This window comes from Echiichthys vipera (assembly GCF_963691815.1).
Source record: "Echiichthys vipera genome assembly, chromosome: 4".
NCBI lineage: Eukaryota > Metazoa > Chordata > Actinopteri > Perciformes > Trachinidae > Echiichthys > Echiichthys vipera.
Genome location: NC_139829.1, coordinates 2,862,185 through 2,913,973, shown reverse-complemented (window position 1 = coordinate 2,913,973; position 51,789 = coordinate 2,862,185). Strand labels below are relative to the sequence as shown.

Sequence of the window (51,789 nt, the reverse complement as noted above, 5' to 3'; positions counted from 1 at the left end):
GGGATTATACATTTTTACAGCGGTGGAACTCATGGCTCTGTTCCTTTCTGAGAGCCATTCACTCTTTTTATCATACCTTTTTTAAGGGCCGTGGGTTACAATCTGTGACCATCATTCAGGCATTATGCATGCACGCCTGCCATGCATGTTGGATAGTGTCAATTCAAATGTGTTTGGTGTTTTCAGTGTAACAGCTGCATGCTGGGGCTGCTGCTGTTGTAACTGTCACAGGAGGAGGCAGAAGTGCTGCAAAGCACTCATGCGAGCATTAACCTGGCACTGGATCTAGGGCAGGGAGTGAAATTTGGTTTGCGAACGTCGTACGTAGTATCATGCAAGTGTCATTAGGAATCCATACCAACAAATTAAGCTAAATAACTTTATTTACTTTATTCATTTTATACTCACCATTTTAATGCAAATCTTATCTCTTACCTTAAAAAATATGTATACTGTATTTGATAAAGATTTACCTCATGTCATTTTATTCATATAAAAATGAACATTTAAAACTCCCTTGAAAACGTTTACATTTTAGTTTTTTTAGTCCCTGAAATATTGACAATGTGCTATTTTACCATGCATTTTATTTTTCTATTTCTTCATCATCATGGATCATGCTTAAAAGGCTATTATTGATGTTTCACTAACAAGACCACACTATTGTACGATATTGGAGAAGTTTAATTGGAATAGCCGGGGGCTGCGAGGAGGTGGGGTGAGGGTGTGTTTAGGTGGGACGAAGAGAGGGGTCGAGGGAATCATGAGAGGGTCGATCTCCAGGGATGAAGGCTGTGGGTCGATCGTCGGGATGAATGGTGCGAAGCAGGTCGAGGAGTTTATGGATGTCACACCTGCCCGGGGAGCATGGCTCAGAGTGGGGTCACGCCTTGATGGGTGCTGCTTCATCAACCCCCCGATAGTGGACTACTGAGCTGCTGTCTTATTAAAAAAGGGGGAAGAGAGGAGAAGAACGGGGTTTCTTGGGGGTGGGGGGGGGGGGGACTGAGACGAATGAGAGAGAGAATGGGTAAGACACAAATATATATACACAGTTAAATGAATTAATTCATACAAGAGGGTGTGTAAAGAAGGTCCTCTCCATTACCAATATTTTTGTAGTACTAGTGTTTTGTAGCATAATTTATACAGTACTGACAAAAGAAACAAGACAAACTTGATGGGTTGAATGTTGTAATGACATGTATTATCGATGTGAACTGAGTGGAGGTCAACCCTGTCAAGACAAACATACACACTCAGTTTGGCAACTTTGGTAATATGCTCATTGTGGTATAACCTTTTCCCAAATTCGGATTATTGAGTGTAGGTTAACATCACCTCTGTTCTGTCTCCTCTGCAGAGTTTTTGGGCTAAAAGAGTCACCATTTTAATGTATCCAGGCTATACCATGTGTTAATTAGTTTAGGGGTGTTAGTGTGCTTTAATCCCCTGTTTAGGCTTTCTGTGATTCAGGCTGTAATGTGTATGTGAAACAAACACCAGGGGCCCGTTGCATAAAGTAGTGCCATAAAGGGCCATAGTAACTGAGCTTGGACTTTGCTGAGCTTGCTTTATGGAGGCTCGAATACCCTCAATGAGGCAGGTTTATCTTGTTGAAACGTCTCTAATTTGCATGTGAGTCGCTCGAGCTGCGAGAGAGCCGGTCCAAAAAACGGCCGCTCAAACTCCTGAGAGAAGCCTGGTTGCTTTGACTGGATGTGGCTCTCAGCGGTATGTGACGTGTGGTCTTACAGATGCCACAACAACATGTGAAGTAGAGCAGACACTTTTATCCAGTGGTGAAGACGAACCCAGCACAGAAAATGATCTGTACACGCACATCTTTGCACAGGCTTGTTAAAATGAGTGCTGCAGTGGCCGGGTTGGATTCTGACCTGTGGTCCTGTGCTGCATGTTCCCTCTCTCTCATTTACACACACACACACACACACACACACACAGTACTGCAGCAGGGTGACAGTCTGTCTGTCAACAAACACTTTGACAGCGCCATGAATTTTTAAGGTGGAGTTTTTTCTTTCATGTTACTTGTACATAAGTTGACGTTGTGAATCATATGGGCCACCTTAAATCAAACTACAACTATTCTGCATTTCTCACTTTGAGAAAGAAAGGTGCGCCGCTGTATCACTGATCAGCTGATCCCCTGTGATCCAAACCCATTCAGAGTGATACGTCACCTCCAGAGTCTCCTAAATCCCTCTGGGGCCTTTGTTTGTAACGGAAACACGGAGAGTGAACGGCCATTTGAGAGGGCAAGCCTGAAACTTTACGAGCGGCCACATTTTACCCTGATGGAAACATGCCTACAAGCCTGGTTTATTTGGTAAGCTCAATTTATTGAACAGGTCTCTTAATGTTTTGCACCTGACCTCTACCTCAGGCCTAATTCACTATACTTAGTGTAACAGCATGCATTGTATTCTTGCCATCACACGGCAGCACCTAGTGGTGCAATATGAACAGCTTGCCTGACTCTTCAGAGTATACTGTGCCCTCCTTTACTTGGCACTACGGTGATGTTTGGTTTTCACACAAATGGAGGTTTGATGTGGTCATTAATTGATTAGACATCAGATGTGCCGACATTAGAAAGTACGTGCTTGATCTTTGCAGATAGAGTCACAGTCAGTCAGGCAAGCAAGAGAAAAAAAGTGAGCTCCCCGAAAGTTATGGCATAGTTAGCACACTGGAGAAGACGGGAGTCTGAATCCCTTGGGCAGAGATCCAGATCCAACATGTGGAATGAGGCAACAACAGAAACATTATTCTCATCAGCAACTATTGGGCCTATGCTTCCCTACTTCCAAAACCCTTGCTCCTCATTTTGATCTCAACTACACACCTGTAGCATTTTGTATTTCTATCTTTCACGGCTGCGACTATCTCTGTGAAAAAAGTCTGTCCACAGACAGACAGTGTAAATCCTCCTCTGTGACAGCAGGTCTCCAGGATGACGCATACAAACACACACACACACACATACACACAAGGTGAAAACAACCAGCGTCATCAGAGGTGTTACCCAATCAGCAGCGACATGTATGTAAACTTGTGGTATTAAGAGGGCAATACACTTGTGTACGCAACAGGGTGTTCAACACGCCACTGTTTCAGATTAAAAAGATGTTTTGCTACATTTTGTCTGGGCTCAACACATCCCAGGTGAGGGGAATTGGGTGACTGCAAAGCAGATGGGAGTGGAAGGATCTGAAATGAAAGGAGAAAAGTCATCTGGTGGACAGGTATGAAAGACACTGAGGGGGAAAGTGGAAATGATTAAAAAGAGGGATGGAGAGGATACACACAACTGAGGAAGACACTGTGACACACAATGCTGTCGTGCTGAATAAAAAGAAAGTTTCAATATAATAGAGATAGAGAGTACTTTATTATTTTCTGTAACAGCAGCTTAGAGCATTCAAGACTAAATAAAAAGCAATGAACAATGTAGCAATAAAAAGTAACTTAATTCACCATCATCAAGTCAGATTCCTTGGCAATGAATGCTTTCTGGCTCTGAAATAAAAAGTGGGGGTCCTTTATTTACCCTACTTATAGCCTATACAGTACATATGAGTTAGACATAGTGCAAGTATAAGTATACGGGTATACTGGTGTACAGGAGTTTTTGTAGTGTTTTGTCAGTACATACTGTATACGGTATACAAGTGGCGATTGATCTAAGACTGCAAGGGAAGCTCAGCTTCCCCTAAAATGTCACTAAAAAAGTGGTGAAATATGTACTGCTGTGTGTACATTTCATTGACTAAATACACACAAGAAAGCCTTCATCTTTAGTTCAGAATCAGTTACTTATCACAAGTAACCGGAGCAACTTCCTTCTCATTCATCCACACAGCTCCACAGCTCTTTACACAGTTGGACACTCAGCTTCTACTGACTTCAATGGGGAAGCGTAGAGCGGGTTGTTCCACTGCAGCCAAACTAGACGCTCCTTGGATAAATGCTGGGCTTTGTTCCGCCCATCGGACGCTCAGCGTCTCTGGGGGTCTATGGGGCAGTGGGCTGGCCTGGACGCTCGGCTTCTGCATGATTGGATGAGCTGTCTGAGGCAGAATCCTTTATTGATTGACAGTTAAAAGAGCGAACCAGCAATCTTAAACATAGAATAAACATGCAGCGGAGCATTTTCCAAGTTTTTCATTCCGTTGTTTGAACTGATCCGGAGACTTTACCGATCCCCAGAGACTTTGACTTTGTTAAAAACGACTAGTGTTGTGTTTGGGGACTCTGTTCTGTCACTCTGCGGTTTCTTTCCCCAGCTGCAGAGCTTCTCCCCCCGTCACTCACACTCACAGGCGGTCACACTACACAGTAGCCTGGCGCAGCAGCTCCAGCTGAGCCAAGGCCGTTTAAGCAGCCTAGCTCTGCTGGCCATTGAGAGGACACTGGTCAAGTCCCTGGAAAAGACGCCTAGTTGGTATGACAAGGTCAAAGATCATTTTCTTGAAAAGGAACGAAGGGTAGAATTTACATATAAATAAACAAACACATTTATGATGTAGGCCGGAAAAAGGAGCTTCCCCTCCTTGAAAGACCAACAGCCACAACTGATATATACATATACATATAAATATACATATACATAAACACAGTACACAGTATTTCTGAAAGCACTAAGCGCTATGCAAATAACTAGAGGGATGAACTGTGTCAACTACATCCCTGCATATTCCTCTATTTGCTGTTTTAAAATCTCTATTTCCTGTTTAAAAATGAGAGGGATTTTTCCAGGGGATGAAACATCTAATGTGAAATGTATGTGGGCACTGCAGGATATACCCAGAGAGCTCAGAACTGAACAGTCACAGTAAACACATCTGAATATGGTTATATTCAAAAACATCACATCCCAATACATAATACTACAAGTCTGCTTCTGCTTACTGAGCAAGATATGTGAAGCTATTTTCTCTGCAGTGATAATGATAGAACAGACAAAGATTAATCTCTGTCGGTTCTGCTCCTACATTCTTAACTAAACTTCCAACACATGGACATTGTGTAACAGGAGAGATTCCTGTAGTCACAAATCCTCAGGTATTTTTGTATATTAAAAAATACATAGTCCTCCTGTAAGATGTTCATTAGCTGTCTTCTTATTAGAAGCAGGGAGCTGCACCTGAGATATGTGAGGGAACTCCCACTGTGTCTGCGTGTCAGATATTGGGTGGGCTAAATTTTTGATAGCTGCATTATTTCATGTTGTGCAAACATGTAAGACACAGAGCTTGATTGAATGAAACTTTAAGTTATATTATCTTACATAGAGATTTGTATCAATGATGCCCAATAATCTGTAATTGGCTATGGGATGTAATGATGCAGGCATTAATAAGTGGATGCACCAAAGGCAAGATGGGGCAGGTTGTCTGACCTTCTTATAAATCAGGGGTCAGCAACCTTGGACATGGGTACCATCATTGACAGATGGCAGCTTAACCAATGGCACACTAGCAACAAGTGTGGAAAAAATGTTTTGGGAAATGTTAAGGGGCGTTCACACCAAACGCGATAGATGCAAATTGAGCGGCAAGTCTACATTGCAGCGTCTAGCGTATGGAGCGCCTAAAGCGACGCAAATAAAGTTGAAAATATTATACTTTCCAGGCGGCATTGCGCCGCAACATCCAATCAGCGTTGAGATTGCATTAAGCGTCATAGAAGTTCTCTGTGAGACAACCAGGGTCTCACCAGGGGAAATCAGACTGTTCCGATGGATAAAACTCTGACCTGTGGATGGCAGTGACGTGCCTTTAGGAGGCTTCGGAGGTTAAATCACTGACGGCCTGATCTCACTACAACACTCTTTTAAGAGCCAAACACTTCCTCTTAGAGCTAATTTCTGTTCTTCTTAAAAGCATTCAGATCCCTGGTTAGCACTAGCATCACTTCCCATTTAGCACGCAGAGTAGGCCTTGGCTGCTAACTGAGATTGAAGCGATGTTCAGAAATGTGACAAATGTGAGCAAGAGGCACGCTACAGGTGTCTGAAGCGATTGTATTCACGTCCTAACTACCTCTGGTTGGCTAGTACTCGTTTCCTTCTTCCCAGAATGAGGTGGTTGAGGGAAAATACTGCTCCTGGAGTGGGCTTGGTAGATATTGATATTGCACACAGACTAACAAGAACATGTAAAAATGGCACTTCTTTTAAAAAAGGTTACTCCTGCTCTGAATGACTTGTGATTAGGGGTGTAAAGATACATCAGTCTAGATCTACCTATTGATTCAATGATCAGCGATCCCACACTATCAATGCAAAGTGAGAATATTGATACATATCATCAAGATTCCCCTTTTTTTTTTTTTAATTCCCACTAACATTAAAAAATTATTGTTTGTTTCCCATTTAAATGTCTGGAAGAGCTCAGTGATAAAATTGTCAAATCATATTTTAGTAGCTTTTTGTGGGTTGATATAAATGACAGTGCTGATATCGCCTCGACCACAGGCCCCTGAATTGAAACAAAATTGTATTGTTGCAGACTTTGATATCAGCAAATATCATATCATTGTCCAATGAATCCATGTAATATTATATCATGATAAAACATGTGGTTTAGACCCCTTCTTGCAATATTATAATATCTGTATAATATCTGTATGCCTCTAGACAGTTCAGGTTGAGGTGAGTGGAATTCTGATTGTGGTGCTCACAGCAACAAAGGTTTACATTTGTAAAATTCAGTGTTAAAAAAACGTCTGTCGTCCTTCAAAAACAGTGTCATGGTTACTCTGGATAATCCACACTGTAAATTAAATACTTCGTACTGAAGAAATAGGCCCCATAACATCCTGAGCCTCAGGAGCAGGATCAAACATTTTCATCACCAATGACTGCTCCTCTGTAACTGTTGCATATGACAATAAATTACTTGAAAGCTGCATTTGCATGTGTAACCTTTTTCTCAGTCTTCTTTGGTTCTGTCTGATCAACTAGGTTCAGGTAAGGAGATTGGCAGTAGCACTGAGGCATGAGAGCAATTGATCTCCAGCCCACATAACACACAACACAGAATGTGGTATAAATAAATATATTTAAAGGTTAAACTTTTTCCTCTCAACATAAAATGTTCAGCCTCACTTTCATTAAATGAAATGCAGTTCTTGTCACACAATTAAATTCACAGTATGTTATAAAATTAGCTGACCAAGTAAGTACCGGTATAGAATTAAAATTAAAATAAACTAAAAGTGTTTCTTGCCCCTTTTATGGGCAAAATTGCCCTCATTCTTCCCTGTTTCCTGTTGTTTGGTTCAGTTTATCTATTGTCTTTCAGGGTCCAGGGAAAACAATACTTTAAGTTCCTTTATCAGTTTGCTTTTTAGCAAAAGGTAAAAAATTATTTAAAAAAAGATCAGAAAAAAAATACGGAGATCTCAGAAAAAACAGCAAAACTAAAATGTGGACTCCTCAGGACTGAGCCTTGTCCTACCACACTGGTGTCCACATTGGTCCTGATCATAGACTGTATAAAAAATGGACGTAGCCTCTCCGTCGGGGCCCGTTCTCTCAACTTGATCCAATCATATTCACCTCTGGGAGTCGCCATCTTATCAGAAAAATTGATGTGACGGTAGCAACATTAGCACCACCGCCTGGGAGCTAGGCTAACAGCACACGTTAATAGATAAACAAGAGTTTCAAGATTTTATTTTTTGTGTCTGTAGCAGAGATTACATCGGCTCCACAAGTCAAATGCAGCCAGCATTTATGATCTACGATTTAAACTGATATTCACACATTACCATGACCACAGACTGTAAAACACAGACCCTCAGAGCCAGAATCCTCCCACTGCTCCAGATTAACATCTAGTGTATGTGCCATAGATATTAGGCTGTGTTCAAGTCATGGTGCAAGTGCGGCTATTTAATTAGCATAACAGAGCTAACGTTAACACGGTGTGTTCCTAAACCATCTGTTGGTTTAGTTGATCAAAGAGAAAACCATCTTGTCACTTATGGAAACACTACCACACGAATGACCAGAGTCCAGCTCGAGATAACGAAGTTAGCTTGCTAATGATGCTAATCCGGACAACTAGCCTCTGAGGAGAAGTGAGGGCCAGAGGCTAACTGTCACTCAAGAGACAACGCCCCGAATTATTCATAAACTTTAACCTCCAATAAAATAAGAACTAGTCTGGTAATTCACCCCCCTCAGTGTTGTCATGGAGATATGACCTAAACATACAGACTAGAATGTCCTTTTGTCTCAGGCCTTAAACAGGTTTAATGATGCTGTGAAAACAGATTTTAGGAAAAATTGTTTTTAATCAAGTAACCGATTTTTTAAACGCAAATCATATTTTAGAGACCCATCAGTCTGGTTTTAGGAGGAACCACAGAACAGAGACCGCAATTTAAAAAAAAATAAATAAAAAAAAAACGAAAAATCTGGTGAAATTAAGATAATCATAAATCTATAAATCTGGATCTATCGGCTGCCTTCGATACAGTAGACCATCACATTTTTTTTATTAAATAGACTGAGGAACCTGGTCGGCCTCTCTGGTACTGTTTTTAACTGGTTCACATCCTTCCTTACTGATCGAAGTTTCTTTGTAAGTATGGATACTTATTCCTCAGGAACCCATAAGATAAAGTGTGGGGTGTCACGCTGCGGTGAGGTATGTCCTGTCTTTGCGTTTTTGTCTTGTGAATTTCCTGTTTTATTTTGAAAGATAACTCTCCTCTCGTTCAAGGTCACTTGCCCTTCCTCTTGTGTCACCGGTCTGACGTCATCCCCTGATCCTTGATTGTTTTCATCTGTGGCTCCCCTCCCTTCATGTGTATAAAGTGTGTGTCTTTTCCCCTGTCCCGTCGCCAGATTATTTCGTACTTCATGTCGGATGTAGCCAGCACTCTTTCACAGCCTTGTTCACGTCACAGAGATCATAGTATCCTCGCTCAGGTGTTTGTATTCCCTGCTTTGCTCTTTTTAAGTTTAACGTTTTTTGTATGCTCTTTTCCCATTGTCTTTTCCTCCTGGTCGGAGTGTTTTTGTTTAGTGTTTAATTTGTTAACTTTGCAGTTTTTTTTTTCCTCCTAGACGGAGCAACTTTGTTTTGTACTTTGTTCCTTAAACTTCGATTATTGTTTGTTCCTCCTGTGCAGAGTGATTTTTTTGTTTGGTACTTTTTTGGCTCTGTGCCAAAAATCAAATTTCAGTTTTTTGATCTGCAAACCTTCGCATCTGAGTCCTCATTCCTGCCCGGGCCTGACATGGGGTTCCCCAAGGGTCAACTTTAGGTCCAACTCTTTTTAATCTTTACATGCTTCCCCTTGGGGACGTCATCAGGAGGCCCGTCATCAGCTATAACAGTTATGCTGACGATATGCAACTGTCCATCAGCCTGGCTCCTATTGACACAGGGCCAATTGATGCCCTTTTTAAACTGCATTGTAGACGTAAAGTCATGGATGGCAGCAAACTTCCTGCAGCTCAACCAGGACAAAAAAAGAGGTTTTAGTCATTGGTCCTGAAGGCCAGAGAGAGAAACTCTTACCAATGTTACAGGATGTTAAAAAATGTAGGTGTGATTTTTGACTCTGAGCTCTCTTTTATTCCACACATCAAAAACATAACAAAATATGTATAATTTTTTACCATCTTAAGAATATAGCCCGCCCGTTTCTCTCTCAGGCCAACACAGAGGTGCTGATGCATGCTTTAATCTCTTTATCTCTCTTATCTCTGCTCTCTGGTCTTCCCAAAAAGAACATGTACAACTTATGATTACTATAGAACTCAGTGGGAGCACATTACACCAGTTTTACAATCGCTGCATTGGCTCCCTGTGAGCTTCAGGGTTGATTTTAAGGTTCTTCTACTAGTTTTTAAATGTCTTAATGGTCTCGGGCCTTCTTATTTATCTGCAGTACTTTTATCCTATGGACCCTCACAGACCCTGAGGTCCTCTGGTGCTGGACTTTTAACCATACCACAGATAATAACCAAAACACATGGGGAGGCAGCATTCAGTTATTATGACCCCTGATTGTGGGACAGCCTGCTGGAGAACCTCAGGGCCGCAGAGAATGTTGATGTTTTTAAAAAGAGGCTCAAGAACCACCTTTTTAATCAGGCTTTTAACTGACCTGTTTTATTCTTTCTAATTCCTTTCATGCATCTTGTATTTTTGATTATATTTAATCTATACCTTTTATCTTATTTTGACTGTTTTTTTCCCTCAGTTTTTATTCTTTTTATCTTATTTTACTGTTTTGACTGTTTTTATTCCCTCAGTTTTTATTCTTTTTATCTTATTTTACAGTTTTGACTGTTTTTATTCCCTCAGTTTTTATTCTTTTTATCTTATTTTTACTGTTTTGACTGTTTTTATTCCCTCAGTTTTTATTCCTTTTATCTTAGTTTTACTGTTTTGACTGTTTTTATTCCCTCAGTTTTTATTCTTTTTATCTTATTTTACTGTTTTGACTGTTTTTATTCCCTCAGTTTTTATTCTTTTTATCTTATTTTTACTGTTTTGACTGTTTTTATTCCCTCAGTTTTTATTCTTTTTTATCTTATTTTACAGTTTTGACTGTTTTTTTTCCCTCAGTTTTTATTCTTTTTATCTTATTTTACAGTTTTGACTGTTTTTATTCCCTCAGTTTTTATTCTTTTTATCTTATTTTACAGTTTTGACTGTTTTTATTCCCTCAGTTTTTATTCTTTTTATCTTATTTTACAGTTTTGACTGTTTTTATTCCCTCAGTTTTTATTCTTTTTATCTTATTTTACAGTTTTGACTGTTTTTATTCCCTCAGTTTTTATTCTTTTTATCTTATTTTACTGTTTTGACTGTTTTTATTCCCTCAGTTTTTATTCTTTTTATCTTATTTTTACTGTTTTGACTGTTTTTATTCCCTCAGTTTTTATTCTTTTTATCTTATTTTTACTGTTTTGACTGTTTTTTTCCCTCAGTTTTTATTCTTTTTATCTTATTTTACAGTTTTGACTGTTTTTATTCCCTCAGTTTTTATTCTTTTTATCTTATTTTACAGTTTTGACTGTTTTTATTCCCTCAGTTTTTATTCTTTTTATCTTATTTTACAGTTTTGACTGTTTTTATTCCCTCAGTTTTTATTCTTTTTATCTTATTTTTACTGTTTTGACTGTTTTTATTCCCTCAGTTTTTATTCCTTTTATCTTAGTTTTACTGTTTTGACTGTTTTTATTCCCTCAGTTTTTATTCTTTTTATCTTATTTTACTGTTTTGACTGTTTTTATTCCCTCAGTTTTTATTCTTTTTATCTTATTTTTACTGTTTCGACTGTTTTTATTCCCTCAGTTCTTATTCTTTTTATCTTATTTTTACTGTTTTGACTGTTTTTATTCCCTCAGTTTTTATTCTTTTTATCTTATTTTACTGTTTTGACTGTTTTTATTCCCTCAGTTTTTATTCTTTTTTATCTTATTTTTACTGTTTTGACTGTTTTTATTCCCTCAGTTTTTATTCTTTTTATCTTATTTTTACTGTTTTGACTGTTTTTATTCCCTCATAGTTTTTATTCTTTTTATCTTATTTTACTGATTTGACTGTTTTTATTCCCTAAGTTTTTATTCTGTTTATCTTATTTTTACTGTTTTGACTATTTTTATTCCCTCAGTTTTTATTCTTTTTATCTTATTTTACTGTTTTGACTGTTTTTATTCCTTCATAGTTTCTATTCCTTTTATCTTATTTCACTGTTTTTATTCCCTCAGTTTTTAGGTTCTATAATTTTGTATCTAATTTTACTGTTTTGACTGTTTTTACACCCTCAGTTTTTAGCCTCTACACTTTTATCTTATTTTACTGTTTAAGCCCCTCGGTTTCCAGTGTTTCCTCCTGGGGGCTGACCACCGTCTCTGGTCCACTGATAAGGGTGCTGTTCCATGGACGGCCCTGGCCCGGGTGTCAGAGAGCTCTACACCGTGGAGTCTCCTGTCAGCCTGGGCTGACAGGAGGAGGGGGGCTGTGGCAGCGCCCCCTGCAGCCATGGACCATGATTCCTCTCGGTGTGCACGGCCCCCAAAGGTAGATTCTTTCCCACCTCAGATTTCAATGCCCAGCCATGTCTCCTCAGCAACAGCTAGTGTGTGTGCGGGTGTGTGTATGGCTTTGTGTGTGAGTGTGTATGTCTTTGTGTATCTCTGTGTGTATATTTTTGTTCATGTTTTGTTTTGTTTTGCTTTTATTTTCTGTAAGTCACCTTGTGCTACTGTCAAAGTATGAAAAGTGCTGTATAAATAAAGAGTGATTTGATTTGATTAAGAGGCCATGTTCCAAATGTAGTAGTAGTAGCCGTTTCTTATATAGGGAGGGGAATGGAGAGGCAGGGTAAGTTCCATCCAGTTTTAACAGTTCCTCTGCGCTTCCCATAGCGTGGATGAACATGGAATTGTATCTCGTGGAAAGCTAATGTCAACTGTGGTAGGAGCGTGGTCAGAGGTCACTATTGGGTGATATTCACATGCATTCACACAGTCGTGGAGGTTATCGAGTAAGACCAAAGCAATTCGGGAGAATGTGTGGTGTACATGGGGGGGGGGGGGAGCTTTCACATGGGGGTTTCCTAAACCTCCAGGGATCAGCAATTCCCAACTGTGATGCAAATGTTTTTACTGTGTGTGCTGATTTGGATAGTGTAATCTGTGTGGGAGAAGATCTGTCAAGAATCACATCTTGCACCAGGTTGAAGTCTCTGCGTATCATAATGCGATGACTGTCAGCATTTGGAATTTTGGTGAATAGCCTTGTAAAAAACTGTTCATCGTCCCAGGTGAGCGCATAAACCGAACCACTGGTGTGTTCTGAAGTGTGCCTGAAACTATGACATAGAGGCCTACAGTATCTAGGATTACATATGTCGGCTCAAACAGGACCCTTTTATGAATGATGGCGGCTGCCCCTCTAACTCTATCTGCAAATTTGGAATGGAATAAGTGATTCATCCATGCCCTCTTAATAAGTGGCAGAAACATCCCATGCCCCTGAAGGTGCTGTAACTGTGTCAGGACCTTACTGATTTTGATCACTTTGTTAATTCCAAGAAATTAGACCCACTCCAGTACCTCTTTACAGCATTAGCCATAGGAACAATATTAACAAGTTAGAATGATACTGCGTGACCTAAAAGTAATCTGTAGTAGTGGAGGCAGAGAGTGGGGAGGGAGGGTAAAAAAATAAATAAATAAATAAATAATAATAAAAAAACAAAACAAAAACACACAAAACAGAACAAAACAACATAAGAGGAAACAAAACAATAACATTTGTGACCATTTGGGGCGGCTGGGGCCACCACTACACATCAGTGCATGACAAGTGTAAGGCCTCAGCAAAACGAGTGAGCAACAGAAAGCAACAACACTTCAGATAACCCTGTGGAGTTGGGTGATAGAAATTTCAAATAAAATAAAAATAACGCTGTGAAGAAAAAATTTAATAACAAACCGCATCCAGACGAACTTCCAGTTCCTGGCACAGGAGCCGATTAGAGATAATCTGAATTCACATAATAGCGTGAGCAGACACAAGAAAAAGGATGAAAAAAACTGAATTAAAAAAATATCAGTGTCCACAGTGCGTTAAAATGTCCATTTAGCGATTTCTGTTCAAAACTCACTAACAGACAGAATATCAGCAGCCCGTCAGGACTGTAACTACTAATGCTGCGGTCCAAAAATAAACTCCGGCCAGTCCGTGGCTAGTTAAAGCAAAGCAATACAGATAGCAGTGGCCCGTTCACGGTGAAATCAACAGCCTCCTGCGGTCTCCTGTTATGAAACCTTTGGCCTCAGTGATTGAAGAGAGCCTTTTCCTCCCTCCGTCCTTCATCATGATGACAAGCCTGGCAGGGTATAGCAACGCGGGTCTGAAGCCCAGGTTGAAAAGCTCCAACATCACCTTACTGTATTTCTGCCGTTGTTCCACCACCTCTGGCGCATAGTCCTCGTAGATGGCAATGGGGGGGGCCTCTTTACTGTAGCTTGCCTCTCCTGGCACGGGTCTCACATATGATTTTCTCCTTCACCTGGTACCTGTGCAGCCTAATAATGACTTGCCATGTTCTCTAACCTGGCTTTGGTTTCTAGGAGAGCATGCGGTGAGCCCTGTCACATTGCGGCAGTGATTCCAGGAAGCCTAAGCCGAAAAACCTCCATGAGCAGCTCCGCAAAGAAGGTTGTCGGCCGCAGCCCTTCCACTGGTTCAGGTAGGCCGAAGACTCGGACATTATCCCGTCGGCTCCTCTAGGACTTACTGTAGCCAGCAGCTTTGCAGTTGCTCTCTTCTTCTCATCTTGTAAGTTTGCATTTATCCAGAGGGAGCCTATATTCAAGTGTTGAAATGGAGGCTTTAAGATTGACGGAGAGGGCTGTACGGTGCTCTTCCCAGAGGCTAGCAATAGCCGCCATGCTAATCTCTCCACCTGCTTCGTCTGCGGTGCTAGCCTTTGCCCCCTGGTCTCTCTGGTTGCATACGTCGACATATTTCGGTGGTGTATCCGTCAAACGAGACAAATATTACAATTTGTTATGACTTTTGGGGTCCTGAAACGTGAAATTATCAAAAGTTGCGGGAGACTCACACCGTGTCTACTCCATCTCAGCCAAACCGGAAGTGATGATGAGGTAATATACAATTTAGTTTCGGTGAGTAATTTGGCTTGGGGCCACAATGACATATCCGTTTGATAAATGATTTGACTGAACAACAGAACAATGCTGACTTTTAGTAGGAAATTGGAAACAGCCACATGCTTTTTTGGCCAATCCCTTCATCCAAAGAGGGTTTGCAAAACAAATATTGATGTCACAGCACTTAGGCCTTTGCTCCATGAGTCATAATTGACAGGCTGCAAAAGGTCTCAGTTAGTTAAATGGATAATGTCCAGCAGTGGCTTCTTGCATTACAGACAAAACCGCAAATTGTTCTAAGTTAAATCGTTTTCTTAAAAATCCCTTCAACTCTATTAACATTGAGTGATTGATTAAATAAATCCAAGAAATCTGTCTATCAAGCAAACCTCAACTGAAGAATCATTTTCATTGCATACTAAAATATATTTAGGAAACCAACTGTTGCTTAATCTGTAGGAAACTAATTTTAAAATCTATGGTAAAAGTATTTAGAATTTGTATTAAAAGGGCAATGTCTGTGATATGGTATGGTCGCCTTGTTAGAGCCCTCAGACTATGTTCACATTGGCCCTCATTTATCAAATGAACGTACGGCAGAAAAACGTGCATACGACCATTTCCATGCAAACTTCTGCATTTATCAATTTGGACGTGAGCGGGAGCTACGATCAAATCTCACGTCTGGTCTGAGATTGTGTACGCACATTTCAGCCTGTGTATTTGCGGTGCAGCACAGCAAAATCTGGCTGAAAATAATGAACAAACCTCAGCTGTCATTAAGCACAAGCAGTCACATATGAAGAACAGATCAAAACGGATTCTTAAAACGAATAAAAAAAATAAAAATTGTGGTTGGAGCAATTGATTGTACTCATGTGCGTCTGAAGGCACCATCCATGAATGATTACGCATTCATCAATCGCAAAAACTACCACTCGATAAATGTACAGGTGATTTGTGATGCCAAGCTATCGCTTTTAAACGTGGTGGCCAGGTGGCCAGGGGGGGGGGCACTGCAGAGCCAAAGTCATCTCCTCGGTAAGTGGCTACCCTCGGTACATTGCATTAAATCAAACAAGGTATCAGATGAATAACATTTTGGTTTGGTTCTTCTACGTGACAAAGGTTATCCTCTAACATAATACCTAATAACCCCGCTGGCAAACCCCGCTACAGAGCAGGAGGGCAGGTTCAGCAGTGCGCACACACGCACACGGGTCAAAGTGGAGCGCTGCTTCGGGTTGACTGCCTTCGTTATTCTTTTCCATACAGCGTTTTTATGGGCCCCTTTTATTCCACTCTTAAGACTGCCAAAAAGCACATCTTTATTTTGCTCCATCTCGGATGTCAGGATGCCGATCTGTGTGTCTCTGTGTTTCTTTTCTTACCAGTGTTTCTTCTCTCCATGTTTGACCTCAGTGGGCGAGGCCTCCGAACCAGGAATATTTAAGGCACAACATGTTAATGACGATCGAATTCAGCCACCGCATTTATCAAGGCCCGCTCACTCGTACGCTGAGATTGGTCAGATACGAATGTTTCATAAATCACACGTGGGTCCTTTCCTACGACCAATTCTGCGCTCAGATCTGCGCCCGTTTTCACACAAGATTGATAAATGAGGGCCAGTGTGTGCAAATGTGGCCCATGTGTCACGGATCTCATTTTTTTCAGAGTAATGTGGACACAGAAATCAGATTTTTTTTTCAAATACGATCCGGTCCACTTTCATATCTGGTCCAAAATCCGATGATCACTGGCTGTGTGACCACTGTGAGAACAATTTAGAATTTGTGTGTTTTTCCTACTAGTGCATTGCCTGTAGAAAGCAAGTATTCCTATGGAAAAGTGGTATCCTCATGAGTCAACACATGCCCAAATGTAGTGGTTCTTTGAAAATAGAACACAAAGAGGTGTACATGCAGGCAGCAGGGCTCCAGCTGCGACCAAATTTGAGCGTGTGCGATTGAATTTTATGTCTAGTCGCACATGTCTCGCCATATCAATCTGTAAGTGGCTAAACAGCAACAATTCAATTCTATTCAATTCAATTTTATTTATAGTGCCAAATCATAACAAAAGTTAAGACAGGAGCCATATGTAAGCACTGTAAGAAGATAGTGCTGTCAGCACAGTAACACAAACACTTAACAAGTGAGCCCCACAGGTAGTCACAGTGTCGGGACCTGACGGATCCAAAGCCTCCATATGTGATGAGCTGCCGTCTGTCTGCAGCTCCTGAACCGAGTGCCAATAAAAATGTACTAAACCAAAATAGTTTTCATGTCGGCTCTATGGGAAGAAATCAATAGTGTTTCACTGATTCACTGACTTTGTTTCTCCACAGTAAGGCAGCAGGTGACACAAAGACTGATCTGATCAGTCAGTGTACATACGGTTCATATGTTTGAAACACAGATACAGACTGATCTGATCAGCCAATGTACATGCAAACTCCACACAGAAGGGCATCAGCCGGGATTCGGACCAGGAACCCTCTTGCTGTGAGGCGACATAAACACACATAAACACTATCTGATCAGCCAATGTAGATACAGTTCATATGTTTAAAAAGCATATACAGCGGGAGGAAACGCGGGGGTGAGTCGATCGACCTAATAAAACCCAGCAAACACGGACGGAGAGAGCCCGACTGGGTCGTTATCACGTCAAATCACAACTAGTCCGATCAGGCCCAGAATATGACCCTATCACACATGCGCTCAGATGGCACTTGGGACAGGGGGACATGACTGTCAGATTCATAGTGACCCCCCCACTGTCCCTACATAAGGCAACAAACATCGCTGGTAAAATGGAGGATTAATGTTCCGTCAGTTAGACTAATGAACATTACAGCACGCATTGAGAGCCCGGCATTTGTTTTCTACGACTAATGGTGCGTTCAAGTTGTGCATGAATGTCAAAATTTCCGAGCTCCAAGTCAGAATTTTAATCAGAACCCCCCGTGCTCGTGAAGTTGGATCTCCAACTCTGAAAGATCGGATTAATCTCACCAGCCAGACCAGTGGCAATTGCTCTAAGACTGCAAGGAAAGCTTAGCTTCCCCTAAAATGTCACCCAAAAAAAATTGGTGAAATATGTACTGCTGTGTACATTTCATTGACTAAATACGCACTAGAAAGCCTTCATCTTTAGTTCAGAAACAGCTCCTTATCACAGGTAACCGGAGCAACTTCCTTCTCATTCATCCATACAGCTCCACAGCTCTTTACACAGTCGGACGCTCAGCTATTACTGACTTTAATGGAGAAGTGTAGAGCAGATTGTTCCACTGCAGCCAAAATAGACGCTCATTGGGTAAATGTTGGGCTTTGTTCCGCCTATTGAACGCTCCGTGTCTCTGGGGGTCTATGGGACAGTGGGCTGGCCTGGACGCTCGGCTTCTGCATGATGATTGGATGAGCTGTCTGAGGCGGAATCCTTTTTTGATTGACAGCTAAATAAGCGAATCAGCGATCTTGAAGAATAAACATCCAGCGGAGCATTTTCCAACTTTTTCATTCCGTTGTTGTGAACTGATCCGGAGACTTTACCGATCCTCAGAGACTTTGTCTTTGTTAAAAACAACTGGGGGGGGGGGGGGGGGGTTTGGTCCATCACAGTTCAGCCATCTTCTCCTAGTACTTTTCACACACCTGCCCCTCATCACATGCAATCAGCCCGGTGTATATTCACCAGCTCCACACTCACTCCTCTGCCAGATTGTTCTTTGCCATGTGAGACTCTCCAGCGGTGTCCTGCCTGACTTCCTGGTACTGACCTTGCCTGTCACAGATTCCTCTGCTCCGTCTGCCTCCTGGTAATTGCCTCAGCCTTCTGTCCCTGACCAAGATTTCAGTCTCTGCTCTCCTGGTTCCTGTTTGACCTTTTCTGACCGCTCTCCTGGTTATATGGTTTCTGCTGCCTGCTCCTCATCAGATTGTCTGCCTGTGCTGTCGTCTCCCTGGTACCGAACCCCTGTCTGCCTTGACTAAGCCCCCTGCCACTGCAATGTTGTAATGTTTGCCTGTCTGCCTGAGCTTCAGTTGAACTTTCTCCATTTATCCCTGTTACACTTTTACATATCTGCATCAGCATGATCTTCAATAGTATATCTTGTGGGATACTACACAACACTGCTCTGTTCCCTTATCCTGTGATACAAGTATGACAAAGTTTATTGCCTGTTTGCATGCTATGGAGAAATCCTATGATATGAACGTGACTGTTGCTGCCTTACCTTATACGTCACCCAGCTAAACGATGACTGTGTTCATGGTTTGAATAAAATGTGAACTGCCCTCAGCTCTCGGTCTGTCTCTCTAACAGTCTATGCTTAGAGCACAGTCCTTTCCTGCAGGAAACTTGAGAATTAAACCACAGAAAAGCCAAAACTTGTTTGCTGTATAATCTTTGTTGGCCAACTTTTCCCATAACATTAAATATCCCGCCCACACGAGAAGCAGTTAAAACAACCAATCAAAGTTTCCTTACTCGGGTAAACTTGTGTGGAAACTTGTAGAAGGAGGCGCAACAAAAATGGGCAAAATAGGTTTTCATGTCTGCTCTATGGGAAGAAACCAAGAGTGTTTAACTGATTCACTGACTTTGTTTCTCCGCAGTGAGGCAGCAGGTGACAAACAAACTGATCTGATCAGTCAGTGTACATGCGGTTCATATGTTTAAAATGCATAAACAGACTGATCTGATCAGTCAGTGTACATACGGTTAATATGTTTAAAACGCATAGCATACATAACAGTGTAGATCCATCCATCATTCTTCAACTGTTTGTCCCTATTGGGGTCGCTGGGCCAACCAACAGGACAAACAGCCATTTCTGAACACCTTTAAAGAGGAGTGGCTGTGACTCCAGCCAATCGCTTTGTTGCATATCTAATACCAGACATCAATATGCAATCAATTATTACTTTTCACTCCCATTTCATTTTGGGACTGATGATTGCGTGCGTGTGTGTTGGCTCCTTGTTAAACACATTAGGGGTCCTCAGGATCACATTTTACAGCTTGTTTCACACATTCTGTGTAAGTGTCGACAAAGAGCGTCCATGTGACACGATGGTCTGATGCTTGCGTGCGGTTAGGACAGGGTGAGTTGCAACCTGTTTGTGGCATTCTCTACAGAACAGTGTTCTGCTGTTCATCTGAAATCTCCAAATGATCGAGCCACAATTTTTTTTTTTAATTTTACTAACCAAGTCCGCCTCTGTCGCTTGCCTCTCATGGGAACTCCCCAAAAGAAATTGAAATTTTTTTTTGGCATTTTCGGTCCAAACTAAATCAAGCTTGCACACCATTGTGCCATGTTGAAAATCTTGGGTCAGTCTGAACCTGATCTGCAGAGATATGAGGAACACACTGACATACAGACAGACATTCCTTGCTTTTATAGATGAAGCATTATCAAGAAAAAGAGTGGGAGAAACATAGGAACCTTTTAAAAAAAAAAAAATGATCAGATGTTCCCAGCTTTGTTTGTGACCGGGGCCCTTTTCTTTATTTTTTTTTCAACAATCAATACCGAAGTGCCCAGCAAATAAGCCTATGCAGAATTTAACACTACCCCTTAACCCGACTCAACCCCTGACCCTGACAAAATGTTGGAACATAGGGATGACCCCACAGCCCGCTAGCAAAGCTTCGGTGTGGCTAAAGTCAGCAGCTGGCAGCCCCGCTCTCTCCTCGGCACACCAAAGAAAGCCAACTCTGGCTGGCTGTTGAGCCACATTGTCGCACGACTGGCCTGAAAAGTTCAATATTTTCAACTCGTCCGTTGGACTTTGCTTGGCGTGATTGAAGTGACATCGCGTCCATGTGGTCGCGCAAAACGCTCCTAACGTGTCGCGCATCTTGAAGTTGCGTCTGTACATTGACTTTGTATGTAAACCAGTTGTTTTATTGCAGCTTTAGTGTGCGGTCACTGCTTTTCCATATACGTTTTTGTAGGCTTCCATTGTTGAATTGTACATTATCAGCACTTTCTGCTATAAATAAAACAAATGAGTTCATTCTGTAATGTGGTTATCAGGATTGTCTGATTTGTTAAACTTACTGACTTCTTACTGCAGTCAAAACTACTGGGTAATTCAAGCCACTTGTGTTGGACTACTTTCTAAAATGAAACAGAGAACCAAACAAAACACAGCTGCTGCAGTTCCAGTGAAAGGAAAAGTTCCCCAGAGTACAGCAGCTGGAAGGGAAACAAATAATCATGTTTCCCAAAGGTTTAACTATTGCTCTCAATTTCCTTGCAAGTACATGTTATCTTTAATTCAAAAGTCAATTCAATTTATAAAGTCCAAAATCCCAAATTTGCCTCATAGCAACTTTACTATTTGAACAGCATACAACAACTTCTGTCTTTAAGGAAAAACTTCTCTAAAACCTCAAGAAGAGCAACAGAGGAAGGATCCCTCTTCCAGGACAGACATACTAGAGAGGTTGTGTGTACTAAACAGACCAGCTTACTGTAGTACAATTACAACAAGGAAAATCAGGATGGCAGTATGGTATCTGGGAGGACATTGGGTAACTTCCAGGTGCCAAAAAACAGATAGGACCACACAACATGCTCTCCACCACAGAGACCGGAAGAGGACGGACTAAAACACTAGCACATCGTTAGAAGAGACAAGGACACATTCATAAAAGGGAAGAGAGAGACAAGATGAGAGGCTGAGTCTCTTGCAGGACAAATATCCAGATTCAGAATTAGTGAACTAAAGGGATTTAGATAAGTAAGACTTTTCAAGGACCTGCATAGTATTTCTAATGAGTTAGCATCAACATTCTTTTCGCTTTTCATTGCTTACAATATTAGAAGAAAGCCAGTTGAATCAATAACGTTGACGGTTTCTGGCCAGTTAACAGTTGACTCCCCCACATCAGAATAACACACTTTTTCCACGGATGCTCTCCATCTCTTATATAAGGTTGTTTGAAAGTGAAGTTGCAGGCTTTGCTGAGTTTCAGGTGGGGGAGGCAATGAGAGACTGTCAAGCTGTTCCATTTCCTAAACATATTTCAAGGCTTTTTTTTTTTTAATTTAAGAACACGTCAGATCACATTGTATGTCTCTGTTACATACACTATTTGATTTAAATCTTATCTTCAGTGAATTGTTTCAATAGTAGATTTTTTGGGGGGATCAGAAAACATCACAAAGCAGTATTTACATAGAAAAATGGATGAGCTTCGTACTGCAATGCATTTGTCAAGATTCTCTGACTGCAAAAAGAACCCTTTATGGATTAGCAATATAAAAGCCACATACAGTATCCAGTTCTAATTCGTTTCTGGTAAACTGATTAATTTGACACTTGTTTATGTGTAAAAATGTACCATTAAAGTGAAATGTATTATTTATACTTGGTTTATTCTGAAATACTGTTATTTTTTATTGGTCATAATTTGATAGATAATAAACTGCTGTACTAGCATGTTTTTTTTTAAATAACCAAGGCACTTCAACAAAAACCTTTTTTTAGTGAAAAAAACAGTGATCAAACTTAGAGAACAGTAACCACTGTGTCAGAAGAGAAGATTTCAACAATGTTTTCTTCTCTAGGATTCAAAAATGAACAGGAAGTGAAGAGGCCACAGCTTTGAATGACTTCAGCACATCTGCACCGACAGGACATCCACTACCTTGACACAGTGGATATTCTATCAAATTCTGAACAATGAAAAACAACTATTTCAGAATAAATCATGTATTAATAATGTGTTCTCTAATTTCGATCTGCACTGTATTTAGGGGGTTCAAACCTTTAAAGAGTAGAGAACTCCATTTTGTCAACAACTATGAAACAAGGTATAATCACGCTTTTACCAACCATACAAAGAGAAATCATCCTTGGACAATTGGCAGCATATTACACTCTTTAGATTACAGGTTTTTTTTAGCATGTTTATGCTAATAGAATGAAGAAAGAACTGCGCCACATAAGTGATGAAACAGTGCACATTTATCAAAGAAAAAGAAATTCATAAACATAGTAGTTGAGTATTTGATATACTTGATTCTAATTCACTAAACCCACATGATGGCTATATTTTTTTTAATATATTTAGGAACACTCCCAAGCCCTGGTAATTATTGCTTTACAATAGATTAATCTTAACAGTAGTGTATCGCTCAGCCATGACCTTTCAGGGAAGTTTCCAGTTAATGGGGTATTCGTAGGGTGCCCGATTAGTCCACATTTATTTAATTTAATTACAGAATTGATTGGGATATTCTTAAATATCTCCTCAGACATTAAGGGTATTGAAATACTGCAGAAAGAATTCACAATAAGTATACTAGTATAACTTTCAACAACATAAATGCCCAACACTATTGGCTGCTACAATGGAAACAGAACGGGACAGGAAGTCATTGTCAAACCTGTCAAACATTTTTAAAATATTAATTCAGACTAAATATATTTAGTATGGAAAAGCAATACTTTTATTCTGTACCCCTCAACACGCCCCGTGGGTGTATTATTTTTTTTAAGAAATATAGCTTTTAAACTCTATATAAAATCAAATAAAAATCAATTCTGTTTATGAAGCTTAGGCAGAATGAAGAATGCTACAAGGTCCGATGACATCATGCATAATAAGTAGCCACCTTTGGTAGAGATGGCTGGTTTGTGTAAAATAGCAGCGGTGGATGAGAGACTGCATTTAGATAGAGCAGATAGAAATATCACTTTTCTGCATGTTTGCCTCATAAACTGTATAGAAATTGGACGTAGCGTCTCCGTCAGGGTCTGCTCTCTCAACTTGATCCAATCGTACATGCCACCTTGACTCTCCATCTTGTCAGACTTTAACCAAAAAAGGACATGTATGTGATGTTGGGGGGAGGGAGATGCGTCCATCCGGCTGATGTAAACTGAATTAGCAGCATTAGCACCACTAGGCTAACAGCTAGGCTAACAGCACACGTTACTAGATAAACGGGACTGGGAGTCACTGTTTAAAAAAATTTCCGGGACCGGGAGGGTACAGGAGTAAAAAAAAAAAAAGGTTTTATTTCCTATGTCTATAGCGGAGATTACACCGGCTCCACGAGTGAAGTGCAGGCAGCATCTATGATCTATGATTTAAACTGATAGTCAACACAGTACCGTGCCCATAGACTGTAAACACCGACCATCACGGCCGAGTCCTCCCGCTGCTCCAGATTAGCATCTAATGTGTGTGTAGATAGTAGGCTGTACTGCAAGTGCGGCTATTTAATTATCATAACAGAGCTAATGTTAACACGGTGTGTTCCTAAACCATCTGTTTGTACAGTTGATTGAAGAGCAAACCATCTTGTCACTTATGGAAACACCACCACACGTGTGACTGCAGTCCAGGTCGAGATAAAGGAGTTAGCATGTTAATGATGCTAATCCTGACAACTAGCCTCCGAGGAGAAGTGAGGGCCAGAGGCTAACTGTCACTCAAGAGGCTGCGCCCCTAATTATTCATACATTTTAACCTCCAATACAATAAAAACTAGCCTGGTACAAAACAACTCACCCCCCTCAGTGCTGTCATGGAGATATGACCTAAACATACAGACTAGAATGGGTTTTTTTGTCCCAGACGTTAAACAGGTTTAATTATTCTGTGAAAACGGCCTGTTTTACATGGTGGTCAATGAGAAACTGCTCTATTATGCAAACTACTCCTACTGGACACTCGGAGAATTGCGGTTTTTGGCACTTTCTGATTGGATCAACCAGGAAGTCGCTGTGGTGGGGGCTTGGTCTTCCTGTTGAACAAAGTGATAAAGCATTGGCTTTTTCTCACAGGTTTTACAGGGTGTCTTGCTGCACTGCTTAGGCAACAGCTTCACCCTGTGGTTGGGTCAGGTATGTTGATCTGTGACAGCTGAGTAGAAGCTGTCACACACTGACTAGTGTCTTTATTCACCAACCTACAACCATTGCTACTTCTAGCATTTAATATCTTATCAATACACCTGTTCAACGGGCATAAACATGCAGAAAAGCAATATTTCAAAATGCTCTGTTTAAATGCAGTCTCTCATCCACCGCCGTTATTGCATTATTAAGTTGTATTATTAACCATTGCACCATTACCCAAAAAAACTCACACCCATAATTTTCTGTTCTGTGTTTCCATTATTTCTTATACTAAAATATTTTTATTTTACCTTATTTTTATTCTATTTTACTGTATCATATTCAGTTGTACCCGATTGATGCAACAAAATAATTTTCCCTCGGGGATGAATAAAGTAATTATCTATCTATCATGCATGGAAAAGGTCATGCTTCACCTCATCCTGCCAACGGTCAGACCACAACTGGACCCTCATCAATTTGCATACAGGCCGAAACAGGGGACAGAGGATGCAGTGGCATGCCTCCTCCACTCCCTCCTTCATAATGTCCAGACACCAAAAAACTTTGCATCAGTCCTGTTGGTCAACTTCAGCTCAGCATTCAACCCAATTCAGCGGCACCAGTTCATCAAGAAGCTCCAACACCACATTTTTCCACTCAACATTCACTGGACATACAACTTGCTCAGCAACAGGCCGCAGACAGTGAGAGTAGGGACAGCAACATCATCACCCCTTATCACCAACACCGGAGCCCCTCAAAGCTGCGTTCTCAGTCCATTTCTGTACACCCTCTACACAAATGACTGCAGTAGCCCATTTCCCATCATCACATACTACAAATATGAAGACGACACAGCCATAGTAGGTCTTCTTAGTGATAACAATTCCATTACAGCATACCAACAGTCACTAACACAGTTTTCACAGTGGTGCACAGATAACTTCCTCCAGTTAAACATAGGAAATGGTCATACACACATCCAAGACACCCCCTGCACTCAGTCACACAAACATCAAAGGACAACCAGTTGAACAGGTCAGTAATTTCAAATAACTATGACTCAGTAGACAACAAACTCAACTTTAACGAACATGTCATCGCCACACACAAACGTGCACATCAAAGACTCTACATCATACGCAAACTGAAATCACTATCTGTGGCCCCTCACCTACTCCTACTCCTACACAAAAGCATCATCCAATCCGTCCTCACGTACTGCTCCCCCTGCTTCTTCACCCTGCTCACTGTCACCAGCAGAAACAGACTCCTTCAAATCTCACACACAGCAGCTAAGATAATCAGCCTCCCCACCCTCAGCCTCACAGACAAAAACCCACACTTCACTCTCCTCCCATCTGGCTGCAAATATAAGGCGTTGGAATGGAGGAAAGCCCATTTTAAATAAGTTTTGTCCTCTTAGTCATCACAGTGCTAAACAAAAATATCATCTGTCTATGTGTCTAAATGCTGATCTGGGTATATGTGAGAAGAGGGTCTATTTGTTATTTGTGGGGAGAGGGTGTGCTATCTGTGTATGATGTGCCTTTGTTGTCATGAAAAAACAACTGACTATTTGTTATTTGTGGGGAGAGGGTGTGCTATCTGTGTATGATGTGCCTATGTTGCCATGAAAAAACAACTGACTTGACTGTGAAATGTTACCTACCTACACACAGGGCACTACTGCAAAAAGAAAATGATTTCTATTCTAACTGTTTTTCTTAGTTTGCCACAAATCTTTGGCCAAGTCTTGTAAACAGGCTGCTGGTGGAAACAAAGTAGCCATCTCTACCAAAGGGAGTCACTGATGTCATCGGACCTTGTATGCATTCTTCATTCTGTCTAAACTTCTAAGATTGAAGATGAAACTATTATGCATTATTCTGGGAGTGTCAGTTTACTTTGGAGTTCTGGAAAAAAAAGTTGAAAGCTTTTTTAGCATTCAGTACAAACACTTAAATTGGAAGCAAAAGACGTCATTACCTGCTATGAAAACCAAGACAAAACAATACAGTGGATTAATGTCAGTTTACTGGTTCTTCAAGGGGAAGCATCATATTCATAAAGCGAAATTCTCCAAATCTCCGACAAACTTTAATCCCTTCCAATTTGAATTCCGTAAATACTTTGAGTCTATCCAGATATCATAATAATAAGAAATGTAATTATACCTCAGATAAGTTACATGGCTTTTTTAAAGATATATAACAGTATAGCCTGCATCTTAATTTAAGTTCTTTACATGTATCTATTTTTACTTTATTTATTGTCTTCTTTTTCTCTATACCTTTGTATCTTATCAAGTATTCTTATGTAATGTCATTATAATTTAATGTGTATTGTTTTCTGAAAGGAGAACTGAGAACTGTCTTTACATACATATCTATCTTTGTCAGGTATGATGCCATACTGTTCTGTTTGTACTAGATTTGTTCAAATTGCAGATAAAGAATATAAAAAAAAAACTGTCTAAACTACAATACACAGTGGCATGCAGCGGCGTTTGTGGTGATCCGGGAGTGACATGTTCAATAGGGAGTGTAAAAAACCCACTATGTTTAAAGACTTTTAATCTCATAAATCACCATTTGCGAATTTTTTTTTATCGATATATTTTTATATACATGTAAAAAATGAACTGGTACTGAACAAAAGAACAATTACGGTATCAAGTATAGGATATAGGGCTATGGTATATTAGCATTATTGTTTTTATAGGCCTACATAGATATTAGGATGCATCACAAGACAATCGCATCTGATCCATGCGCTTTTCCCATGGTTCTCCGGGCTTCCGTAGTATTGTTTTTTTTTTTACCCGGAAAGAGTCATTCGGTGCCATAAAGATGGCGGAGTCGGAGGAGGAGGTGGACGTCTTGGTCCAGAGAGTTGTCAAAGACATCGCTAACGCCTTCAAGAGAAACCCCAACATGTAAGTATATGTGACTGTGAACACACCAGACCGGCTGGAGCCGCGTCCGGCTAATCCAGTGGACCCTGGAGCAGTCGCTCTGTGTGGGCTTGGACTATCACCTGGAATCACAGCGGTCCAGGGAAAGTTGACAGTTTAGCCAGCTAGCTGAGCGGTTTGTTTGTTCTCTAATGTTTAATGGAGGGTTTATAGAAAACCCTCCGCGGATACATTTTCCGTGTCACATAATAAAACCAAGTAACCGGTGTGTTATCTCGTGAAACGTGAACTAGTTAGCTGTTTCCCTTTGACGCGGCAAGGTTCTGTCAAAACTGCCACGGTCTGCACGGGCCAGTAACGTGAGCCCATTAACTGTGTGATAAATGAATCTGTTTCTTTCGAAATTGCGTTAGCAGTTGCCCAATGCTTCCGTTTTGTTCGGCTGCTTCAGTCTCTTTAATAAAGGTGCTGTCATGGTTACCACATGCTATGCGAACTAATGCAAATAACACATTTCTCACTAGGAGCACTGTGGCCCCTAACTGAGCATTTTAGGGGCGCAACCAGAAACTTAAGGAGCACACCATAGAACGGGGGTGGGCAATTCTCACCCTGTAGGGCCACTGCCCTGCATGTTTTAGGTTTCTCCCTGCTCGAACACACCTGAGTCTAACGATGATCAAAACTGTGACAAGCTTCAGCTGCTTGACAACGAGCAGAGCATTAGAATCAGGTGTGTTGGAGCAGAGAGAAACCCAAAACATGCAGGACAGTGGTTCTCTAGGACGGGAATTGCCCACCCCTGCCATAGAATGTATAATGAATGGACGGAGCTATGGTGATCATAGATTTGAAGCGTCCATTCATTTATACAATCTATGGAGCACACACAGTAAATCAATAATGGATGCAGAAATTACAATGTTCTGTTTTAAATTCAGTGTCACATTTTTATTGTGCTCTTTTGAAGATTCAAGGTAGAAGGTAAACTGACAGCACCATCACTGTCCTGACAGTACAATATTAATAAAATGGCGCCATACAAAATTCTGAATGTACGGTTTATTTTTTTAGTAGATCGACTCACACCTGAGTTTTCTCCCGCTGTTTGTCATTAAACATATGAACCATATCTATATTGACTGATCAGATCAGTCTGTATATGTGTTTAAACATATGAACCATATCTACACTGACTGATCAGATCAGTCTGTTTATGTGTTTTTAACATATGAACCATATCTACATTGAATGATCAGATCAGTCTGTTTATGTGTTTTAAACATATGAACTGTATATACAGTACAGACCAAAAGTTTGGACACACCTTCTCATTCAAAGAGTTTTCTTTATTTTCATGACTATAAAAATTGTAGATTCACACTGAAGGCATCAAAACTATGAATTAAAACATGTGGAAATATGTACCATCTCGATTGGGTTTAGGTCCGGTGACTGTGGAGGCCAGGTCATCTGGCGCAGCACTCCAGAAGCTGCTCTCCTTTTTGGTCAAATAGCCCTTACACAGCCTGAAGGTGTGTATGGGATCATTGTCCTGTTGAAAAATAAATGAGGGTCCAACTGAACGTAAACCGGATGGAATGGCATGCAGCTGCAAGATGCTGTGGGGGCCATGCTGGTTCAGTATGCCTTCAATTTTGAATAAATCCCCAACAGTGTCGCCAGCAAAGCACCCCCAAACCATCACACCTCCTCCATGCTTCACGTTGGGAACCAGGCATGTAAATTCCATCCGTTCACCTTTTCTGCGTCGCACAAAGACACGGAGGTTGGAACCAAAAATCTCAAATTTGGACTCTTCAGACCAAAGCACATCTAATGTCCATCCCTTGTGTTTTTTAGCCCAAACACGTCTCTTCTGCTTGTTGCCTGTCCTTAGCAGTGGTTTCCTAGCCTGTATTCTACCATGAAGGCCTGATTCACACAGTCTCCTCTTAACAGTTGTTCTAGAGATGTGTCTGCTGCTAGAACTCTGTGTGGCATTGACCTGGTCTCTAATCTGAGCTGCTGTTAACCTGCCATTTCTGAGGCTGGTGACTTGGATGAACTTATCCTCCGCAGCAGATGTGACTCTTGGTCTTCCTTTCCTGGGGCAGTCCTCATGTGAGCCAGTTTCTTTGTAGCGCTTGATGGCTTTTGCGACTGCACTTGGGGACACTTTCAAAGTTTTCCCAATTTTTCGGACTGACTGACCTTCATTTCTTAAAGTAATGATGGCCACTCGCTTTTCTTTACTTAGCTGCTTTTCTCTTGCCATAATACAAATTCTAAAAGTCTATTCAGTGGGACTATGAGCTGTGTATCCACCTGACTTCTGCAAAACACAACTGATGGTCCCAACCCCATTTATAAGGCAAGAAATCCCACTTATTGAACCTGACAGGGCACACCTGTGAAGTGAAAACCATTTCAGGTGACGACCTCCTGAAGCTCATCAAGAGAATGCAGAGTGTGCGAAGCAGTAATCAGAGCAAAAGGTGGCTACTTTGAAGAACCTAGAATATAAGGCGTATTTTCAGTTGTTTTACACTTTTTTGTTAAATAACTATTTCCACATGTGGTAATTCATAGTTTTGATGCCTTCAGTGTGAATCTACAATGTCAATAGTCATTGAATGAGAAGGTGTTTCCAAACCTTTGGTCTGTACTGTACATTGACTGATCAGATCAGTCTGTTTTATGTGTTTTAAACATATGAACCGTATCTACATTGACTGATCAGATCAGTCTGTATATGTGTTTTAAACATATGAACCATATCTACATTGACTGATCAGATCAGTCTGTTTATGTGTTTTAAACATATGAACCATATCTACACTGACTGATCAGGTCAGTCTGTATATGTGTTTTAAACATATGAACCATATCTACATTGACTGATCAGATCAGTCTATGTGTTTTAAACACATGAACCATATCTACATTGAATGATCAGATCAGTCTGGGTGTCAACTGCTGTCTCAATCACTGCACTGGGCAGAGAAACAAAGTCCCATGGAGCCAACATGAAAACTATTCTGGTTTAGTACATTTCTGCTGTCACTGGGCTCAGGAGCTGCAGACAGACAGAAGAGACCATCTGAGGCTTCAGGTCCGTCAGCTGCAGTCACTGTGATTATAACATGTAGCCTGATTTTACAGAAGCTGCAGAGCTAACGTGTTAGGGTTTGTGTAACGGTGCTGACGGCACTATCTTCTTACAGTGCTGACATATGGTTCTTTTCTTGTCTTTCACTCTGTTGCAGTACATACACTCACTGGCCACTTTATTAGGTGCACCTGTCCAACTGCTCGTTAACACAAATTTCTAATCAGCCATTCACATGGCAGCAGCTCAGTGCATTTAGGCATGTAGACATGGTGAAGAGGATCTGCTGCAGTTAAAAGCGAGCATCAGAATGGGGAAGAAAGGTGAATGAAGTGACTTTGAACGTGGCATGGTTGTTGGTGCCAGACGGGCTGGTCTGAGTGTTTCAGAAACTGCTGATCTACTGGGATTTTCACGCACAACCATCTCTAGGGTTTTTACAGAGAATGGTCCCAAAAAGAGGAAAGATCCAGTGAGCAGCAGTTCTGTGGGCGCAAATGCCTCGTTTTAGCCAGAGATCAGAGGAGAATGGCCAGACTCGTTGGAGCTGATAGAAAGGCAACAGTAACTCAAATATCCACTGGTTCCAACAGAGGAATGCAGGAGAGCATCTGAGAACACACAACAGAGAGGGAACAGCAGCAGAAGACCTCACTGACACTTTATTAAGCACCAGGAATGCCTAATAAAGTGGCTGGTGAGTGTAAGTAGTCAGTACATAAAGGAAGAGCAGCAGCCAGCATGACAGTCTGACTTTGACCTTGAAATTAGCATAGAAGATCTACTCCCACTTTTAAATCATATGTGTGGCAGCAATTTGGATTCCCTATGGAAACGATAGACAGCATCAGAGTGACAGAGTGACAAGACACCAACAGTTGTAAGCACTGTGAAAAGATAGTGCTGTTGGCACCCTAACACAAACACGTGGGGGCCCTGCAGCTTCTTTAACATCAGGCTACAAAGTAAAAGGTGCAGTGTCGGTACATAAGCTGTCATCCAACCTGACAAACCTGAAGCCTCCATATGTGACGAGTTGGGAGGACGGTTTGGTCTCTGCTGTCTGTCAGCAGCTCCTGAGCCGAATGACAGCGGCTAGATAACCTGCCTTCACCAACTGACGGTGACAGAAGTTTACTTAAACCAAAATAGTTTTCATGTCGGCGCCATGGGAAGAAATCAACAGTGTTTAACTGATTTATTGACTTTGTTTCTCTGCCCAGCGCGAGGGGGAAGCCTTAAGTGACAGACTGAGCTGATCAGGGGATTGCTCATTTGTGTGTGTCAGGGCAGAACTCCAACGTACGCGATACAAAGAGAAATGACATGCCGTCATGTAAATAAAATAGCATAAGGCTATTTAGTTTGTTTAATAGAAGGACAAGATATAGACCAGTTCTATAGGAAAGGTATCCTTAAATGACTTCCGTTGTGATCTGGGGCTGTTGGGGAAACAAACTAGACTTTAGTCGTGAAACGTGCTTGGACGCGGTACGGATGGACAGTGTGAGTGCACCCTAAAACACCGACCCTCACGGCCTGAATCCTCCTGGTGCTCCAGATAAGCATCTAGTGTATTTGCCATAGATAGTAGGCTGTATTGCAAGTCATGGTGCAAGTCATGGTGCAGGTGTGGCCAGAGGCTAGCTGTCACTCAAGAGGCCGTGCCCCTAATTATTCATAAACTCTAACCTCCCTCAGTGTTGTCATGGTGGTATGACCTAAACATACAGACTAGAATTTTTTTGTCCCAGGTCTTAAACAGGTTTAGTGATGCTGTGAAAACGACCTGTTTAACATGGGGCTCAATGAGAAATTGCTCTATTATGAAACCTGCCCCTGCTGGACACTCAAGAACTGCAGTTTTTGGCACTTCCATTTTGGATTAACCAGGAAGTTGCTGTGGTGGGGGCTTGCCAGTGAGTGAGTCTCACAACTTCCTGTATCTAGCTCTTCAAATTAAAAGCCCTCCAGCCTTTAAGGCCAGACCACATTGATTTTCACTTAATTTTGACAAGACACAGCTCCGAATGTTTTTTGTTTTTTTTCCTGCGACCAATGACATTTTGGTCGGCTGATGATGTTTTTGGTCCATCCGTGGTTTGTCGACTATTTGTGGCCCTAGTACAGAGTGAACAATGCTTTATGATCAAAAATGTGTTGTGTTTCTCCCAGAACGGAAACATGCCTTGCCAGCTTTGTTTGCACATATTTAATGAGGTTTCCATCAGATAATGTAGTCTATCATCATCCCATGGAAATTGTTTTCATAAACTCTTTCTATATTAACATTGTCGGTCAGAAATGGCTAATAAAATTATTGGCCTGGTGTCTTTGCTTCTGTCTTTCATAAATTGTCAGGATATTCCTGACAATGTGACTTGTGACCACAGGGTTGGCCACATGTATCGCAAAATTCTTCCTTGTCCATATATAACAAGTAAAAGCCTCCCTCAGCACTCATTCTCAGTGTCTGCTCCCTCAGTGATGAGATTGGTGTGATCCCGTGTCCAGAGGCCCGCTACAACCGCAGTCCCATTGTGTTGGTGGAGAACAAGCTAGGTGTTGAGAGCTGGTGTGTCAAGTTCCTGCTGCCATATGTCCACAACAAGCTGCTGCTTTACCGCCAGCGCAAACACTGGCTGGAGAGGGAAGGTAACAGAACTCACTCAACATCGAGCACAACAAAAATGTTAGTTAAGGCGACAGGTGTGTGTGTTGCTTAGGTGACTACTTAAGCTGTAAAGTGCTGCAGAAAACCCTATACAGCTTTGTACTGGTATTTTACAAGTTATCTACGATTGTTGCACACAATGTGCTCGTTACAATGAAATTGATATAAATAATGTTTTATCCGAGTCCCCTGCTTTCTTTACTGATATTTATTTGTGGCTCTAAAGTGTAATTCCGGTGCAAAATCATCCCATGGTCTTTTTCAACAAATACAGTCATCAAATAAGCCATCGAGACAGTTTTTTTGTGTATAAACTGAGAAATCTCGGAGAGTCGCTAACAGCCGGACGTGGCTAACACTGATTAGCTTTGGGCAGTACGGTGAAGTCATTAAAACATATTTTTTAACCACTAATACTGCTCAAAATAACAGCAAACCTCTGCAGCAGCATGAGAAGAGTCCCTACACAGAAAACAAAGCACCAACAACGTAGCCAACGTATTTGGTGAACCCAGAGTCTCGATGGCTGATTTGACGTATGCAAGTGCTGAAAAAGACCATGGGATGATTTTACGCTGGAATTTCACTTAATGGCAGGTCTCTGGCCAGCAAGTCCTTCATCTATCAAGATGAAATCCAGTTTTATTGTATAATTTAAAGTTTTATAGATTTTTGAGGAGCCAGTAAAGATTACTTTTATTTATGAAAAAACAGCCCTAGGCTGGTTTGTTGTTGGGTCATCACCCCTATAATGTTGAAAATCGGAAAGACTAACAGTTCATGTTTGTGTGTCCCTTAGCTTTAGCGGATATCACATGCACTCTGTTGCTGCTTAATCCGGACTTCACCACCGCATGGAATGTCAGGTACAGAAACAACTACAGAAATATTTGAATCAGTGTCAGTTGATTGATGTCTGTGTCCTTGGAAATGTAGACCATCCCTGCACAAAAGAAGCTCAACATGCCACAGTCAAGACGTTCACATCATAGACAGCATAAAAAGTGGACGTAGCCTCTCCGTCGAGGTCCGTTCTCTCACTTGATCCAATCATCCTCGCCTAAGGAAGTCTCTGTGTTGTCAGACTTTGACTCCACGTTGGGGGGAGGGAGATAGGTCCATCTGGCTGATGGTTACCTCTGAGAAGAAGGGAAGTGAGGGCCAAAGGCTAGCTGTCACTCAAGAGGCAGCACCCCTAATTATTCATAAACTTTAACCTCCAATAAAATAAAAATTATACTGGTACAATAAAATCCACCCCCCTCAGTGTTGTCATGGAGATTTGACCTAAACATACAGACTAGAATGCTTTTCGTACCAGGCCTTAAATAGGTTTGATTATGCTGTGAGCGGGGCCTGTTTAACATGGGGGTCAATGAGAAACTGCTCTATTATGAACCCACCCCTAGTGGACACTGAGAGAACTGACATTTTTGGCAGTTCCTTATTGGATCAACCAGGAAATCACTGTGATGGGGGCTTTGTTTACATGCACAGCAGTAACCAGAATAAGGTTAAGGGAATAATTGGATTATTGTAGTTCCCCCCCATTTACTTGAAAGAGGTTGAATGGGAAAATGGGGAGTAACTCTACGTCTTGTACAGTAGATGGCCCTCCGTCATCATTCGGCTGGTCGGAATATGTTTTTTTTCTTCTGGTTCACCTTTGTCAAAACCACAACGACTTGGGGAAAAAAAACTTTTGGACACAATAACTACAGAAATGGGTCTCCTTGGTAGTGATGTTACTTGCCACGGCGAAGTCCTCAGTTTAAAGGTGAAGCTCATGGTGTTGTTGTTATTTTCGACGCCGTTGCTTCTTGATCTATTCTATTTCCAGGTCAAATCCACTGCCGCGGAGTGGGGAGGGGCAGAAACCTACGGAGCATGTGTAGACGCGTGCACTGTTTACATGAACGAATACTTGGTTTACTGAAGGAGTTCTCTAGGTCTGTGAACCCGGGTATAAAAACTCAGATTTTACCCAGGGTACAGTGTTTACATGGTGCTTAAGAAATAGGAGTATTCCCTTAACCCGAATATAATCAGGGTTTTAAACTGCATGTAAACGTACGTGTTGCTGGAGCATGCTATACTTACTATAGGTCTACTGTGATGAGTGGCTTATTGTTGTTGCAGGAAGGAGCTACTGCAGTGTGGAGTTCTTAACCCAGAGAAGGACCTCTACCTGGGAAAGCTTGCCCTCACCAAATTCCCCAAAAGCCCAGAGACGTGGATACACAGGTGGGCACCCCCTTCTTCATATGCACTTCCACGTTACACTGACTACAATTTTGTAGTTGATATGATTGTTACATTTGTTTGATAATACATTTTACAAATGACAGTGGCACCTGAGATGATGACTGACTTTGAATGGATGTAATGAATTGATGCAAATGGGGAGACTGAAGACGGTTTGCTGAGTGGTTGGTGATATTAATTCCGGAATGTAACCATAATGAAAGAGTCTTCAATTGCAGTTTGTTTCTGGTTTATTCACTTTGTCCTTTTAATCACAGCTCCCTTATTCAGTCATACGCTGAGCTTTTTTGTGCACACACACACACACACACACACACTTTATCTCTTTGTTTAGACCAGGGAAATTTACTTATTTTGACAATGAACCGGCTCCAAGTTTTGTGTTTGAGCGTTCCGCAACATTCAGCCCTTCAAACTTTGCCCCAATAGTCCCACCAGCATCAAAACGTATTAGGGCCGGAACAGAGACTATTTTGGTTCCAGGAACTATGGCTGAGGGTCTAAATTTAGACTCTGGAACCTCCAGTTGAATTAAGCAAACGCTCACAACAGGCTGCGGAATGTTGGGATTATATCACAGTTAAGGGATGTTGTTCGGCCCGATGGTAGATGAACAACAACAGACATGTAGGGATAGCTTGACCACAAAAAAATAAGACCAACCAGTGACTTTATAAATATGTTTAAATCTTTGATAAGTTATAGTCCCTACACTGTATTCAAAGACAAAAGCAGAGTGATATGGAATTGTGACGAGGATTTGGACGTCATGGCCTTGATATACAGGAATTCTACCACGGCTAACAACCAATCAGATTGTTTGATTTGAGCCATCCGTTTTATAAATGCAGGTAAGGGGCTGTAGTCAAGAAAAGCAGTCTTTGAAATTCTGAAGTCGACTGAAATTCTCTCTTCAACCATTCAAATGGTTGATGGGGGGGGGGGTTCTGCAAAGTCAGCCACAGAGCACTGAGAGCACTCTACCCAGTAGCATTAGGTGTCCACCAACATGTTTGTCCTCAGTGCAGTGTGACGAGGAACTGAGCGTCTATTCAGCACTTTTTTCTGATCGGCAAGAGTTGGAAAAACTTGAAATGCAATTTATTCCTCACAGCTTTTACCAGTCGCAGAGGAGGGGTGGAACAAAGACCATCTGTCGCATCCAAGTGCTCAACAACAACAATAGGATTACAACATCAGACGAGAATTGCTAGATCAAAGCATATCAGCTGAAAAAAAAGGCAGGCACCCCCAAAGTGCTCTGGCGCTCTCTGCTGGGCATTTTCATAAGAGAGCCTGGTATTTTTAGCAATAAAATGCTTTATTGTACACGCTACCTTATGAAGGTAACACCAGTGATTGCTCTTTTGTGACCAATGAGAAAATGGTTGGACAAGCACATCGGCCAATCAGAAAACATCAGCCCAAGTTCCTGCAAAAGACATGCAAACTGAAGCAGGGTATTGTGGTCAAGTTTTTCAGTGTGTAAATGTTGAATATTTTTCATTAGTTAAATATTATGGGGGGAAACGGAGAGATTGGACCAGATTAGTTTTGAGTAAAAGCTTGCACTGCAGTTCCTTCAGTATTTGTATCCTGTGTCATGCAGTCTTTGGAAAACTACCATCTACTGTTGGGAATTCCAAATGAAGAGACACTATGATTGTCTTCAGCAGTAATAGTACACAAGGTTGCCTTGCCCAGCAGTTGTTTTCTACCTGCAGACGCTGGGTGCTGCAGCAGATCGTGTGTCAGTTCTCTGCCGTGGGCTGCAGTGGGAAGCATCAGCAGCGTGAAGCAGAACAGGCCGATGCAGAGAGGAGTCAGCAGCTCAGTGACCATCTGTCTAGGACGCTCCATCAAGAGATGAAAGTGTGCTCTGACGCGGCCTACCGCTATCCCAGCAACTACAACGCCTGGTCCCACCGCATCTGGGTGCTGCAGCACATGGCCAAGGGCAACGTCAAGGTAGGACAAGAGGGTTGTTTTCCTTATTTTAAAGGATTCAGTAGTCCTTAAAATGCAACCGATGCATTTTCATACGCTGAACAGCATGTGCCCTGGCTTCTCTTCAATCAACATGTATACACAGTATATAGACAAGCAAGTGTTCAAATGGACAAAATAATAAAGTGTTAGGCAGAATACACTTGCAAAGAGATGTATCCTGGGGACGAACCTCTCATAACTTTTTTTTTTTTTTTTCCAAGGAGCATGTGTTCCTAAGATTATAACTTTAGAAAGTGCATAAAGAACTTTGGGGGTGCAGTGAAGATTGATTGGATATGTTTTTCCTTAATACAGAGATACAGTACGAGAAGACATTTACAAGCAAACTAATTTAATTTATTTGAATAGAAATACTAGGTTTATCATTTTTTTTCTGCATCAAACTATTTAATATTTATACAATTGTTTTAGGTTCAAGTTTAATTTAACATTTCTACATTTAACAAAAGCACCCTGGTTATTAACATAATAATGAGGGGGAGGCTTGGAGTTAATTTACACACACACACACACACACACACACACACACACACACACACACACACACACACACACTCATTGCCACTGACTGCTTGAATGTCGTTTGACAATTTATTTTATGTAGCCACTATTAACCGAGATATCCCGGAGAGTCGCTAACAGCGGAATGTGGCTAACACTGATTAGCTCAGGGCAGTAAGGTGAAGTTATTCAAACATCTTTTTTAACCACTAACACTGCTCAAAATAACAGCAAACCTCTGCAGCAGAATGAGAAGAGTCCCTACACAGAAAACAAAGCACCAGCAACGTAGTTAGTGAAACCAGAGTTTATTAAAGTGTGTTTTAAAGACTTACCTACTGGCCCCTGTACCAGCTCCTCTCAAAGTAAAGTCCGTTCAAGTGGATTACCAAAGTCAATCCAAAAGGAAGGAGCCCATTGGTGCTTTGTTTTCTGTGTAGGGACTCTTCTCATGCTACTGCAGAGGTTTGGTGTTATTTTGAACAGTATTAGTGGTCAAAAAAGATGTTTTAATGCCTACACTGTACTGCCCCCAACTAATCAGTGTTAGCCACATTCGGCTGTTAGCTTCTGTTAGCGACTCTACGGAATAGCTCCGTTAATAGCTGTTACACGGAAAGAATGATCTCGATTGCTTATTTGATGAGTGTTTTTGCCAAAGAAGGCCCTGGGAGGATTTTACGCCGGAATTTCATTTTAAGTGGTAAAATTCAACACACAATGCAGTCCTTCCTGGAATCAGCCTGCATATTTTGTTCAACAACTACTCAATGCAGTGTATACTATATGGGGCATCTTGATTGAGATAACCTGATGGTTAACTTGACAACACAAGCCATATCAACCTCCCAAATATGTGTTGGATTTCCTAAATATTAAACACCTGTCCTCACTGCCATGTTTCTCTACAGGTTTTCCACGATGAGCTGTCCTCTATGCGCCTGTGGGTGTCCATGCATGTGTCCGATCACAGTGGCTTCCACTACCGCCAGTTCCTGCTGAAGGAGCTGATAACTGAGCTCTCCCAGACTCCAGCCTGCACCACCAGTTCCCCCCAGCACCGGTGCAGCACAATCCCCAGCAGCAGTCCCAACCATCACAGTCACAGCCAGGCTAACGGGGAGCTGTCAGGAGCAGAGGCAGCAGGTGAGGAGCAGAGGCAACTCAGCTTCACCACAGTCCTTCAACTCTTCCACCAGGAGATGGAGCTGTGTTCAGACCTGATCCAGTCCTTCCCTGGTCACGAGACACTCTGGAGTCACAGGTGAGGCCAGGGTAGAACATAGCACTAGACATTTGTCATTTTGCAGTGACTTATGAGAATACTGTATTTAGTATGTATGTATTTTGTTTAAGATGTGTATTGCAAAGAAGAAAAAAGGGAGAAAAACACATACCTGGCTCATTCCAATCCATAAAAAACAGCCCCAGACCAAAGTACACTACAGTATGTGGACTATTGGCCCACATATTATACTTTTGTCCATATAGTGTACAGTAGATTTCAATAAAAATATGTTTGATGTATGTTTCCACCCTTTCTAGGCGGCACGTCTTCTACTTGTGGCACCACTGGAGGAAGGAACAGCAGCACCCTTGCAGCAGCAATGGAGGCGACAAGTCGGTCCACCTTAACAACAGTGACCAAGGGCTGCCAAAGGTCAGCGGTCAAAGCAGGGGGGAGGGTGTGAACGGACAGAGGCATGCTGGTGAAGCTATGGAGGTAGACGGGGCGTCCTTGCCAGACCCACGTGACAGCAAGCGTCTAAAGAGAGGAGTCCTGTTGCCCAGCCCCCCCGCCCTGCCAACTGAGCACAGCTTTGTGAGCGGTATCCTGGACAGCTGCTGTAACCCTGAGCAGAGACGTTTCGCCCTGGCATACAGGAAGTGGTTAGACACTGTCATTGATCGGCAGCCTTGAGAGCGGGAAGGAGAGAGAACAGTTGGCCCCATCAGTCTTTCTCAACATTGAAGTTGCCTTTAGACAAAGAATTAGGATCAGCATACCTACCTGTAGTGCTGACTTTACCTAAAAGTGCTTCAGATGCAGTGCTGACTTTAGAAACCAGTCATGGGTGATTACTGTCCTATTCTCCTGTCAGTGAGTACAGAGGACACGGTGTTAGAGTACAGTAAGGAAGTTTTGACGACACCCATACCGTTCTTCCTCAGAAACATCCGGATTCTCTTGAGCTTCATCTGAGCCACTACCCCTTCAGAATGGAAATCTACACACATACAGCCTATTGGCTCACTATGTGGATTCTGTTCTTATTTCAGGTGTCTCAATGCCTCAGGTCAAATTGCCACTGGTTTTTTAGTGCCAGTTTGGCATTCAGTTGCACATCTTACTTTCTTTCTGTTTAAATATTTCAGCAAAGAAACTAAATGAAGCTCCCAAAGGAGGAGGAACAATGGTGAGAGCAGAGCAGAATTTACATTAAAAATCACACTTATCAGACCTGATTGTATGGAATGCCAAAATAGCCACTATTGTGTTAATAAATAGGACATAAAATGATATGACATAAATATTCAAACAAATTAATAGTGTAGAATAAATAAATTACCCAATAAATTGTGACAGTTAAATAAATTGTTAAAGCTGGAGTTGATCTTTTTTTTTTGTTTTTTAAATATGTCATCATATTTGCTGAAACTTTCACTATAGAATCCCATGAGACGGATAATCTGTGAAGAAAAGACATGTAGCTCTGCCTCCACCTAGTGCTCCTAATGGCATCTGCAAGATTCCACTGTACCCAAAGGAAAACGATAAGGGCTGAGGAGTCATGAACGCTGATCAAACTGAAAGTAGGCAGCTCTGTATTGCATTAATTGCAAACATACGTATGTTAGGGTACTGTTTCACAGTAAAATTAGAAAATGTGTCTGGCCGGTGGTTGGTGCTTTTTAGCTCAACTTGATCAAAAGCCTTGATTGGTGGTTTTCCGGGCACGGTTGAATCTTGCAAATGTCCTTAGCAGCACCAGGTGGAGGCAGAGGAAGCAAGTGTTTTTTTTCTCATATTATGCCTCACATAATAGTCAGGATATAGTGACTTTTTCAACGAATGACAAAACCCTTTTTTGTTTTGTTTTTAAAAAAAATAAGACACTTCCTTAAACTTTAAAACTAAATTATTATGAAGTGTCATTTCGTCATTCTTATTGTCACAGTAACGGTTTTAAATTGGAATATCATTTCAAATTTCCTGGTATTTGTCAGTTGATTGGCTGAAAGCTGAGGGGGTGGAGAGTGGTGGCAACAAGTCCGTCATGAAAAGTACCATTGGGGGAAATATGCTTTTATGAAATTATGATACATTTTGAAGTAGGAACTTGTAGCTATAATGTAGGCCAAATTAATTTCAATACAAATTGTTACTATGCAAGAGATGATATATAATTTCACAGTAAGTTTAAATTACTTGTATTCTCTTCATTCATACGTTTTCCTTTTATTTTTTGGCCCTTTAAGAGTAAAGTAAACCTTTTAGTAATAGACTACAATGACAGTTGCACTGATTAAATGTCTTTCTGATAAAATTGGAATTCTTCTTGTTCCCGCTTCACGTTCGCTTCTCTTTTAGATGAAGGTGTTGAAATTCTCTCAGCCCTCACTTGTTGCAGTGGCAAGTTTTAAGCACAGCCAGACTCCTGTCTTTCTTTGAAACATTTCCATTCTGAAGGCGGTAGCATTTATTAACCATGTCAGTTTCTCTTTGTCTTTTCTTCTGTTGGTCTTTGGTTTCAGCTCCTGGTCAGTTTTACTGGTGAATATTGTCAGTTAGTCCTAACTATGTAGCTAAGTGCTAAGTTACAGTAGCTTGCGATATAAAGCCAAATAGCTAGGCATTGAATAACAGGTTATGTTTGCAATGTGAAAAGTCATAGCTTACTCGCAAGTCTTACCTTCTGCCGACCTGAAGCACTAAATATATAAGCAGAGAAATGTTAGCTTTACCAGTTTAGCGGTACTGATGTTTGACTTTGAAGAACAGAGTGCTAGGGAAGCGAGTCTCCCTGACATTCACTGGTGCTACATCCTGCCGTTTCTACAACTACTTCATCTGTTACAGGTGTGTAGTGTCCAACAGGTGAACACTGAACCGCACTTTGGACTATTTGATGATAATGGGCAATCATTGTTTTGTGGGTTACTACTGCTAAACCATTTTTGAAATTTTGTCTGTTATTTTGCACCAGGCTGGTTATCAGTATCCCAAGCTGCTTTATGTCACTACCTTGTACAAAAATCATAAATCAAAAAGGTCAAAAAGTCTACATTCTGTCTTTGTGTAAAGGAATAAAGTTGTAACATGCTGTATCTGCATAGTGCACCTCCACCAATGTCTCATTTATATTGAGAAGGTAAGAGTTATATTCTTGAATTCGAATAACAAATCTGAAGACACTTGTAGTCCAGAAAGTAATAATGGACCGTAGTTAGAATAGTATCCATCGTTTTGTTCTCGAAGGATGTTATGGGGGATGCTAGTTGTTTAGCTTTGTCAATGACTATATCGACACACAAATGCATAGATTTACACAGACGATGTTGTTCCACCAGTGTAGCCATGACACATTAGCATTCACTATATGTACTGTGTGGTCAGCAGGAGCATTGGCGTCCCTGTGGCCCCCTGATGCAGTTTGGGTGCCATCACAACTGTGTATATAGAGGTTCAGTTGGATTGCCTACATTGTCTCGTTCTTGAAGACATAATGGCAGATTTGATGAGAAAGAAAAATGCTGCATTTGGTTTCAGTGGCCACTGCACAGGCGGGCTAGCTCACCATTACTGTCTCAATGTGCTTCCATGTAACCCTTAACATATTGTACTTGGCTTCTCTTAGAAACTATCACGTAAGATGCTTTATCACCTCGAGTCACTGTGTACATGATCATAGATAATCTTGAAACTAGTATTTTTGAGCCATGTATTCTTTAGGTTTGTTAATCAAGACCAGGTGCATATCATGAACCTAGAACACAAACTTTGAATACAAGACTATCTATGCAGAAATGTTTTTTTTTTAAAGGTTCAACAAGCTTTTAAAAAGAATAATGTAGCTTCTGTTTTTCTAATTTATTCTTCTGTTTACTTGAGTGGAGGGTATGTCCTTCATGAATAATCCTTAGCATCTCATTAATTTTCTATTTATTTATAGAGACTTATCTTCACTTACAGTGTTTTGTCATCTGCTTACCAAGAAAATAAAGATCTGGGATAAAGTTTTTTTTTTTTAACCTGTTTATTTCGAGTCTGAGGCTTGTGTGTGTGGCCGCCTGACCACTTGATGAACTACTGCAACCCCAACCCCCACAACTTCCCAATCTTTGCACCTGAAGAGACTGCTTTTTCCACTCTTTCCAAAACCAACAATCTGACATAAACACACACTTATTTAAGTCATGTTTTATTGAAATTACAGTAGAGCTTTATATTAAGGTCTTTGCAATATGCTTAATAGATAAGAGGATTTGCATTTATTAACAGTTAAAGGTTGAATATGAAGACTGAGCAGCAACACTGCCATCTAGTGTCTCAAGATTGAAGTCGCAACAACAAAAAATAATTCCAGCAATCTTTTTCCCAGGCTGGTCAGACCCGGCCCAGTAGCCTTCAGGAGACCAGAGTCTGTTTGAGTCTGTTTGAACCCACGCCCTCCAGCAAATCACACCATAAAAACAAGGATTAGAGGAGTTTGACTGACAGTTAGCGTTAGCCGTTAGCTGTAGCGATTACAAAGACGAAAGTGATGTTAGCGATCAAGGAGAACCGTAGCCATTTGGGCGTGCGTTAAATGGCATTTCTCTCCTTTCTCTCAGTCCATGGAGTGAGTGCTCGGCCTATATTGACTCTGGTTTTTTCCTGTCTCCGCTCACTCAGCTGCTGGGACAAATAACGCCCCCTTCACTGAGGCTCGGAAGCAGCTGCAGGATTGGCAAACTCTATTTGCAGCAGAGCTAGGCTGCTTAAACAGCCCTGGCCCAGCTGGAGCTGCTGCGCCAGACTACTGTGAAGTGTGACCGCCTCTGAGTGTGACTGATATTGACGAGGGGAGAAGCTCCGCAGCTGCCGCTGCTCGTTGGGGAAAGAAACCGCAGAGTGACAGTACAGAGTCACCAAACACAACGCTAGTTGTTTTTAACAAAGACAAAGTCTCCGGATTGAGCGTCTGGGCCAGCCCACTGCCCCATAGACCCCCAGAGACACTGAGCGTCCGATGGGCGAGACAAAGCCCAGCATTTATCCAATGAGCGTTTAGTTTGGCTGCAGTGGAACAACCCGCTCTACGCTTCCCCATTGAAGTCACTAGAAGCTGAGCTTTCGACTGTGTAAAGCTCTGTGGAGCTGTGGGGATGAATGAGAAGGAAGTTGCTCCGGTTACCTGTGATAAGTAACTGATTCTGAACTAAAGATGAAGGCTTTCTAGCACGTATTTAGTCAATGAAATGTACACAGCAGTACCTATTGTATTTGCTGACTTTTCTTTTTTTTTTGGTGACAATTTAGGGGAAGCTGAGCTTCCCTTGCAGTCGTCACTGCGGTAAACAGACCTCCCTCAGTTCCCCGATTTTTCACGCATGTAAACAGCGTTCTCGGATTATTATCAGTTTTTTTTGTCTGCGCATGCTCCCCACTCCAGGGCAGTGGCTTTTGACACGTAAATAGAATAAACCAGAAAGTAATGGCGCCGAAAATAACTTGAAAAAAATCATACCAAGAAGACCCATTTCTGTCGTAATTCTGTCTAAAAGCTGGCCGTTTGTTATTTTGACAAAGGTTAACCGGAAAAAAAGTATGTTAGCGACGAGCCACCTACTGTACCAGAGGAAGAGTTACTCCGTCATTTTCCCATTTAACCCCTGCTTATGGATACGAGGGGAACTTCAATAATCTGATCATTCCCATAACCAGGGTAAGGCCATTTTCGGGTTACTGATGTGCATGTGAACGCACAACGAGTGATCGGACCTGTGCTGTCCCAGCTCCAACTCTGGTCCCTCACCTGAGCTGTACAGAAGTACTCAGTGGGGAAGCAGGATGCGCACACTGGCCATGTCAGCTGTGACACATGGGTGTATGAATGGTACTTTACACTGGAAGGACCACCAGGCCCTCGCAGCCCTGTTTGCGACAACTGGGTCGGGGCACAGACACAACTTCGCAAACTTCTACTCCCACCAGAGGGAACTGGGTGGTGGACATGCTTTCTTGCAGAACCTCCAGCTTGCATTGGAGCAGGACCCAATACTCTAACCAGTTAGGCACATTCATTGGATGGGGTGGCCCTTGGAGGTCCCTAGAGGAGCTCATGCTTTTCCATTGGGTCAGGGATAATCTCTCCTGATGGAATGTGTATCCTGGGGACTATTCGTGCCCGTCCCCCTAAGAGCGTGTATTCTGTCTATGGCACACAAAGGTCACCTAGGCATTGTGAAGGTCAAGCAACACAGAGCAGAGATAGAGAGACTCTGGTAAAATACTGCACAACCTGCCTTGTCAGTGCAAGGACTTTGCAGCCTTTGCAGTGGCCACCCACATCTTGATAACACCTCAAGGTGGACATCTGTGGGCAGCTCCATGGTGTCCCGCAGCATCAGCACTTCCACCTCTATTGAAAGTGCCTGGAGATGGTTGCAACAGGGTCCGTTACAGCACAATCGTTACTTAACAGTATCAGAGTGCACCTGGTGGATGGTCTTCTCTACTTAGCTGCACTGGTCTGCACCTTCCTGACAACAAGCAACACCCCATTCTACCAATGGCAGCTCCCCAGCCCTTTTCATCTTGGGGCCTGAGCTACAGCTTTCCCTGGATCAGCTGAAGCCACCTGCAGATGTTGCAACAGCAGCGCCTCAACAGAGTGGCACAGTCACAGACTGTCAGCATGAAATGAAACAGCAGTTCAAGAACGCCCCCCTGGTGGTGCTAGACTGGGTCCGACCTAGCCAGAACCACAAGCTTCTCCCTTTTAGTCCAGGCGGATGCATGTCACCGACCAGCTGCGGTCAGCCACTTTCAGCACGCAAGCTGGTTTTGAAAGGTGGCATAGCATCGTGGGCTTCTGGTTCAGTCAGGAGAACCCCCATCTGAACCAGAAACCAGAAGCCTGATCTGGACTATGGTTTACCGGTGGGGAGTGTTGTCACAGTAACCATAGCATTTTTACGACAGTTTGCTGTAAACATATTTATAAAAATATATTTTTAATTAAACATGGGTAAAGTTATTCAAATGTTTCTGTGCCCTCTATCCATGTTGTTTTCTTTTGCTGACATGATTGATGAGTTGACTGAACTGTTTGATTTAAGTAATGAACTCAAGAACCGGTAAAGTCGAAGTCTGCAACATTTGTGATCATATTCACTGAAGCCAACACCCTGCTCCGATAAAACAACACAAATCATCCAGTTTTAGAAAAAAAAAATGCACCTCTACATGCACCTAGAGCCTGTTGTTTGTTTTGCAAAAATCCACCGCGCCCGTATCATCCTGTCCACTCAGCACAGAGCTGACTGTCAGGCACAGTTCGTGCACACACCTCAAACTAGGCATACGCTAAATGACGTTAGCAGTTGCGATCTATAAACGTATTTCCACTAGCCCTATAAAGTGGCCTCCCTGAAAGATGGCCACGCCCTCTCAAATGGCCGTTCACTCGCTGTGTTTCCATTAGAAAAAAAGGCCCCAGAGGGCTTTAGGAGATTCTGGAGGTGACGTTTCACTTACTTGCTTTGGGGCGGCAGTAGCTCAGTCCATAGGTGACTTGGCTGGGAACCGAAGGGTCGCTGGTTCAAGTCCCTGTGTGGACCAAGTATGGAGCGTGGACTGGTGGCTGGAGAGGTGCCAGTTCATCTCCTGGGCACTGCCGAGGTGCTGTTGAGCAAGGCACCGAACCCCCAACTGCTCGGGGCGCTGGTCACTGGCAGCCCCCTCGCTCTAACATCTCTCCCTAATTGCATGTATAGGCCCTGTTTGTGCATGTGTGTATTTCGGGTCTGTGTGTGTGTGTGTATGTATGTATGTATAATAATAAGAGTGAAAAAAATTCAATTTCCCCGTGCGGGATAAATAAAGTAATTCTTCTTCTTCTTCTTCTTACTTACTGAATGGGTTTAGATCACCGGTGATCAGCTGATCAGTGATACAGCGGTGTGCCGCTCTTCCTCTAATGAGAAATGCATAATAATTGTGTGTGTGTGCGTGCACGCATTTGTGTGTAAATGAGAGAGAGAGAGAGAGAGAGAGGGATGGAGCATGCAGCAAAGGACCACAGGTCAGACATTCAATCCAGAATCCGTGCACAGATCATTTTCTGTTCTGAGTTCTTCTTCACCACTGGATAAAAGTGTCTGCTCTAATCACCGTGTTGCGTCTGTACGACCACACGTCACATCCTGCTGAGAGCTACATCTAATCAGCAATCAGGTAAATCTCAGGGGACTCTCCGACAGGGCCATTTTCTACTCGGCCTCCTGAGCGACTCACATGCAAATTAAGGGCGTTTTTGGCGAGAGACCCTCCTCATTCAGGGTAGTCTACCACAGTGGAAATGCACCTTATGAGTAAGTTAGCCAGCCTATCTCCATGTAGCGTGTACTCCATGCCGTTTATTGATGAGGGAAGACACAGGCGCGTTCACAGGAATCTGGTGCACTGACGAGATTTCGATTAGAGACAGTGGGAGCATGGTGATGGCGGGGGAGGGGGGTGAGAGTTGTAAACATTCAAAATTTGAGTCAACTCGATCTGCCAGACCTGCCGACTGCAGCTTTAAAAACCAGAATCGATGAGCAGAATTGGAATTGAATTCAAAATCCAAACATACCCAACCCTAGGAGTGAGTAGCTGAAGGAGTTCAAGTTTCTTGGAGTATTCCAAATAGGACCTTTTGCTGTTAGGCCAACGTGATAATGAGCACAAAACTACGGAAACTATGACTGTTCAGGTCAGACTCCCCAGGGATGGAACTGCACATTGGAGGCCTCAAGTTCCAGGTCTCTTTAGCCAGCTCGGCTTGTGGATTAGTGGATAGTGCGCTTGCTCTACAGGCGAAATAAGACAAACCTTTTTGCTTAATGCACCACTGAGCAGCTGTCATAGGAATGGACGGGGCTCTGCCCCAAATGCTGTATTATTGTGATAACAATAAAGTTAAGCAGGTAGAGAAGGATTTGACACATTCAGGCTAGATTATGTAGAGAGATAAAAGTTACAGAGAATTCGATTTTTAATGAATTTGAATTGAATTACTTTTTTCGTTTTTTTGACAGATTGTTTGTAAAAGTCATGCAAAAATAATGTGTAATAAAATGTACCAAAATACAATCAATACAAAATTATAATAATGTTCTTTGAATACTATATATATATACACATATATGTATATTAGATGTTTTTCTCTGGTTTTACAAGGTTATTTCAGTAGTCTGATTTATGTATTTTTGATGCATGGATCAAATGGATTTCTGCAGCTTATCAATCCTCAACGAATGAAAAGTGCTGCAAACTGCTCCAGTGAACGTCTTGAACAGTGGACAAGCTGTTGTGTCCCATGATGATGAGACGGCGGTGGTTGCAGGAGGGAGGAGCTGGGAGGCTGACGAACACACACACACTCACACACACACACACACACAAACACACACAGCGGCTACAGGGAAGATGGAGGATGGTGTGGCAGCGGAGGAGCGGACCTCCAGCCTGCAGCAACATCGCTGCTGAAAGCAGGTGAGTTCGCCTCTCGTTCGGCTCAAATGTCGCCGACACATCTAACACACCCGGGGACACGGAGTAGCAGGCAGCCCTGTAGCGGCTCTGTTGGGAGCTGTGGACCGTGAATTGTCGCCCCTCGGCTTGTTGACTGTTAGAGGAGTGGCTATAGGAAAAGATAACGGCCCGTTTCAGAGCAAATGCCACACCGGGATTGAGGTGGAAGGAAACGCGACAGTTGTTTGTGCCGGGCTGAGATGAGGGAAATGGCCCATATAGAGGCCCTGTTGTTGGCAGGTGCAGAGTCCCGGCAAGGCTACGGCAATCCAGTCAACAGTGTGGCCTGGTGGAGGCTCCTCTTGATGCGTCCTGGGGTATGTTTCTGACACAGCAGGACTCTGGCTTGTCCTTCATCTTCTCGTTGAAGCCAGACTGAGACATATATGCAGCCGCTGTGTGTGGCTGTGGTGTTGACAGATGCTGCAAGTTGCTGATGTGCAGTCTGGGCTGCAGCACCTAATGCAACAGGAAAAGAACCTACGCTCATCATGTCCTCAAACCATCATGGAAAGTACACTTTCTGCCTTAAAGTGCTACTGAAATCCTATTCACTCTTACCCTTTTTGCAGTCAAACCATTTGTCAACAGGTTTTTAAAATGCTCTCAGTTTTGTTTTTTTTATCATTAAGGGGGAAACGTGGCCATATCACAAATGCTCCTTTTTCTGTTTGATTGACAGCAGCTGTCAGGCTGAGCCCCAGCAGGGAAAAGAGAAACAGTCAGTTTAAGCTGCACGCAGCATTCAAAGGGCCCTCGCACCCCACGCAGGCCGGCGGGACACGGGCACACACGTCAGTGCACCCTGCGACCATCAGGCACTGCATGCACAGCTCAAGACATTCTTTTGTGAGTGGGGTGCGTGGCACTGGAAATGATGTATTTAAAATGGTGTAAGGCTTCCTATGTCCACTATGTGGCGCTGGAGAACATACACATTATACATCATGTTGCTGTATATCATGTGTAGACCACATCATGTACATTTCATGTAAATTGTCAGTAGGTGGCGCTCTGTCTCTATATGGGCATTTAGATGTCTTAAGGTCTGGATAAAAAGAGAGGGTGAGATTTCGTGCATCCTAAGCCCCTCAAAAATGCAGTGTCAGGGACCATTTCGGGCACTAACAAGCTTGTCAATGCACAATCTGAGGCGCCTGCACGATCTGAGGTGCGCATGTGCAGAAGGTCGGCCATCTTTAAAATCTAGCTACGGCTACACCACCTGGACAAACCAGTCTGCACGATCTGAGGTGGACAAGAAACAATCCAATCTTTCTACCATTTTAGTATGCTTAATTTTGAGGCAATTTTAATGAAATTTGATTTGGTTTGTTTTTCTATATACACATATCTAATGAAATCTTCAGGTAATATATTTACTTGATTTATTACATTTTTTTAATCTACCTCCCCTTATGTTTCTGTCATGTATTTGTTGTCTTAAATGTACACGCATCTTTGTTTTGTTTAATGTCCATGAGGAGTGTAACGCATGTAATGCTTTTGGTCGGATTTCTCACTTGTTATTGTTTCAAAATTAAGTGAGTGTCTGTACTTCTTCTCATTAAGTTTGCATTTCTCACATTTACTTGGAATACCAGCTCCTTTGTGGTTTGTCAAAGTGCTGTAGCCGTAGCTAGCTGCACATGCGCACCTTAGATCGAGCAGGGGCCTCAGATTGTGCCATGACAGCTTGTCCACTAGCACTCCAACAAATGATTATTTTCATCGTCAATGAATCTGTTGATTATTTTCTTGATCAATTGATTACTATAAAACGGTGAAAAATGTGTTTTGGTGTTACCCACAGCCTGATATGACGTCCTCAGATTTCTTGTTTTGTCCACGAATCAAAGATATTCAGTTTACAGAGGAGGAAAGAAACGAGAAAATATTGGAGTAGACCCAGTGCAGCCGTTAATTGCATTCAGCTGTCAGGTGACTGACACGCCCTGAATTTCTTGACTGTAGTTGGAATAGTAGTTCTAGTTGGAATTGGCAAACTTACAGTATGTGTAATTTGCCCAATTCAAACAGCATCAAAAATGTATGAGAACCTACTACTACTGTTAAGGGACACCAGAAGAGGAGGGACTTTGTCTCCGCATTATCAGAAGGCTGCTTGGCAGCAATGGCACATTGATTGATCCATAAGGGGGTTCAGACATCTCTGTTCATCAATATAGTGGAAGCCTAGTTGTACATTTATGTTTAAACATGTAAAAAGTCCTGTTAGCGGTTAGAACCAGCACTGTTTGGCCACATCTGGCATTGCTCCAGATGTTTCATCTCATTTGTGGCACTATTTCCCCTTTCCAGCAAAAAAAGTTTCTGTTTTCCAAAAGAACCATTATCAGTGACCTAAAACACATTTTGCATGTGGATGAAAGGCCAAAATGCAAAGCTACCTTTAAAAAAATACCCATGTATGTGTGAACTGGGCCTCACAGTGGTCGCTATAGCTCAGCACTTATGGGCCTTTTCACAGAAGATATTCTGAAATGGCCTTACAGGTAAAGAGCAGGTGTAAATAACACCATTAAAGATGGCTGCCTCAGTTTCATGGTCCTGGTGTTGTGCATGCTGGATCACTATAATGGCTTACTGAGCCATCATTAATATTATCTGTGCTTTTCCTTCTTTGACAAGTCAAAATGTCTGCTGGGAAAAAGGACTATTCAGTTCAAACACTGGACACCAGACACGAGAGCCTCTGACCTACCACACCAGCTTATGAACTACACAACAAATACACATTAACTGCACACAGTTGATATTAAACTGTAAGCTGCAAGAAAACGAAAAATCTGATGTTAAATGATGATCTACAAAGAGACTTGAAAGCCTGACACTGGTTATGTGGAAGATAAATTGTATAGTTGCTCTCATCCTACATTACTGGTGATCAGACGAGGAAGCTAAATCAATCAGTGTGGTAAAATGCAACCAAACCAACTGACGCT

General features: G+C 41.9%; 1 protein-coding gene across 1 annotated transcript; it reads left to right on the top strand.

The window, feature by feature from the left end:
• The first annotated feature begins 27,412 nt into the window (after nt 1-27,412).
• On the top strand, nt 27,413-43,242 carry ptar1 (protein prenyltransferase alpha subunit repeat containing 1). Its single transcript, XM_083911757.1, has 7 exons — nt 27,413-27,499; nt 33,076-33,245; nt 34,064-34,130; nt 35,404-35,508; nt 37,254-37,497; nt 38,952-39,304; nt 39,586-43,242. The coding sequence occupies exons 1-7, from the start codon at nt 27,414-27,416 to the stop codon at nt 39,959-39,961; spliced, it is 1,401 nt and encodes a 466-aa protein (XP_083767883.1). The 5' UTR covers nt 27,413; the 3' UTR covers nt 39,962-43,242.
• Nucleotides 43,243-51,789: the final 8,547 nt, after the last annotated feature.

What these genes read in the sequence shown, in the direction of transcription:
- ptar1 (XM_083911757.1), top strand. Translation starts at nt 27,414, where the DNA reads ATGGCGGAGTCGGAGGAGGAGGTGGACGTCTTGGTCCAGAGAGTTGTC. An exon ending in ACACTGGCTGGAGAGGGAAG is followed by an intron (nt 33,246 to 34,063) that starts GTAACAGAACTC and finishes TGTGTCCCTTAG; the next exon opens with CTTTAGCGGATATCACATGC. An exon ending in ACCACCGCATGGAATGTCAG is followed by an intron (nt 34,131 to 35,403) that starts GTACAGAAACAA and finishes TTGTTGTTGCAG; the next exon opens with GAAGGAGCTACTGCAGTGTG.